Genomic DNA, 72,089 nt, shown 5'->3' with positions numbered 1-72,089 from the left:
AACACATGGGCCGGGCTCTAACTAAAGTGGCTAGGGGCCAACCAATGATGGGCGAAGGGCGAGCCTAATTAGCCACCACCTCCTTGTATTCTCTGGCCTGAAAGTCCTATTTAGCAATGCACACTGGTGTAGGAAGCAGTCTGGAGGCTGCACAGGGCTCCTCTCATTTACACACTGACTGGATTTACAAAGGAAGGAGCAGGAGAGCTTCAGCTGTGGGTGAGTGCAGTAACCCTCTTCTTCTATTTAGGCTTTTTCAGTCAGTTTTTCTCTAACCAAACACAGGTGTGGATACAAAAGAATGCTGATGTATCAATCTTTCCTTTATTCTTTTTTTTTTTCTATTATTTGCACTTGTTATTTCATCCTTGGTCTTCTTATATCATAGTGTTACTGTTCCATAGCATGTGTCTGTTATTTATATTGCGCTGACATGTCTACCAGGCTATACACAACGTGCGCAAACGAAACCCTAAAATAATCCTAGAACTCGCATGAACGCCGCAGAATACGAAAAACAGCAAAATAAAACACAAAGCAGTCAGTGTGGAGTCATATTCCTTTGTTCAGATCCCCGAGCAAATCTGTGACTTGTTCAGGGTTAAACTTTTTCTGTTGAAACTCTTTTGTTTTCATTGTTAAATCCCTTATGGCTTTAATACACATTCAGATAGGTGTGAAACGGGCACTCAATGCTATTAGAGCCTGGTACATATGGACGCACTTGGCTTTATCGTGTTTCCAATGCTCGTCATCATTATCACAGGGCATGGACAACAATAATGTCCCCCAATGTGTCACATTAGAGAACTATAGCATCAACTTGTGTAATCCTGCCTTGTAATAATTGACTTTATAACAAACCAAACCCTGTGCCATGCTGGATGAGACTAGTCGTTTCAAGCCGAAATCCAATAAATCTGTATGTACATAATATAAGACTATATCACCACAATATTACTGAATAATACAATCTATTGGCGTCTTATTGATGTAGGTCCTTCCCTTAGATTGCCTAACCACAGACACACAGACGAGCATTTCTGAAGATTATGGATCGGCGTCAAACTATAGAATGAGATCAGTATGCTAAGCAGAAATACATGTACATAAAGAAATCATTCACAGGCCTCCCTTACTGCTCACGTCCTTGTGTACTTAGCCGGGTATATCCAGTATGCATTTTTGCTGTGCTTTGCACTTAGTGAGGGAGGTCACGTCTTGTTTCCTAACATTCATATTTGCATGTATTGTTGCTACAGAGGCTAAATGCATTGTTTCACAATACTCATACACACTAGACCAGAATAGAGTATAAAGCCCTTAGATTTAGGATATCTCGGAAACTATCTAATGCATCGCAGGAATTCCATAGGAATGTGAAGAAGTGTGATCTAGAAGTTTACTGTTGATTAATGGAAGTGATCTTGTAAAATCGGACAGGTTGCCCCTAGTTTGGCGAGTCTGCCATTTACCCATTAGGGTCTGTGGCACTGCTAAAGTAATAAGCTGAGGAATGTCTGGACTTGGGGGCTTGCTTGTATGTATGTACGTACAGTTAGAGAGTGGCTTACAACTCTTGGGAGAGTGGCTTATTAGGTTCTGTAGAAGGACGTAGGTCTGGGGATTTATTATGATGGAATATAGGCTGAACTGGATGGACAAATGTCTTTTTTCAGCCTTACTAACTATGTTACTATGTTACAACAAAGGACATTCTGCTTGGATTGAAATATATTTGTTGCAAATGTAGATAAGTATTACATTATCATGAAAATAACGATTTACCCTTTTCCTAACAGAGGGAATGGCAGACCCAATGATGATGCAAGCCATGCAAAATGGACACCCTACTTATAGGATGACCATGACCAGTATGCAGCCTCAGCCTCATACAGTTAGAAGCATGCCTTCAGTACCAATGATGCAATATGGAGTTGTTCATCCAGATGGAAATGTGAGGGCACGGATGAACATGCACCAGCATATGGCTAACTCTATGATGTACCAAGGACAAGCTCAGTCCTGCATGGGAACCCAGCAACTAATGGCTACAATGCATCTTCAAAAACTCAACACTCAGTACCAGGGACATCCCATGATGACTAATAATGGACTTGTACAGGGACTTCCAGCTTACAAAATGGCTCCAAGCCATCATCAGAACATGCCTACCTTAAATGTGACGGACGCTGACCTCATTGATGAGGATGTATTAACATCTCTGGTGCTGGAGTTAGGTTTGGATAGAATTGAAGAGCTACCTGAACTATACTTGGGGCACAATGAGATGGATTTCATTCTGGACTTTGTAGGCAAGCAGCAGGTCGGCACAATAACCTGCTGATGGACAACTCAATAACAAGACAACTGTGAAACTCAGCGGCACTGTACATGGCTTCCATTGATCCTAGTCTTAACAACCCTTCACCATTGCCCTCCTTTCTAAACAGACTTTGGTATATAAGACTGTTTGGCCTAGACTTTAATCATGAGAGATACTGTTCACATCTGTAATTGAAGGATTCAAGAAATAATATATGGAAAAAATTACCATAAGGGTATGTGTCCACGTTCAGCATTACATCCGGATTAGCTGTGGATTGAACACTAAGTACAGCCGTAACGTTCAACCCACAGCGTCCAGATGTTTTATAAAATCCCGTCTCCACTATGCGTGCAAACACGAATCTGGCGGCCCTGCGTTTACAGACATGCGACGCGTCTTTTTAGAATGCACCATGTCTGTTTACCTTGCGTCGACGCTCCATCGCCGCAAGGTAAATCACAGGGCCCTATGTATGGGGTGCGGAGATAATCGCGCGTACAGATGGGGTCGGTGCTTTGGGCTGAGCGGGTTTTCCCGCTCCGTCCAAAGCGCCGTTATCACGGACAGTGGACACGCACCCTAATGCATTTAACGTCAGACTTTGCACTGAACCATGGCCACCAGTTAAGGTTTATTTCTTCATATTGACCATCAATAACCATTCTAATCAATAGCAATAGTTCTGTTCCACTGATTTCATGTCACTGTACCGGTGAGGGTTTACATTTTCTTTGTATGTACAATCAGTTTTCCAAATGAACAAAACACACTTCTTATTTACACGGGACAAACAATTATTGTTACAATTCACTCCTGATTTGCACAAGCCTGCTATAGGCTTATTACATGGCTGCCACCAGAGCTGACCTATTAGGGTGGCCTAAACCTTCGTAGGTCAGGTTCACACAGTGCAGTTTTTGATGTATTGTCTTTTCCCCAAAGCTAGGAGATGATCCTAAAGAGAAGAGAACTATAGCTGCTTGTTTTGTTAGAGAGATGTATCATAATTTGCAGTGAATGAACTGTACGGCGATGTCAGGAGTATAGTGGGGTCACTATTTGTATGAAGCCAGCAATGGCTTATTCGCATCTGTTCCGGTATCTACCTATTGGCAATGTCAAACAAGTTTTAGAGAATTGGAAATAAACGTTTGCACTATACAGTTGGGAAAGTCGCGTTTGTGGAAATAACGGTAACTTATTCCATTGCAGGAATTGGCTGTGAATCGGGGCGATAAACACAATTGGGTAGTCACACTGCATGCTGCCAATAAAAGATAAACAATGACACTGCATATGTGGATTTAAACATGAGTATTAAGGTTAGAGCTGAACAGAATATACTTTATTTCTACATAATTCGGCATTACTGAAATTATGCTCTTTTAGGGTATGTTTCCACGTTCAGGAAACGCTGTGTTTTTGACGCTGCGTTGAGCCGCTTCGTCAAAAACACAGCGTCCAGATGTTACAGCATAGTGGAGGGGATTTCATGAAATCCCGTCTCCACTATGCATTAAAAGACGCATGCGGCATACCCGCGAAAATGCACATGCGGCGTGTCTTTTCAGAACGCAGCAAAACACGCAAGAACACCGCAGGCTACCTGCCAGTGACCTCAGGTGCAGATTTGGTCAGGATTTTACCTGCATAAAATCCTCACCAAGTCCTGATGCAATCCTGAACGTGGACACATACCCTAAAAGGACTCCTATTATCCCTACTAAGCATAAAGATGTCTTTACGCCTTCCCCTTTAAGAGCAACTACCACTTTAAAGGACACAGCTGTCCACATGTTACACAGTCAACCATTCATTTGAATGGCATCCACGTCATACTCTATGTATAGGTATACACAGTGGCCCTACAGGTTAGCGAAGATGGATTCTGCGCTTAAAGGGGTAGTATTCACATTACAACTAGTGATGAGCGAGTATACTCATTGCTCGGGTTTTTCCGAGTATGCTCGGGTGATCTCCGCATATTTTGGCGTGCTCGGAGATTTAGTTTTCGTCGCCGCAGGTGCATGATTTGTGACTGCTAGACAGCTTGAATATATGTGGGGGTTGCCTGTTTGTTAGGGAATCCCCACACATATTCAGGCTGTCTAGCAGCCGCAAATCATGCAGCTGCTGCGCTGAAAACTAAATCTGCGAGCACGCCAAAATACTCGAAGATCAGCCGAGCGTGCTTGTTGAAACCCGAGCAACGAGTTTACTCACTCATCACTAATTACAACTCCTTTAAGGAGAACTAGCAAAGGGAAATATGAGTATTCAGAGAAAAAGAACATCGTACATTGGATTTATAGATCTAATCTAAGTGGTTTAACGCTTCCTTCCTGCTTGCTGGTGACTTGGCCATGAAATAAAAGAATATTGCAGATTTTCTTTTACTGAAGATGCACAAAAATGTTTTCTTGTATGTTTCCTGATGCTCACACAATGTTTAGGGCTGATCCTCTTCTATGCTGAAATAGGCAATACTATCACAGCAATTTGTTCTTGGATTAATGACACAAATGTAACATCAATGGAATAAAATAATCACCTTGTAGCTTTTGAAATGCAGAGATAGGTATAATTCTTTACTATGTCCAAAAAAACAAAGACCCATCATTTCTGCTTCTCAAAGACGCAGTATTTGTATGGAACCTCACTTCAAATGATTATGTTACATTGTCAGATTGTGGTTCTGTGGGCCTAGGAGCGGAAATGTATGAATACACCCTAGATGCTAGTGGATTGGCACCAGAAATGGCTCAGGTTGATTGCTAGTTGTCCTGCATCACCTTTACTTACAGTTTTATGGCACTCTGTGCCGCAGAATGTGAGCCGAAAGGTCACACAGACTTTTGCACTCCCGTCTGCTCTATCGGTATCACAATGTGACAATGTATTTACCAAGATCTTTATATGCACAGAACATTCAGAGAAACAGATGTAAAGCTAGTCGGCATGTGACACAGGTAGGCAAATTGCACACTTGCAGTCACACGACCACCTATTTGGAAATAGAAGGGAATCCCTACACTGTGCCCACTGCATTGCTCATTGCACACTGTCAAGATTCCGCAATCTGCAGCAATCCCTGGCTGCAATGTAATTAGCTATTTGTTTCCACTAATGTTAACATTATATTGCGTCTAGGAGACAAATTAAAGTAATTGGGCAATATTTATAATGTTGGCATGGACTTCCATAACAGACGGTGAGGTCCAGTTGCACTTTTTCTTCTCTGATTCCGCCAAAAATATGTGTCAGTGCAGTGGCTTATATCCTATTAAAACTGCCTTCTCATGGCTGTCACCCGACGTAGCACTGGGCAGATAGCTATTTAAGATGTTTGGTTATCTTACTTTTTTGGCAAGAAAATGCTGAAACTAAAGAATCACAATAAATGAATAACGAATTCGTCTCCAAGTGGTACTGGTCTTATATCTGCTACTGCAATGTTAATCCTATTATTTACTGTAACAGAAATGTGCTGTAGGCAGAACGCTATTTCTGACACAGGGGAAGGCCAGTTTCACACGTCAGTGGCTCCGGTACGTGAGGTGACAGTTTCCTCACGTACCGGAGCCACTGACACACGTAGACACATAAAAATCAATGCATCTGTGCAGATGTCATCGATTTTTTGCGGACCGTGTCTCCGTGTGCCAAACACGGAGACATGTCAGTGTTCGTGGGAGCGCACGTATTACACGGACCCATTAAGGTCAATGGGTCCATGTAAAACACGTACCGCACACGGACGTGGTCCGTGTGCCGTGCAGGAGACAGCGCTACTGTAAGCGCTGTCCCCCCCACTGGTGCTGAAGCCGCGATTCATATCTTCCCTGCAGCAGCGTTTGCTGTAGAGAACATATGAATAATCGTGTTTAAAATAAAGATCCATGCGCCCGCCCCCCTCCCACCCCCTGTGCGCCCCCCGCTGTTATTAAAATACTCACCCAGCTCCCCCGCTGGTGCTGCTTCCTGTCCTGGCCGCACCTTCTACTGTATGAGCGGTCACGTGGGGCCGCCCATTACAATCATGAATATGTGGCTCCACCTCCCATAGTGGTGGAGCCGCATATTCATTACTGTAAATGAGCGGCCCCACGTGACCGCTCATACAGTAGAAGGTGCGGCCAGGACAGGAAGCAGCGCCAGCCAGCAAGGGAGCTGGGTATTTTAATAACAGCGGGGGGGGGGGGGGGGGGGCGCACAGGGGGTGGGAGGAGGGCGTGGCACATGGAGCTTTATTATAAACACGATTATTCATATCTTCTCTACAGCAAACGCTGCTGCAGGGAAGATATGAATCGCGGCTTCAGCACCAGATGCAGGGGACAGCGCAAAAGTTTAGCGCTGTCTCCTGCACGGTGCGTGTGGTACCCAGTGGGCACACGGGCAGCACACGTGTGCCACACTGATGTGCCACAGAAACGCACCGGCACATGGACACGGATAATTCCGGTACTGATTTTTCCGGTACCGGAATTATCTGGACGTGTGAGACTGCCCGAAAGGAGAGACTGTAAGGCCTCATTCAGATGTCCGACTTTTACATATGAGTGATAGCTTGGATTTGGGCGAAGCGGAATCGCGATCCACCCGTGCCCATTAACTAGTTAAATGCCGCTGTCAAACTCATTTAATGAGCGCTGCCAGCTGCACGGCCGAAAGTACGCGCACCGCTGACCCCCCGTCACGTGATCGGGGGTCAGCGGTGCGTTGCCATCACAACCAGAGGTCTCCTCGAGACCTCTATGGTTGTTGATGGCAGATTGCTATGAGAGCCACGCTGTGGTCGGCGCTCATAGCAAGCTTGCAATTCTGCTGCATAGAGGTGATCTGTGCATCACCTGTATGTAGCAGAGGCAATCGAGTAGTGCATGATTCTAGCCTCCCATGGAGGCTACTGAAGCATGCCATAATTAAAAAAAAATGTGTTTAAAAATATAAAAAAATATAAAAGTTGAAATCACCCCCTTTCGTCCCAATCAAAAAAACAATAAAAAATAATCAAACATACACATATTTGGTATCACCGAATTCAGAATCGCCCGATCTATCAACAAAAAAAAGGGTTTACCTGATCACTAAACGGCGTAGCGAGAAAAAAATCAAAACGACAAAATTACTTTTTTTTGTTGCATTAAAATGCAATAACGAGCGATCAAAAGGACGTATCTGCACAAAAGGGGCATAATTAAAAACGTCAACTCGCCACGCAAAAAATAAGCCCTCACCCAACCCCAGATCACGAAAAATTGAGACGCTACAGATATTGGAAAATGGCACAATTTTCTTTTTTTTAGCAAATTTTGGAATTTTTTTTCCCACTTAGATAAAAAATAGCCTAGACATGTTTGGTGTCTATAAACTAGTAATGACCTGGAGAATCATAGTGACAGGTCAGTTGTAGCATTTAGTGAACCTAGCAAAAAAAGCCAAACAAAAAAAAACAGTGTGGGATTGCACTTTTTTTGAAATTTCATCGCACTTGGAATTTTTTTCCTGTTTTCTGTTAAACGACATGGTAAAACCAATGATATCACTCCAAACTACAACTCACCCCGCAAAAAATAAGCCCTCACATGGTCATATTGATGGAAAAATAAAAAAGTTATGGCTCTGGGAAGAATGGGAGCGAAAAAACGAAAAATGCTCTGGGGGTTAATCTGTAGTGTATCAAATGTCACCTAAATGTATATATATTTTTTACATTTTCTCTTTGACCCAGTGCTGATCTATTTTTTCTTTTTTTTGGATTTCCAGAGAACTGCTGGCTTCTTCCCCAGGTGGGATTGCACCAGTGACTAAAGACTGCGCTGCTATTTTTTAAATATTTACACCATTGAAATTGCAAACTGCAGCGTCTCCGGACGTGATCCACCAAGCACATTTGGATCTGGGACGTCATTGGTCAACAATTGCAAAGGGATTTGATTATTTAGGCCGGCGTCACACTCAGCGTAGGCAAATACGGTCTGTTTTTTACGGCCGTAATATGCGCCTAATACGCAGAAATGTCCCAGAAATAGTGTTCCGTAGGTAATCCGTTGCCAAGGTGTGGTTGCGTATTTTGCGCATGTAATGTTGCGTGTGATCCATATGTAATCCGTAATACGTATTTTATACGCAACATCACAAAATGGACATTTAACGGTTTTCTGGCTTGCAATTAATTTAAATCATCATCACCAACCCTATTTAAGTCCTCTACAACAGGTGGGACCCTCCCATCTGGCCATTTACTTGGTGTGCATCTCTTGGGTGTGTTGGTATTACCTTAAAACCACGTCTGACCTACTGTCTTTCACCCCAACTCAGCGGGTGTTGTTTCACTGGGTCTTGTTGCGTCGATTTGGGCAGCCATATCCCGTGATTGTTGATCCGCGAAGGAGGAGACGAAGATTGTGGGTGCATCCTCTTTTGACCCAATGCCAGAGTAAAGGACATTTTGAGAGGCTCTATACAGCTCTAAGGGCACATCCTGACAAGTTCTATCTGTACTGTCGCATGACCATCAGGACCTTTGATATATTGTTGGAGATATTACGTCCAGGTATCACCTATCAGGACACAAGGATGTGAAAAGCCATATCCGCAGAGGAGCGTCTCCTCCTTACCTTACGGTATGTATTCAACATCCTCACATACTGTATGTTGATTGTTGATGATCTTTGCTTTTATGTGTTGTGTTCTAGCAGGTTTTTTCAAGTATATTGTACATTAGGGCACAAGCAGATCCAAAAAAGTGTGTTTGTTATACTTAAGTGCCCTAGGTAAATTTTTCAGTTTACAGCGTTAATCATGTTTTTTAAAATATACAGTCTGCTTGTGCTTCTTCATGTTTTGTGTGACCTCTTGTTACCTAATATTTTTTTTTTCACTTTCAGATTCCTGTCCACTGGCTTGTTGTATGTGGGACTACACCTGGAGTTTCTGATTGGGCGGTCGACAATTTCGGGCATTGTGCGGTCAACCTGTATGCAAATATGGGCTAACTCCAGGAACTTGTGATGCCTGAGCCAAAACAGGTTGATTGGCTCAAAATAGCCCTTGTTTTCCAGGACACTTGTGACTTCCCAAACTGCATTGGAGCCGTGGATGGGAAACTTATCAGGGTACGTAACCCAATTCTACAATTATAAGCAGTTTTTCTCTGTAGTTCTGTTAGCTGTAGTTGACAGTAACTACAGGTTTATAATTGTAGACATTGGGGCCTATGGCCGAACTGGAGACTCTAGGGTCTTCAATTCGTCCATTATGGGTCGGCGGCTACGTGACAACCAGTTAGACCTCCCACCACCACAACTCCCAGGCTCCAATGCGGAAGCAGTGCCTTTTGTTCTTGTTGGAGATGAGGCATTCCATCTGACGAGGCACGTCATGAGGCTGTATCCCCGGCGCAACCTGGACCACCGGCGGAGGGTCTTTAATTTGTGGCTTTCCAGGGCACAGAGACTGGTGGAGTGCGCTTTTGGTATTCTGGCGGCCAAATGGCATGTACTCCAGTCTGCCATTCAGCTTAGTGAGGCTACAGTGAATGAAGTCATAAAAGCCTGTTATTTTGCACAATTTTACCCGCATACATGATTGCTCCTCAGCTGATATTGCTGAACACATGTTGAGCAATGTGATTAGGCCTACACCACATGGCCCTCCTCCGCGCCGTCCCCTTTCTGGCCTAAAAGTTAGGGATGTTTTCACCAATTATTTTGTTTCTCCTTAGGGTGCGACTCCCTGGCAAGATTATGCTGTTTCTCATTTGTGATTTTTTTCCTTTTTAACTATATTCTAAGTTTACCCCAAAACATAAAAATTTTGATTCTGAACTCTGTGTGTTGTATTTACTAAATTCACATATGGTTATGAACAGAGCATATGTGTGTGATGTAAGAATGATTGGCCCACAAACGTAATTTGACTCTTTACGATATTTTTTAATAACCAAAAAACCTTTTTTGTTTAACTCAAATCCATATTTTTTACATATGGTTTTTTCAGCCAATTCAAGTTGGCATAATTTTTTAACAACATGAACAGCATAACAAGGTGCTATGACAGCACAAACATATAGAAAACACGGTTATGTGCCACAAACCCAAAAACATTCCAGGTTTCGGTAAGTAGGTGGAGGTGATGGGGGAAGCTCAGGGTCCTGCTCAGGTGGCCTTTGTTGGGCCAATTGTCCTTCACCCTGTGTGGATGCTGTGTGGGCCGGAGGAATATTCAGCCTTTGATCATGTGGGCCAGTTGTGTATTGGACATAAGGAATCTGAATGTAGCCCTCATGTTGTTGAAAATATGGCCTTGACTCATATCCACCCCCAATATGGCCATGTCGTGCAAACCCAGGTTGGGACCAGCCTCCAGCACTGGGTCTGGACAAGTGGCCATATTGGGAAGGTTGATGGTAGTCTGGCATATGGTATTGAGGTTGCCATGGTGGGTTTTGTGTGGATAGGGGTTGAGGTGTAGGCTCACGTGGAGGAGGTGCTTCAATTCCCTGTTGAGCATGCACCTGTTGAGATCTTGGCAGCTGCAGGACGTTACATGATGACAGCTGCCAACTCTCAATAAAATCCATCAGCTCATATGGGACATTTGGTGGGGTGCAAGCATCAATAAGAGTTTGAAAACACCCTCTCACACGTAGCCTCGCCTCACGGGCTAGGGGACGTAAGTACCCGGCCAGGCTCCTCGTATAGGCCTCCTCCCCCTCATCCTCAGTAACCCTTGCCAGATAGTTCAGGACCCCATCATCCACATTCCTCCTACTTTGGAGGAGCTCTCTCCTTCGGCGAGCACGCCGTGACATCACAGCTGCCTGTGGTGAGGTCTCCAGGGGAACAATAGGGCTGCTGCTGTTGCCAGGATCATCCTGGCTTGCTTGTGCTGCTGCTGCTGTTGGTGGTGGGGCCTCATCTTGGCCAGGTGCTGCTGGAGCTGGATGTCCAGATGACGAGGATCCTGGAGGGATGGAGCATGACGGATCAGAAGATGGGCCAGCCACCTCTTCTCCTTCCCCAACTGGGTCTATGACCACCTCAGAATCGGATCCTGTCTCCCTCTCTGTGAGGTTGGACTGTGTTCTGTTATGAAAGTATGTTGGAAAAAAAAATGTCTGGCCATTCGAAACATATGTGTATAATGTGTTGTGATGTTTGTACTTACGGTCTGAGATCCATGCTGGGATTCAAAAAGGTCAATCTATCAAAATATACTTTTTCTTTTTAGGTGGTGCACCTGACCCACTCCTGTCCCGCTGCTGCCTCTACCTCCTCTACTGATCGCGGATGCTCCGCATCTTTTCATTACATCACTGCAATAAAAGAGAGTAAAATAATGTGTTACGCCATTATGCACAGTGGTTACACAAGGTGTAATTGACTACACAGATTGTAGTGTAGCCGAGGAAGCTGCATTTGTTTAATATAAATTTTGTATTTTTTTAACAACAAAAATGAACATCATAGAATGTAAGGCCACAAGGACAGAGTCCTCTCCCCTCTATCCCACTATGTATTTTTTCAGTTGTACACTGTAAGGGACATCTATAATAACGCTGTATGTAACCCGTTTCTCATGTACAGCACTATGGAATTAATGATGTTATAGAAATTAATATATGCAATACTTAAAAATACTTTTTAAATTACTTAAAAGTAGTTAGGTACTGCTGATTCACATAAAGATCAATGTACAAACATGAGTGTACTTATTTGCCTCTGTGCCTCACGTGGCCGCTCATCATAATTTGGGAATAGGGACACACACACACTCCTCCATGCTGCCTCTTTTTGGGCCCTGTTGGCATAGTTGGGATCTCTCTGGTCCCAAATTTTGTACCTTTCCTGGGCCAAAATGATGAGCATGTCAACATTTATGATGGTAGCCATGCTGATTCAGACTCCGTGGAGGCGTGCGGCAGACTTCCGGGATCTCTGTCTGGCATTTTCAGCTAATTAGCATGTCTCAGCTTCCTAATTGAGGCTTTGGGACATTTCCTGGCACCTGCCAGAGTCTAGCGTATTTCTCATAAGTCACACGCATGGTCCGTATTCATTCCGTATTTTGCGCGCCCCCATAGACTTGCATTGGCATATTTTTTGTGCAATACACTGACAAACGCAGCATGCTGCGATTTTCTACGGCCGTAGAATACCGTATAATACGGATGCGTAATATACGGCAGATAGGAGCAGCCCCATAGAGAATCATTGGGCCGTGTGCAATGCGTATTTTCTGGACGTATTTTCTGCGCTCATACGTCCGTAAAACTCGCTAGTGTGACACCGGCCTTATTCGCCCAAGTGCACTCAGGGTGGCAGAACATTCCCCAGACATCCATTAATAACCTAAGCTGTGTAAGTGCAGGGATTACTGCATACTCAATACTAAAGAAATTGAAACTTTTTGGTGGAAAAGGTTGGTTCCATTTTATCATCATTTGCAGATTACTAACACGCCTATCCATCCTGTGATTTCCATAATTCCACGACTTTTCCTACTTGGTGTTGCAATTTCAAAGTTGATGCGTGTATGTGTATGATGAAATGCTCTGACAAAAAATATATGTAAGTAACATGTATCTATTCAAATATTTATTACAAGAATACTGTCTATATAAAATATTAGTATACAAACATAGTTAGAACTGGAGGAACGCACCAAATAATAATTGGAGATGATATAAGTTGCGTTCGCAGTCCGGGGTCCACCATGCAGCTAAGACACCAGCTGCTTGGTAATGACGGACTATATGACGGTATAATGTGAGTAAACACACGGGTTAGCTTCACCCGGTATGAAAGAAGTGAACCCTGTTGCATCACAGGGCCGCGATACTGCACAGAGAGCGCAAGCAAGGCGACACAGAACTCTGCCCCAGACTCAGGGTAAGAGTCCCTCTAGATCTCTTGCGCTCGACACAGCTACTGTGGTGCCAGGGAAACTAAAGTAAATATTTTCCGCACAGGAGTGCGTGCAGCGCCACTCTGGCGGACGCCACTAACAACCTTAACAAGGGCTAGGAAATGCGCACTATCTGCGCACGGCGCCGCTCTCTCGGTCGGTGTTGATTTCAGCAACTTGTGCAATTGTGCAGGATAGCATTGTCGGGCGCTAGGTAGCTAAACCATTTGCGAGCAGGCAACAACACTAGGGATGGGAATGATTCGGAGCTTTCATCCATCGACAGGCATTCATCCACACACACAAGTTTACACTAGCGCATGGCCGAGCGGCCATGCGAACCTTTTATAGAAGTAGCGCTCCGGGACCTTCCTGATGGTCCAATAGAAGCCGCAACAGGACCTGAGCATGTGACCCCCGACCTCCAATAGGGGGTTGTCCCGTGGGCATGCTCAGTGTGGGAAAAGCAGGACTTAGTCCCTGAAATGCCTGCTCACTGCTGAACAGTGCTGGTTACAAAGGCAGAGCCTGGAAAGGCAAGCAGTAACCAAGCGCACAGTATCAGCTTGAGCCAGATGCTGGGACCGACGTCTCTGCTGAGCAGGTTCCACTGCGGCTGGAGGAGAATGGGAGACCGCCGTGGACATGGTTCGAGATTCCCCCTGTGCAGCGGTGGGAAGTCGACACCTAACAAATATATATAAACAGATAATAGGCACAGCATGTATGTAACAAGTACATGAACATATACTGTACATATTGCAGTAAAGTAAAAAAGACGGAAAGACGCGCATTCTAGCTTGGGAGGTGCTGACTGAACGTGAAAATATTCCACTGACCGCAATCCAGAGGATAAAGAGTCGCACTCAGAGTCTCATATAATTTGCAACAAAAGATTTATTTCAATCACCAAATAAAGAAAATTGCTTTACCACAGTAGAGAAATTCAAACTATTCCATAAGGTAACGTTTCGACCATGTCCCTGGTCTTTATCAAACCTTATAATAGAGATTCAAGGAAGAGTAGTGTAAAGTTGATAAATACTGAAATCCCATTGTGGGCTTGTCTGGTGCATACAGTCAAAAAACTGTATGTTTGTAATGATTATGATTGAGCCTCAGATAAGTTTTTACACAGATATAAAATAGAAGGAAAGGAGTAAGAAGCACACATCAAACACAATGTAGGGCAAAAGCATTTACTCCAGATAATACTATCCTCAGCAATAACGCTCCCTAATCAATCCTGACACATCTGGTACTTTTTGACAGTTTAATTGACACCATTAAAATCATTGGATTTTCCTGCATAGCCAATCATTTACAGAGATCAGGAATTTAATCATTCAGTGGAACTTCCTGCTCTTGACGTATGCCTTACGTAATGGGCATCATTGGTGCATGAGATACAGCCATATACTGCCACCTACTGGCCCGTGTGTTTAAGGTCATGTTTACTTATTTGTAAATATATCATTATGCTATAACACTATGGGAAGATTCATCACTTGCATTTTTTAAGTCACTTTCCTTTTGTTCGTCTAAAAAAACTGGTAAAATAGACTTTAAATTAGGTACAAATTAAAAGAAGAATACGAGGCAAATGAAAAACATGTAATTCAGGAGTGTGGCTCGAAGAGGGCTACTCAGTGTCTCTAAATAATGGACATCAATATTAGACTATGCGCACACAACATACAGTTTTTACAGCAGAAGATGCTTCAGGAAACGCTGGTGTTTTTTTCCTGAAATATATTTTACAAGGTTTTTTTTTTTATTTCCTGAGCGATTCTTCAACAGTGTTTGGAGTGTTTTTGAAGGGTTTTCCCATTGTTTTTGTGACATCCTATTTGCTGTCATTTTCTGGAAGTTTTTTTCTTACATTGAATAAAGGAGAAACTATTAGGGTATGTGCACACGTTGCGGATTTTGCTGCGGAAGCGCAGCGGATTGGCCGTTGCGGATTTGCAGCAGTTTTCCATGCGTTTACAGTGCCATGTAAACCTATGGAAAACAAAATCCGAAGTGCACATGCTGCGGAAAAAAACGTGCGGAAATGTAGCATTGTTTATTCCGCAGCATGTCAATTCTTTAAAAGGCAAAACCACATAAGAAATATAGTGCAAAAGTCCAAAAATAGAATAATCATAAATAAGTTTATTAAATATAAATAAATCAACAAGTCAGGGACAAAATAGTGAGTTTAAAAGTGGCGGCAAAAAGCATGGAGCACAAGAAGGGCAACAATCCCCTAGCATATAGTAAATGCATATACACTGAGAAGATAAAATAGTTCAAATCCATACAAGTCCCACATCAGTGGCAATCAAAGCTGGGTATCAAGCCGGGAACACATGGACGCAGTTATATCCCAATATCTGGTAAAAAAAAGACCTAAATAGGGAGCATACCAGTAGTAAAGCAGAGGGGACGTGCTGTCTCCTACCCACCCCGACGCGCGTTTCGGAATACTCCTTCTTCAGGGGGCGTGCCATGACAAAGCCATAGACCCATTTATAGCTGCCTCGAATTAGAGTAGACCAATCCGCAATCCACACCACTGACGAGACACACTGACTGACGCTGGAAAGCACGGGCCCATGCAATCCAGCGCAAGGCAGCGGACCGGAAGCGGAGGAGACACAGATGTAAATGGCGCATATGCAGACGTGTGATGGTGGCAATTTTAGAAAAGGGCAAACAAGTAAATATCGCCGCAAATGAGTGTAAAGATAATGCGATAAAGACAAGGAATATATATACATATGCCACAGCAACAGCAAAATACATAAAACACCATTAATAGTCCCTAAACTACTGCTAAAAGCCGACCCTTATGCAGCATTATATGAATCAAAAATAGATGCTATACACTAATATGTTTACACATATATGAATATCAATATAAATGACACCAATAGTATATGACACTAGACAAAGAAGGATTTGAACTATTTTATCTTCCCAGTGTATATGCATTTACTATATGCTAGGGGATTGTTGCCCTTCTCCTTGTGCTCCATGCTTTTTGCCGCCACTTTTAGGGTACGTTTCCACGTTCTGGAAACGCTGCGTAGAGCCGCAGCGTCAAACACGCAGCGTCCAGATGTTACAGCATAGTGGAGGGGATTTCATGAAATCCCGTCTCCACTATGCATTAAAAGACGCATGCAGCAACCCGCGAAAACGGACATGCGGCGCGTCTTTTAAGAACACAGCATGTCCTTACAATGCATAAACAACGCAAGGACAACGGAGGTGACCTGCCAGTGACCTCAGGGGCAGATTTGGTCAGGATTTTACCTGCGTAAAATCCTGACCAAATCCTGATGCAATCCTGACCCTGGACACATACCCTAAACTCACTATTTTGTCCGTGAGTGGTTGTTGATGTATTTATATTTAATCAACTTATTTATGATTATTCTATTTTTGGACTTTTGCACTATATTTCTTATGTGGTTTTGCCTTTTGCAAGTAGCAGTGTGTCCCACACTATTCCATCTACAGGCTTATTATATCTTTACTGATGATTTCTTATAAGATATCATGATTAGACATTGTAATAGCTGCCTGTTGTGTTTTCCTTGTTTTTACTCAGGTCAATTCTTCAGCGGTTTACACCTGCTCCATAATAGCAATCTGTAGGTGTAAAACCGCACTTGTAATCCGCAAAGAAAATTGTGGTAAATCCGTGGTAATTCCGCAGTGCGGATTACCTGCGAATTTACCAAAATCAGTCTGGAAAAATCCGCAGAGTAATCCGCAACGTGTGCACGTGGCCTCAGTGCTTTTAAAAGCAAAAATAAAGGCAAAGCGCCCCGCAAAACCGTCCGGGCATCTTTTCAGCTTTCCCATTGACTTGCATTGTAAAGTACAGAGCGGAAGACCACAGAAGAATGGACATGTCACTTCTTTTAACCATTTTTAGAATCCTGAAACAGTTAAAAGCCTGAACGCGCAGAGCGGACACCGCTGGTCAGCAACGCAGCCATGAAAGCTGATGGCACGTCCTGCACATTGCCCCATTCAATAGAACGCGGCTGTGGTGACCCCACAAGGGGTTGGCACCCGGGGCTTGCCCTATATGTGGCTGCAGATGCCCGTTATTCCGGACGTCACATATGTGGCTTCTTCTGGGAGAAGTCAAATGCGCCTGGTCGGCACAAAATCCCACAAGTGGGCGCACACTGGGAACACTGGGCATCCCGACAGCAGGCTGCAGTCACACATGCGCACTACTTATGTCCCCAGCCCCGACCACCTCTCCCCACAGGTGATTGGGGGGGTGCTGATGAGACAGCAGGGGATCACTGCGTGATTTCCGGGCCCATCTAGAACTTGCTGCGCAGGCGCGTCATCACCGGTGACCCACACCAGGCCACACCGAGGAAGGGCAGGAAAATGGCCGGGACCGGGGCTGTGAGAGGCTGAGTGCCGCCCCAGCTGGAATACCTTAGGGATAGTCTCCCTGATAGCCCCTCTACCTGCTAGTTACACGCTATACATAGAAGGGTGGGCTACTCCTTGTGTATCACACCGGGTGCCCCCATTTACGGCTTCCTGTGTGAAACCTAGAGACAACGACAGCATATTCCACACACAGAGTGGATCAGTCTCCCGTGTGCTGTGTGACCACGAGTCAGCACCCAACACAAATCAGCAAACGTTCTAATCTCTAGCGAGAAGAAAATAACGCCGCCAGAGACGCGCATGCGCGCTCACACCCAGGGCTCCTCCTCCAGACCAGCACTTCAGTTCCCAGAAGCCTCTAGTTCTGCTTCCGGCGCAGCTTTACGTCACGCAGGAAATATAAAGGGCTTGCAATGTGTGGGCGGCCTCTTCCAGCCTTCATGGCGCTGCGTGTTGGTCATGGCCTGCCGGCGTGCCGTGTACCTGCAGAGCGGGGGAAGCCGCGGGCGGGAGGATGAGGCCTGGAGTCGTGTACGTGCTGCCTGTGTCTCCGAGACATAGCTTGTGCAGGCTGGGAGCGGGATTCATCTGGCGGCATGTGGTCAGCGGTACTATGCCGGGCGGACACTGGCTGTTTAACGCCACCTTCATTCATTGTGTGACTTTACTCACTGACCTTTCTCCTTGTAGGAGTGCTAATATGACCTGAGAAATTCTGCGCCTGCGCTGACCTGCAGCTTCATGCTAAGGCGAAGGTACGTGTCACCTCTGTACAATTGGCCGGCTTACTCAATGAAACGTGTGGGGATGGCGCCTTCGCTCCCCAAAATTGCCTATATGCCCCCATACATGCTCCTCACATGATTGGAATGGGTGTTTGGCTGACTTTCTATCATACTTCTATGGGGACCTGTAGACTAATCTGTCGTGTGGTGCCAGATATCCTTTCTTTCCATCTGTGTATGGTTTTTTTGTTTTCACCCCCTTCCCTCTTTACACAGCCCCTTGGCCGGTGCAGAAACCTTAGTGACCTTCCCGTTAGAATTGCTTGTCTGCTCACCATGTCTGCTGGGGAGTGTCATGTGGAGAATGTTCTCTGATCTGCAGGCAGGATGAGCTGGTCAGATTGTTGCAGGAAAGGCTTCGGTAATACTTGTCATTTATTGAGTGAATTTTGTGGTTACGTGTTCCTATGTGGTGATTGACAGTCCTCTCTGTCACACTCTGAACTTGTGCATATGAGACCCAAGGATTTCAACAAACTAAAGTTCTTAATCTTTAACAATCCTATATTAGGGTCAATCCATATCAAGTGATCTAAGTCTTTAGATTTTTTTATTTTTATGAAGCACAACTTATTAACTACAAATTAAAAGTTTTTTTAACTTTTTTCTTCATTAGTTAATTTTTTAGACTTCTAATGTTTTGAAAAAGTGCAAATTTTGCCTGGTATGGCTTTACATTTTTTATCATATCTCGGCTAGAATTAAGATAGAGGTGGGAGAGGCATCATTGTTCTCAGAACGGTACCGGCTTCCATTTGATATGTCACAAGACAGTTTCTTTATATTTTGTTTTGGGAAATCGAATTCAAAATTTTGATGCACAATTTTAGAAACTTATGTTTTAAAATTGTGAAAAAATGCATGCTGTGTTCTTGTTTATACTTGTTCATGGATTCAACTTCAAATTTTTATTTTTTAAGCCTTGAATCATCGGATTTTATGTTTGTGAGTTTCTTCCCTTTTTTCTCTTCAAATTACAACTTATTGAATTCAACATTTATATGCAACAAAAAAAAATCCCGAAGTGCCAGAATAAATACATCTTAATCATCATAATACAACTTGCTCACCTGAATGCATTCAACAAGCCAAAAGAAAAAAGGTGATCATCTCTTCAAGTGTGATTTTCTAAATAGTCTCATCCTAATTACCGTAAATGCTCGAGTATAAGCTGAGATATTCAGCCCACTTTTCTGGGCTGACAGTAACCCTCTCAGCTTATACTCGAGTCATACACGGGAGGGGGAGCAGAGCTGTGTAATAATACTCACCTGCTCCTGTCGTGGTCCCTGCATGTCTTTTTGCCAGCAGCTTCTTCCTGTAGTGAGTGGTCACATGGTACCACTAATTACAGTAATGAATATGGACCCCACTCCCATGGGGGTGGAGCCGCATATTCATTACTGTAATGAGCAGTACCATGTGACCGCACACTACAGGAAGAAGCTTCCGGCGCTGGGAAACAGACATGCAGTGATAGCGCCAGGAGCAGGTGAGTGTAACGCAGTGCGCTATATTCACCTGCTCCCCAATCCACAGTTGGCACCGCTGCGGCTTCCACGTCCTCTGCAGTGACTCTAAGGTCAGAGGGCGCGATGTTGCGATTAGTGCACGACGCCCTCTGCCTGAACATCGGTGCAGAGGACGGGAAGACACAGCGGCGGTCGGCCCACCAGCATTCTGTAATGCTGGAGATAAGCCCCCCTCCCGCCCCATTTTAAAAGATGATAGAGGTTAGATTATACTCACCCAGGGGTGGTCCCAGTCCGATGGGCATCCGTTCTGGCACCTCCTCTCTATCAGATGACATCCTCTTGTCTTCACGCTCTGGCGCAAGCGTACTTTGTCTGCCCTGTTGAGGTCAGAGCAATGTGCGCAGGCGCTGGGCCTCTCTGAACTTTCCCTGCACCTGCACACTGTAGTACTTTGCTCTGCTCTCAACAGGGCAAACAAAGTACGCCAGAGCCAAGACAAGAAGACGTCATCCTATGAAGATGGGAGGCCTCGGACCGCCTGCCCAGGTGAGTATAATCTAACCTCTTTCTCATCTTTCAGGACACATCGGGGGCTTTTCTACAGCATTACAGAATGCTGTAGATAAGCCCCTGATGCCAGTGGGCTTAGCTCACCGTGGATTTTGGGGGGTGACTGGTTCCCTTTAATATCTGATTTTTGTTCACTTTTAAAATGTCTGAAACAGATGGGTTCTGCTTCCTGTAACCGATGTTTTAACAAACTCCTTCATAGTCCTGGTTTGTACAATACATGAATTTTCTCTCTCCATTTGAGGAGTTTCCTGGGTGTTCAGATTTGGTGTGAATATGGCCTCTCGAGGCTGGAGCTGCCGGCCTGTCATCTGCTCTGCATTCAGTCTACCCCTGGTCATTCTCAGCCCTCACAAAGCTTTCTCCTCTGTCCTCTCCTGCTTCTAAGCTGTAACATAATAAAATACAGTAATGACTAAAAATCATGGATTAGTTGGTAAATGGAGACCCCACACTAAAGGTACCGTTACACTTAACGATTTACCAACAATCACGACCAGCGATACGACCTGGCCGTGATCGTTGGTAAGTCGTTGTGTGGTCGCTGGAGAGCTGTCACACAGGAAGCTCTCTCCAGCGACCAACGATGCCGAAGTCCCCGGGTAACCAGGGTAAACATCTGGTTACTAAGCGCAGGGCCGCGCTTAGTAACCCGATGTTTACCCTGGTTACCATTGTAAAAATAAAAAAACACTACATACTTACATTCCTGTCGCGTCCCCCAGCGTCAGCTTCCCTGCACTGTGTAAGCACTGGCTGGAAAGCAGAGCGGTGACGTCACCGCTGTGCTCTGCTTTACGGTCGGCCTGTGCTGACACTGGGGGACGCAGGGAAGCTGACGCTGAGGGACGTGACAGGAATGTAAGTATGTAGTGTTTTTTTTTATTTTTACTTTTACAATGGTAACCAGGGTAAACATCGGGTTACTAAGCGTGGCCCTGCGCTTAGTAACCCGATGTTTACCCTGGTTACCAGTGAAGACATCGCTGAATCGGCGTCACACACGCCGATTCAGCGATGTCAGCGGGTGATCCAGCGACGAAATAGTCCTGATCATTCCCCAGCGATCAACGATCTCCCAGCAGGGGCCTGATCGTTGGTCGCTGTCACGCATAACTATTTAGTTAACGATATCGTTGCTACGTCACAAAAAGTTGTGTGACGGTACCTTTAGATCACAGGCTGAACAGATCTGAATGCGAATTTTCAAATTGACACTAAGTTGTCTTTTTTTAAAATATGATCCCAGCTTGTATTTTGGTACAGATGTGGCTAGGAGCATAGCAGGCACATGTGCAGTTTTGAAATTTTAAAATGAAACGTTTTATTTTTCAGAAATGCATTTTAAAGTTTTGCGTTTGTATGTGTAAACTATTATAGTTCTGAGTAGAATGGTGTTTATTTTGTTTCTTTCTTCTAGCCTGAGTTATGAGGAGGAATGTAAAGGTAGGCGACACCGAGATTCACACTTTGTCCGAACTTTGAAAATCAATTTAATAAAAAAACCTGGAATTTTCTTTCTTCACATTTTGCATTCTCTGACACACTATTGCCAAATAACCATGTCAAAAGAATTAAAAGTATAGAGGTGAAAAATCATTGGTTCACTTGACATGGAATGACCCATTATCCTTCTGCTTGGTTTCTTTATACCATGCTGACCAGATCTGACTGCATGTACAACATGGCAGGTTTCTTTTAAATGCAGCTTCATAAAAGAGAAAAGCTGGTACATACTTGTGTCCGCTTTAGGGTCCACAAAGATGAGCATATAAATATGATAACCCATGGACAGCACACTGACCCATGTTAATCAGTAGGGCTGTAAGAACTTTTTTTCTAACCTTGGAAAAATAATTGCAGCATGCACGGAGTCTGTCACCCATTCAGGGCTATGTGTGTGTAAAAAAAAAAAAAAAAAAAAAATCCCACATGGAACATACAATTTTTATGGCTACATTTCTATTCTAAACCTTGGAATCTATTTGATCAGGTACATTTTTTAATGAAAGAAAACTCAATCCAGCTTCAAGGAACTTATCAAAAATTACATTTGACAATGAACACATGTGCGTTCAAAATGCGTTGCTGCTTTCCTGTCCTCGTAAATGGCATATTTGCACATTTTTACACGCTCCAATAAATTTTTGATAAGTTCCTTGAAGCTGGATTGACTTTTGTTTCATTGGATTTTCATCAGGTTCTGTGGATCTTGTGCTTCTATCGCCTAGAGCCTGGGTGAGCTGTTTTTTTTGTTTTTCTCACATTACTTGATGCAGTTGTATAAAAACAAATCACACATAGCGCATGAATAAAAATTGGATTTGTTTTCTAGATGAAACTGCTGCTTTCTCATACCCTTGTCTGCAGCCGACCTTACAAGCAGTGTAGTCTCTAGTAGATTGGTGGTAATTTGCAGTGAAGTAGGTGTTATGGGTTCACTTCCATGGCCTTCTCATTCATGGTGTGTTTGCTTAAAACAATATTTCTTAAGTTCCTAGACATTTCTCAATTGCTGCTATAAGAAGGCCTGGCTATGATGACAAACTTGCCCTCACTGAATGTAATGACGATTCACAAACAGTACTCAGCTGAATCTGAGCCAGATCTTTATAGCAGATGGGCTGTTGTATCCAGCTCCACCTGTTCTAGTCTGAAATAGCCAAATTGACTTTTTTTTTTTCTTCCTATTTCCAGCAGCAAAAGTCTGAGGAATGGGTTCTTCCAGGCAGCAGGTAAGCGTCCTTTGGTGTAAAAGTATGTACTGCAGTGTCTTGATCAAGTAAGGATGTCAAACTTGCCCTCACTGAGAACAATGTTCACAAATGAGTGTTGCTAAACTCGATCTGAGCTTGAGCGAGACATAATGACATGTATTGATGTCGGCACTTTTGTGTTGGGTTGTTTGCTCTTATTCTTCATTGTTTCTAATGTTTTGACTTTCTCCACACAGGAACAGTGGTGTTATCTGTCAGAAGAGGATTACTACTGGATCATCAGAGCCTTCTACATTAAACTGAGGAATATGGAGTAGTTAATAAAGTGGTTATTTGAACTTTGCGTGTCTTATAATTCTGATAACTTTTATCCAACTGCTTCATAGGCCAATCTTTCTTACCATTTTTCCCTCTTTATTTCCCCCTTTGTTAACAGTCAATGTGAGTACATTAAAATACTTACCTGCTGTTTTCTGTGCTGCTCATGTCCTCTCCTGCATTACCTGACCACATTGGTGTGCTGGCTGTTTTATGCATGGACCTGAAGTCAGTTTCTCAATGTAAGTCTGAGTTTCAGAATGAGGCTAACATTAATAAAGCGTAGTGCTGAGCAGATGTGCTCAGATAACATCTTGGGGTTATCTGGGAGTGCTGGTATATTGTGTTAATGTTCCTGTGGCTGTTAGGGCAGTCCCACACGTCCAGATAATTCCGGTACCGGAAAAAATCGGTACTGGAATTATCCGTGTCCGTGTGCCCTACGTTTGTGGTACATCAGTGTGGCACACATGTGCTGCCCGTGTGCCCACTAGGTACCACACGTACCAGCATCTGGCGCTGAAGCTGCGATTCATACGTTCCCTGCAGCAGCGTTTGCTGCAGGGAACATATGAGTATTAGTGTTTAAAATGCAGATCCAGGTCCTCCCACCCCCTGTGCACCCCCCCTGGTGTGACTAAAATACCTAGCCTCCGGATCCCTCGCTGTAGCATCCTCTCCTGGCCGCAACGTCTCCTGTATGCGGTCATGTGGGGCTGCCGATTACAGTACTGAATATGCGGCTCTGCCCCTTTGGGAGGCGGAGCTGCATATTCATGATTGTAATCGGCGGCCCCACGTGACCGCATACAGGAGACGCTGCGGCCAGGAGAGAACGCTACAGCGAAGGATCTGGAAGCTAGGTGAGTATTTTAATCACAGTGGGGGTGGTGCACAGGGGGTGGGAGGGGGGGGACCTGGATCTGCATTTTAAACACTAATATTCATGTTCCCTGCAGCAAACGCTGCTGCAAGGAAGATATGAATCGCGGCTTCAGCACCAGTGGGGGGGGACAGCGCTTAATGTAGCGCTGTCTCCTGCACTGCACACGGACAATGTCCGTGTGCGGTACGTGTTTTACACGGACCCATTGACTTTAATGGGTCCGTGTAATCCGTGCGCTCCCACGAACACTGACATGTCTCCGTGTTTGGCACACGGAGACACGGTCCGCAAAAAATCAATGATATCTGAAAAGATGCATTGATTTTTATGTGTCTACGTGTCAGTGGCTCCGGTACGTGAGGAAACTGACACTTCACTTACTGGAGCCACTGCTGTGTGAAACCGGCCTTAGACAGCCTGAACATGTGAGAATTGCCTGTTAGACAGCCTGGAGACTTGTGAGGATGCCCTAACAGCCGCAAATCGTGGAGCTGCAGGCATTTTCATAATATGAGGCACTTAGATAACACATGAGCATGCTCAGATGTTATCAGAGGATGTTTGCTCATCTCTAAAGCAACTGTCTGCTCTGAGATGGCAAGTTAGAGCTATGGTTACATGATGCTGGTATTGAAAGCTGTGGGCTCCCCAGGGTACAGCAAAGCTGTGTACAGGGAAAGCAGTAACCACTAAATTTGTCAAATAAACCTTTACTGTTAGGTTATGCTTCAACCAACCACCAGTGGTGGCTACAGCCACCACTTCAGCAGGAGCAACAGGAATTGCTCCAGAAGCCAGAGAAGAGATGCCCATCCTGTCCCCATAGGAAGCAAGCACCCCAGCAGCCTCATTGGGGCAGCAGTGAGGGCCACTCAAGCAGCGGACAGGGTGCAGCAGGAACCGGTAGCCATCACAGTGCCAGAATGGAATAGTCTCCAAGGGAGATCTTTCTGATGTCATCCAACCTACTCCTCTGGTACCCATATAAAGTGGAGAGTGATCTACGAGAAAGTGCAGCAGGCTAATGTCCTTTTTATTTTTCTTTCTCATCCCCGCTCCAGAAAACAATCAGAGAGCGGAGGAGAATAGGAGGTCTCTAGATAGTGTAGATCTAAGGGCTCATACTTGCAAGAAAAATGGACTGGTGCAATCTGATAAAAAAAAAATCGTATTGCACTCGGGCCAATGTTGTTCAGTGGGTGACATCTCATCTGCTATTTTTTACTCAGCCGAAATCGGACTGAGAAATAAATGGCAGTATGCTGCGAATCTCGGACGAGACTCGCCAATGCAAGTCAATGAATGCAAGAAAAAAAACGCACAGCACTCGCACAATGCGAGTGCTGTATGTTTTTTACGCACCGGTGTCCTTTGAAAAGCCCGGTAAAAATCACACTGACAGGTTGTAATAGAAAAGTGGGAATTAGAACTATGTGTAATAGGTTTTCCAGGAGTCTATCATGACAGCACCATCAGGAGGTTGTCCTTATCCTTGATAGGAACACACAAGAGGTTAAAAGGTCCCTCCCTCCACCACCCTCTTGTGTATTTCCTGTCCCTATCAGGGACTGACTCAGAAGAGGATTACCTTTCATCGTTTTAGGAGCAGGAGCTCCAGTGGATGGATACAGGAGGATTGGGCTGGGATCCTCGTTATCTCTCCCCTTTCTCCTGCCAGAGGCTGACAGCCCCCTGATCAAGTGGTCCCTCAGCCTGGTCCACTCCAGGAGGAGCACCATCAGGAGGTTGTCCTTATCCTTGATAGGGACAGGAACACGAGTTTAAAAGCCCCCTCCCACCACCACCCTCAGTGATTTTGTAAGTACCACACAAGGATGGATGCAACTCTATTTCACATTCCTTCTACATACGTTATGGTCACATATCAGAAATGAATTATTTAAAGGGAGGGAATATAATTGGTGCCATCATGATGGACTCCTGGAAAACCTATTACCAGCAGGTCTAATGCCTACTTTCCAGGTTGTCCCTCCTAACGGCACCATCAGGAGAATGCCAGAGGATACATTAAGGGTGGGACTACTTCCTGGAGGATCTTCCCAAAGGACAATGTTCCTATCGAAAAAACACAACACCAGTACACAGGCAGATATGCTTACCTGTTCAGGGCCTCTAAACAATTGCACTAACCAAGGTGCTGCTGACCCAAATAAAGATGGCAAATACAGAGGTGCAATAATACCGATAAGGCAGCCAGCCTAAAGGGCAGTCTCACACGTCCAGATAATTCCGATACCGGAAAAATCGGTACCGGAATTATCCGTGCCCGTGCGTTTCTGTGGCACACGTGTGCCGACTGGGTACCACATGCACCATGCAGGAGACAGTGCTAGAGATAAGCGCTGTCCCCTGCATCTGGTGCTGAAGCTGCCATTCATATCTTCTCTGCAGCAGCGTTTGCTGTAGAGAAGATATGAAAAATCCCTTTTTTTTTTTTGTTTGTGTTTAAAATAAAGATCCCTGTCCACAACCCCCTGTGCGCCCGCCCGCTGTTATTAAAATACCCGGCTCCCTTGCAGCGTCCTGTCCTGGCTGCACCTTCTACTGTATGAGCGGTCACGTGGGGCCGCCCATTACAGTAATGAATATGCGGCTCCACCCCTATGGGAGGTGGAGCCGCATATTCATGATTGTAATCGGCGGCCCCACGTGACCGCTCATACAGTAGAAGGTGGGGCCAGGACAGGAAGCAGCGTCAGCGAGGGAGCCGGGTGAGTATTTTAATAACAGCGGGCAGGCGCACAAGGGGTGGGAGGGGGGTGGGGTTAGGGATCTTTCACCCTCGGAGCTTTTTCCGCTTTTTCATTTTCGTTTTTTGCTCCCCTCCTTCCCAGAGCCATAACTTTTTTGTTTTTCCATCAATATGGCCATGTGAGGGCTTATTTTTTGCGGGACGAGATGTACTTTTGAACGATACCATTGATTTTACCATGCCATGTAACAGAAAACGGGAAAAAAATTCCAAGTGTGATGAAATTGCAAAAAAAGTGCAATCTCACACTTGTTTTTTTGTTTGGCTTTTTTGCTAGGTTCACTAAATGCTAAAACTAACCTGCCATTATGATTCTCCAGGTCATTACGAGTTCATAGACACCAAACATGTCTAGGTTATTTTTTATCTAAGTGGTGAAAAAAAAATCCAAATTTTGCTAAAAAAAAAAAAAGAAATGCGCGATTTTCCGATACCCGTAGCGTCTCCAATTTTCGTGATCTGGGGTCAGGTGAGGACTTATTTTTTGCGTGCCGAGCTGGCGTTTTTAATTATACCATTTTGGTGTAGATACGTTCTTTTGATCGCCCGTTATTGCATTTTAATGCAATGTCGCGGCGACCAAAAAAACGTAATTTGGGCATTTAGATTTTTTCTCTCGCTACGCCATTTAGCGGTCAGGTTAATCCTTTGTTTTTATTGATAGATCGGGCGATTCTGAACGCGGCGATACCAAATATGTGTATGTTTGATTTTTTTTTAATTGTTTTATTTTGATTGGGGCGAAAGGGGGGTGATTTGAACTTTTATATATTTTTTATTTTTTTTATATTTTTAATCACTTTTTTTTTAAAATTTTGGCATGCTTCAATAGCCTCCATAGGAGGCTAGAAACATGCATAACTCGATCGGCTCTGCTACATAGAGGTGACGTACAGATCACCTCTATGTAGCAGAAATGCAGGGTTGCTTTGAACGCCGACCACAGGGTGGCGCTCAAAGCAATCGGCCATCAACAACCATAGAGGTCTCAAGGAGACCTCTGGTTGTTATGGCGATGCACTGCTGACCCCCGATCATGTGACGGGGGTCCGCAGTGCGAGCAGCTCCGGCCGCGCGGCCGGGAGCGCTAGTTAAATGCCGCTGTCAGCGCTTGACGGCGGCATTTAACTACTTAATGGGCGCGGGCGGATCGCGATTCCGCTCGCGCTCATTGCGCGCACATGTCAGCTGTACAAAACAGCTGACATGTCGCGGCTTTGAGGTGGGCTCACCGCCGGAGCCCACCTCAAAGCAGGGGATCTGCCAGCTGACGTACTATTCCGTCAGCTGGCAGAAAGGGGTTAAAACAAAAAAAAAAGATTTTTCATATCTTCTCTACAGCAAACACTGCTGCAGAGAAGATATGAATGGCGGCTTCAGCACCACGTGGGGGGGGGACAGCGCTTACTGTAGCGCTGTCTCCTACACGGCACACGGACAGCTGCGGTGCGTGTTTTACACGGACCCATTGACTTTAATGGGTCCGTGTAATATGTGCGCTCCCACGAACCCTGACATGTCTCCGTGTTTGGCACACGGAGACACGGTCCGCAAAAAATCAATGACATCTGCACAGATGCATTGATTTCAATGTTGATACCAGAACCAGGCAACATACTTGATACCGAGGGGGAGATCAAGCACTAAGTAGTGCCACACAGCCCCTCACCAAGAAAAAGAACCAACTCCACACAAGCCATAGATAATAGGAGTACACAAGGAGCATATAGGTAGTTAAATAGTAATAATATTTTATTGAATAATCATTAAATTTAAAAGTGCAATCAATATACATAATATATACTAAAAAACAGTACTCAAGGATGAAAATAGTGAGTGGGTATCCCCCGGTGTGCACCATCTAAGGAGCCGACATGCAACCCAAAGGGTGAAAGAGATTTGCTGCATAAAGATCCATGTCACATTAATCCATATGAAATGCCAGCCGGCGTGAAGTGACAGGTAAATAAGAAACGGCTCTTACCAATACGGCACCAAGACAGGGCACACCGGACGGGATCCACAGGCCAAGACCCCCGACACGTGTTTCGCCCACAGGTGAAGTAGCTTTATCAAGGGGAGATGCCCGAAGCTGTAACCGGCACCCTTAAATGCTACCGGCCCAAAGACGTGACGGGTCACATGCTGCGAGTCGGCGAATGAATGCGGGGTAAGTTGGCGCATGCGTGCGCCGCCCGCCGAGTCCAACATCACGGAAGGCGTCATACCCCGTGCGGGCGCCTGGGAAAGAAGGACCCAGAGCGCACGCGCGAGGCAGAAAAGACGCCGCCGCAACGGAGGACAGGGAAGGAGACACAGCGCATGCGCACTCCCGCAAGCCGCCGGCCCCAGGTAAAAGGTCAGGAACTCCTATGCAAGGAGTCCTGCCCCAGATCGGGGAACAGAGGCAACCCAAATAGCAGTGGAATAGCATTGAAATAAATAGTAACACATGAATGAAAAGACAGCTGGTATACAGAAATAGAACAGATCTCCAGCCGCAATAATATCATAATACAAGTGGCATAACACATGATAGGTAGGAGACTTGATGGTCACATTCATGTTGGTTACAGAGAATAATAGCTGCACCATGATGGGAAGTTTCTGCCAAGGTCGGTAGCAGTGTAGAAATAAGGAAATGCCAGGAGTTCGGACATCAATGGGTTACTGCTAAAAAAACATACAACAGAATATACGCATAAGTGAAATACTTAAAAACGGAGGGCAAGGGATGAACACAGGCGGAGACACCTGTTGCGAATTCCGCTCTTGGGCTCCCTCCGGTGGTTGTAAGTGGCACTTTTGTGAGTTCTGCTCTTGGGCTCCCTCTTGTGGTTTCTAGTGGTATGGCTGCTCCTTGGAGTTTTAGCTGTCATCAGCTGCCTCCACTTATCGTCTCTTCTGCTCGCTATTTAGGTCTGGCTCTTTCTTCAGCCAGTGCCACTTGTAAATGGTTCCTGGGTGGATTCACATCTCTTTGGAGTTCCCTGTTATCCTGACCAGTTTAGCTAAGCTAAGTTTTTGCTTGCTCTTTTCTGTCCATAGATTGTGGACTTATCCATTCTGTGCTTTCTATGTTTGTCCAGTTTATCAGTGTGAATTTATTCTGTCTTGCTGGAAGCTCTGGGAGGCAGATTTGCCCTCCACACCTTTAGTCAGGTGTGGAGATTTTTTTGTAAACTCTGCGTGGATTTTTGTAGTGTTTTATACTGACCGCACAGTATTCCATCCTGTCCTATCTATTTAGCTAGACTGGCCTCCTGTGCTCATCCTGGTTTCATTCTGTGTATGTCTTTTCCCTCTCCACTCACAGTCATTATTTGTGGGGGGCTAATCTATCCTTTGGGGATTTTCTCTGTGGCAAGATAGTTTTCCTGCTTCTTTCTTTATGGGTAGTTAGCCCTTAGGCTGTGACGAGATGCCTAGGGAGAGTTAGGAGCATTCCACGGCTACTTCTAGTGTTGTGTTGAGCTTAGGGACTGCGGTCAGTACAGTTACCACTTCCTTCAGAGCTCGTTCCATGTTGCTCCTAAACCACCGTATCATAACAGACACCGTAACAAAAAGGAAAAATACATGAAAAATATGTACATAGGATCCAATAGAAGTTGATTGCCAAAAAAGGAGAGAAGGGGAAGAGGGAGGCAGGGGGAACTAAACTGCGCCAAAGAATAAATCAGAGAAAGGAGGAGAAGCTTAAGGACTCATTGAGACCTCTGGGTGTCATAGTATCCACCCAGACGATCCAGCCAGCCTCACGCCAGGACCTTTTTATAGTTGCCGCCTCTCACGCCTAAATGAATGCTTTCGATGCCCCTGACCTGGAGAGTCCCCGCATCACAATCGTGAAAATGCTTAAAATGGCGGGGAATTGTCTTCAGGTCAGAGGCATCGTCCACCATCCTAGCGGCACGTATGTCCGTCACGTGTTCACGGACACGTATCCGTAACTCCCTGGATGTTAAGCCAATATAAATTAGGGAACATCCGCACGTAGCATAGTACACCACATTAGATGTACCGCATGTAATGCGTTGCCTAATAGAAAACTCTTTGCTACCATCAGAGGATTTAAAAGTTGTAGCTCGTACCATATTAACACATGCCACACAGTGGCCACATTGGAAAGAACCCAGCGTGGCACCCCTAGTACTAAAAGGGTTAGTTATGGATGCGACATAATGGCTGCGGACCAACAAACTACCCAAATTAGGGGATCTTTTAGCAGTCATGAGTGGAAATTCACCTAAGGCCTGCTCCAGAGAGGGTTCGGTTTTCAGGACCGACCAATGCCTTTTTAGTATGTTTCTCATATTTAACCATTCATGGTTGTAAGTTGTAATAAACCGAACTTTTTCTCCATCTGTCCCTCTCCTTCGTCCGCTGTTGTTAGTATATAGAAGATCTCTACGGGGTGTTCTGGCCCTTTTCAAACCTCGTTTGATGCTTCTACGACTGTATCCACGGTCTTTGAAGCGTCCCTCGAGGTCAACCGCCTGCGCAAAGAATCTGTCACCTGTCGAGCAAATCCGCCTCATTCTAAGGAACTGTCCGACCGGGACGGCCCCAATGGTGGTGGGATTGTGTGCAGAATCAGCATGCAACAAAGCGTTAACTGCTGTCGACTTCCTGAAGACGTCAGTCTGGATCCGGCAGCAGTTGTCGATTTCCAGCCTGACGTCCAGAAAGTCGATAAACTGTGGGTCAAAATTATATGTCAACTTAATATTGAAAGGATTCTCATTTAGTTGACCCATAAAGTCCCCGAGCTGCCGCGCCGTACCCCCCCCCCCTCACATAAAGAGGACGTCGTCTATATATCTAAACCAGCACAGCACATGGTCCACGGCCTGAACCCCCCCATCGCAAAAAATATACCTCTCCCATGAGCCCAAGAAAAGATTGGCGTATGAGGGGGCACAGGCCGCGCCCATGGCTGTGCCATGTTTCTGCAGGTAAAATGCGTCTTTAAAGGTGAAAAATTATGGGTCAGGGCGAAGCGCAGCAGCTCGAGGACTAAACCACACATGGGGCCGCCCAGGTCGGAGGCCCCCCAAGAAGAGGCGGACTGCAGCTAAACCTTGTTCATGATCTATGCACGTGTACAGAGTTTGCACATCGGCGGTGACCAGGAGGACACCAGGGTCCACAAGGACACTGTCAACCCGTGTAAGGACGTCCGTCGTGTCTTTAACATAAGATGGTAATGTCTCGACCAAAGGCTTTAAGTAAAAGTCGATGAATTTGCAAATGGGGTCACATAGGCCCTCAATGCCTGACACGATCGGACGTCCTGGTGGGTTGACGGGGTCCTTGTGGATCTTGGGAAGCAGATAAGAGGTTGGTATCTTTGGGGACCTCACTGTCAAACCTTCCAAAACCTTCCTATCTATAATCCCCTCCTCAAAGGCCCTGCCCAGGATGACCTGTAGCTGAGACGAAAAGGAGGACAGAGGGCTGTGGGTTAATTTTATGTACGTAGAGGTATCCCTCAACTGACGAAATGCCTCTTTTTCATATTTATCGCATGGCCAGATCACTATGTTCCCTCCCTTGTGAGCCGGTTTAATAACAACATCCTCAAGGGCCTGCAACTCTTTAATAGCCTTTCTCTGCTTAGATGTAAGATTATCAAATTTGCGTCTTGAGGATAAACGTCTGAAGTCCTCAGTGACCAGACGAGTGAATATGTCCACTGCAGGGCATAGTGACAAGGGAGGGAACCTAGTTGATCTGGGCATGCATGCAGGTGGAAACCTACCTTGAGGGTTACTTGATTGTTCTTCTAATAAATCCTCCAGAGCCTGCAAAGCCTCCCTCTCCGTCTCAGATAGAGGCTCCTGGGCAGGGTTACTCCTATGGTGTAATTTTTTTAAAATAAGTTTTCTGGAGAAAAGATGGAGGTCCTTCATAGCTAGAAAATAATTGAAAGAATTAGTAGGTGAAAAACTTAACCCCTTACTCAGAACCTCAATCAGAATATTCGAAAGGGGCCGTGTTGACAAGTGTAATACCTGGAGGCCCCCACTGCTGCTTGTCCCCATTGATTTCAATGTGTCTACGTGTGTCAGTGGCTCCGGTACGTGAGGAAACTGTCACCTCATGTACCGGAGCCACTGACATGTGAAACCGGCCAAAATCAGGAATTGGCCGCTTGGTACACCTGTGCAAACAAATAATCACACAGACATGGAGAGCATATGGCTCAAAGCCTATTAATGACGTCATATAGCGGGCTAACCATTGCTGTCTATAATGCATCCTGTGTGAATAGAGGCCACCGTTTACAGAGCCATCTAGGGCCCAGCTGCACTCTGAAAAAATATAAAGTGCACAAAAACTTAACAATATATGCAAGGTATTGATATTATGGCCACGGTACTTAAGCCGGCAACCCACGTCAAGGATCCTTACATATTGCCGGTCCTAATCTAACAGAAAAAAAACCATAAGAGGAAAAACCTCCACTGTTCTAGACAAAAAAACAGTACACAGGCAGAGATGCTTACCTGTCCAAGGCCTCCAAACAATTGCAGTAACCAAAGTGCAGCGAAACCAAATAAAGATGTCAAATACACAGGTGCAATAATACCGATAAGGCAGCCAGCCTACAATCAGGTATTGGCCGCTTGGCACCCTACGAGAGAGGGGATCCGCCCACCATCAGGACAGGAACCTACAGGTTAAAAAGGGGTGGTCCCCCTTGCCTCCTCAGTTTGGGTTTCCTGTCTTAGATGGGAACAGACAGGTTGAACTTACCCAGGTCCAACAGCCTCTGCGCGGTGTCTGAGGGAATGGCAGAGTCTGGGGTGCTGGAAGCAGCTTCGGGGGTGTTCTAAATGCAGACCACTCAGCTGGAGGCATGGATGTCGCGATCCCAGGGTCTGGGGAAGGCCACCCTGGGTCGCCCAGTGCTGGTGGGGGTCCCGGCGTTTCTTTCAGGAGCAGCGGAAGGCAAAACGCCTGTGACCCGGAAGTTGATTCGGCGTGGTCTAGCCGTCTTAGGACAACACGAGTGCTGTGGAAGGCGTGCAGCAAGATGTCCTCTGTGGGGGATACAGAGCACCTGCAGGTGTCGGAGATGCCAGAGCAGCACAGGAAAGGCAGCGGTAGCAGCCGCTCTAGAAGCGGCAGCGGAGTGGTATGGGGGTGGCAGCACTCGAGTGCCCCAGCGTCACACAGCGATTCTCCGGAGGAACCGGTACTCCTCCAGACAGCTTTCTGTGGTGTTTGATGTGCACCTACTAGCTGAATATCCCCGCTTTTTGTGCTTTTGTTTTAGGTTAAAAAAAACAGCTAAAACCAAACACAAGCAGTGTGCTTTATGCACAGCACTTTTGCAGGACAGCTATATAAAAAAGCTTTGTCAGGCCTGTATATGCCAGGCAATCACAATTCCCTGCTCCCTGAGAAAAGTCACTTCTGCCATCAGTTTGGAAAAAATGCATGGCGCAGAGGAAAAACCAAAAGGGAGACATCTGAACTGGTAATTATGAACTTATTTTCCTTCTATCAGTGTGAATCTCAAATATTGCTGGCTGTGGGGATGAATTGGTATGTGATAGTACGCTTCTTTCAAATCTAGCGTGCTCATCAACATGTTCTGTTTGATTAGTCGGGTTGAAGTTTTTATAGATTCCATCTTGAATCTTTTATATGCAACCCATCTCTTTAAAGATTTTAAGTTTATTATCGTGTGATAATCTCCCTCTGGTTTTTTGATTGAAAAAAGGCCCGAATAGTACACTCACTCTGCTTCCGGTATCGGAACCACTGCTCCTGAACGTATTAATTTCTCTACGTCTGATAGCAGTCTTTTGGTAACTTGGGGATACTGGACCTCTGTTAGATGGAATCTTCCTTGGGGTAACTACATGAATTCGATTCTGTAGCCTTCCACTACCGTCTAATACCATGGATTTTTGGATATTTTTGACCAAACTGGGAGAAACTTCTGAAGCCTTCCCCCTACCAACCTGGTGTCATTGCCTTTGAGAACTACTTGATGAATCGGAAAGGGTATTTCTTCTCTTACCGCCTTTCGGGTAGCTCCATCTACCCGTCTTTCCCTTTCCTTTGTACTCTGGTTTCTGAAGGGAGTATGGTCTACGAAATGCACAACTTTCTTAGGTTTCTCTTCTGGGAAACCTGTTTTGTCATCTGAAGCTTTCTCCAGCATGTCGTCCAGTACTGAACCAAAAACTTGAAGGCCCAAAAAGGGGATGGAGCATAATTTATTCTTTGAGTTACAGTCCCTTAACCAGGTTTTTAGCCATATTTCTCGTCTTGCTGTATTTGTTAGAGCTTTATTCCTTGCGGCGAATCTAATGGTTTCCGCTGAGGCATCCGCCATAAAAGTTGTTGCCATTGTGAGCAACAGCATAGATTCCAGGATCTCTTTTCTCTGGGGGTCTTATTCTTTAAATGAGCCTCAAAGTCCTCCAACCATATATTCATGGACCTGGCTACCGAGGTTAAAGCTATATTTGCTTTAATTATAGCAGCTGAGGACTTCATGACTTCTTTAGAAGACCCTCCACCTTCCTATCCATAGGATCTTTAAGACATGAAGAGTCTTCAAAGGGGATAGCCATTTTCTTTGCTACCCTGTCTATTGGGATATCAACTCTCAGGGTTTCTTCCCATAATTTAATGTCCTCAGTTTCAAATGGGAGACATGACCTAAAACTTCTTGGGATAGTTACAGAAAAAACGTCAGTGTAAAGGTACCATCTAAACACATATGGCGACTCATTAAACAGATAACAATACTAGGAGGACCAAGAGTCAAAACTGGCCAAAAAATCACAAAAGATAATATTTATTGAAAAATCAAATGCATAAATACAATAATGACGGACAGTAATCAAAAGTATATAAACAACATAGCAACTGTATCCATAAGTACATCCGGTCATCCAGGTACATAAGACAGGACCAATAAGATAATAAAAACCGTATTGTCAAAATGTCAGAGCATGTACTATCCACACATGAGCAGTGCTCATACAGGTGTGTGGCGATCAACCCAAATGATATACTCCTAGTGGCCGTATACTAAAGGTCACCACACATCTCACAAGCACCAATAACATAATCTAAATGAAATCAAATAAGTAAATTACCCATGTGTGTAAAGGGGTCCCGTATGGGTCCTGGATCACGTACCCCAACGCGCGTTTCACGTTCAATCTTTACCGCTTCCTCAGGGGGCGTGGTTTAACAGGGATCTCTATCCGGTTTATATGGAGTTTACATCCGATCATGTGACCTATCAAGTGCGCAAGCGTGAGACGCCGGATCTTCCCCGCGCTGCGCTCCAAACCTCAGTCCCAGCCTGCAAATCCCAGTCACGTGAGCGGGCAGGCGCCACGCCCACACCACGTGACCCAGGACCGCCGCCGCGAAGGAGGCAGAGCGCTGCCGGTTCTACATACCAGCGTATATAATCATAAAAGTGACAGTGCCTGTAAAATGCGTAAGTGATGCAGTAATGTGACCATAACTATATTAAAAGTGATTGATGCTACGAAGAGCATGCACGTGCAACGAAAGAGGATACTCAATATGTATATATGTCACACAATCCTCTATCCCCATTGGTCGGCCAGCTGATGTGCCCACTACCACTGCTGGGCAGGCCTCTAGAGGATGTAAGTGAGTAAAAATAGTGGTGATAATAGTGACTACATAGCAGTCTAATCAAAACAGGCTGCTAGTGAATAGGTGACATGAATACCTATTAACAATATACATTATTCTGTACAGTATAAATATAAAATTAAAGTGACACGTGCATAATTAGCCGGATGAGCACTACAATGTAAACAGTAAATAAATAATGTACTTTAATACGCATACACAACAAAACAACAGGCAAAAAACATCAATATCATGAATAAAATATACTGACATCATAGGCAATGAGACCACTGACATTAGGGACAAATACACCACCATTCGTCAATATGAAATCCATACAATTTTATAGGCAGATGGGCCATCTGAAATATCCAGCAATTCACTGTCAAATTACTATAACGATATATAATGTGTATCATGTTTCCCCAAATTGTCCATTTCAGATCAATGATGTTCCTCCATCAAGCCACCGGTATTCTTCAGTTCCTGGACCTCTCCACCCGAACGTCACCAACGTCAGAAGTCATATGGATATGGATGTAAGTATAAACACACTAAAAATAATTAAAAGAGATTCCAAATTAAAACTGATGGTACATGGTAGAGAAAAAGAAACCCGAGAATATACCTCCTCAGCCAGCTACTTCATAAGAAACAGGAGAATCCATTAGTTTCATTAAGGCCCATGGGCGCCATGGTGCGCAATATACTAATCCAACAGCATTCTCTTTGGGCTAGAATACGCCTAACATCACCCCCTCTAATACCACATTGTATGTGGTCAATTCCCCGTGCCATAAAAGACTTGGGGTCACAGCCATGATGCTGCTTATAGTGCCGTGGTATGGTCTTAAGTTTCATCATGCCCGTCTCATCTCTCGCATCCATTATGTTACGTATATGCTCACGTATGCGTGTGCCCAAGCGGCGAGATGTTAATCCTACATATATTTTAGGGCAACTGCATACAGCATAGTAAATCACCTGTGTAGTATTGCAGGTTATGTGATGATTTATGGACAAAGTCTTTCTCCCATTAGCTGAATCGAAAGTGGCCACACGAGAGATGTTCGGACATGAGATACAGTCACCACAGGGGAAACATCCCCTGGGTGGTCCACCGGATCCAAAATTGTACTTACTGGGCCTAGGAACATAGTGGCTTGACACTAATAGGTCTTTTAGATTTTTACTCCTTCTCGCAGTCATTGTAGGATACTCTTGAAGGCATTTAGAGAACAGTGGGTCACTCCTGAGGATGCCCCAGTGCTTTATTTAGCTCTCAAATAACCTTTCTTAATGTTCCTATTACTGTATCCCCTTGTTTGGAACCTGGTTCTAAGATCCACTGCCTGGGCCTCAAATTTAGTAGTTGAAGAGCAGATCCGCTTCATCCTGACATGCTGAACAAGTGGGATGGCTTTGATAGTACTATAAGGGTGGCCCGAATCAGCATGCAAAAGAGCATTCACCGACGTGGACTTTCTGTAGACGTCCGTCTGTAGGTACCGATCACCATCAACCTCAATCTTAATGTCCAAAAAGTCCACATCGGTCTTGCTTGTTTGGTATGTTAATTTGATATTCTAGATATTATCATTAAGTTGTCTCATAAATTCATGCAAAGCATCATCGGGCCCCTGCCATATAATGAACAAGTCATCGATATAACGCAGCCAGCACTGCACATGGTCCGTGGCCTGCGGCCCCCCCCCCCCCCCACCAAAAATCTTCCTCTCCCAATAACCTAGGAAGAGGTTGGCGAAAGACCAAACTTAAGACCATACCACGGCACTATAAGCAGCATCATGGCTGTGACCCCAAGTCTTTTATGGCACGGGGAATTGACCACATACAATGTGGTATTAGAGGGGGTGATGTTAGGCGTATTCTAGCCCAAAGAGAATGCCGTTGGATTAGTATATTGGGCACCATGGCGCCCATGGGCCTTAATGAAACTAACGGATTCTCCTCTTTCTTATGAAGTAGCTGGCTGAGGAGGTATATTCTCGGGTTTCTTTTTCTCTACCATGTACCATCAGTTTTAATTTGGAACCTCTTTTAATTATTTTTAGTGTGTTTATACTTACATCCATATCCATATGACTTCTGACGTTGGTGACGTTCGGGTGGAGAGGTCCAGGAACTGAAGAATACCGGTGGCTTGATGGAGGAACATCATTGATCTGAAATGGACAATTTGGGGAAACATGATACACATTATATATCGTTATAGTAATTTGACAGTGAATTGCTGGATATTTCAGATGGCCCATCTGCCTATAAAATTGTATGGATTTCATATTGACGAATGGTGGTGTATTTGTCCCTAATGTCAGTGGTCTCATTGCCTATGATGTCAGTATATTTTATTCATGATATTGATGTTTTTTGCCTGTTGTTTTGTTGTGTATGCGTATTAAAGTACATTATTTATTTACTGTTTACATTGTAGTGCTCATCCGGCTATTTATGCACGTGTCACTTTAATTTTATATTTATACTGTACAGAATAATGTATATTGTTAATAGGTATTCATGTCACCTATTCACTAGCAGCCTGTTTTGATTAGACTGCTATGTAGTCACTATTATCACCACTATTTTTACTCACTTACATCCTCTAGAGGCCTGCCCAGCAGTGGTAGTGTATCGATATATAATCACTGCACTCGTACTCAGAAGCTTGCTTTGATGCAGGTGAAAAAAGTTTATTCAAACAATTGTGGCAAAAAGGAAAATTGGTGTAGCGATAGGCATAAACGACGTTTCGGCCAGCTCGTGGCCTTGATCACGCTATTGCCCGGTGGGAGATTCCTAATGTATGGCTGTACTGCAGTGTTGCTGAGGGTGCCAGCCAAAATAAAGGGGCTTCTAATTTGCCAATAATACCCGTCTGATGAACTGTTGGTTGCCGTGTAGTGGAATACACATGTGGAAATAGCAGTATATTGTTCTTACTACAGATAGTGTAGCAGGCCAGTCGTTGTGATACGTAACGTACGTGCAGATATGGCTGTATGATCAACCTGTAATACACTGGATGTCCCCAATATGTGAAAAGGGTACATAGGAGTAACTGCTGGTGTGTATGCCCAGTACCGGTCCAACAATACGGGTCCCCAGTTTCAGTTTGAATGGGAGCTGTGGTGATTACCAATTCAGATCAGCGGTCCGTGGTTGTGGAGGGGCCGGCGTTGGTAGCCAGGTGATAGGAGCAGACACTCCTCAGCAAGGACACAGTTTGTGTCTGCTCCTATCACCTGGCTACCAACGCCGGCCCCTCCACAACCACGGACCGCTGATCTGAATTGGTAATCACCACAGCTCCCATTCAAACTGAAACTGGGGACCCGTATTGTTGGACCGGTACTGGGCATACACACCAGCAGTTACTCCTATGTACCCTTTTCACATATTGGGGACATCCAGTGTATTACAGGTTGATCATACAGCCATATCTGCACGTACGTTACGTATCACAACGACTGGCCTGCTACACTACCTGTAGTAAGAACAATATACTGCTATTTCCACATGTGTATTCCACTACACGGCAACCAACAGTTCATCAGACGGGTATTATTGTCAAATTAGAAGCCCCTTTATTTTGGCTGGCACCCTCAGCAACACTGCAGTACAGCCATACATTAGGAATCTCCCACCGGGCAATAGCGTGATCAAGGCCACGAGCTGGCCGAAACGTCGTTTATGCCTATCGCTACACCAATTTTCCTTTTTGCCACAATTGTTTGAATAAACTTTTTTCACCTGCATCAAAGCAAGCTTCTGAGTACGAGTGCAGTGATTATATATCGATATGTTCATTGGGACTATTGGTTCCGTTCACTAGCACCGTCACATTCATATCAGTCGAGTGCTAGCCTTCGAATTCTCCAGCAGTGGTAGTGGGCACATCAGCTGGCCGACCAATGGGGATAGAGGATTGTGTGACATATATACATATTGAGTATCCTCTTTCGTTGCACGTGCATGCGCACTATTATACTCTTCGTAGCATTAATCACTTTTAATATAGTTATGGTCACATTACTACATCACTTACGCACTTTACAGGCACTGTCACTTTTATGATTATATACGCTGATATGTAGAACCGGCAGCGCTCTGCCTCCTTCGCGGCGGTGGTCCTGGGTCACGTGGTGTGGGCGTGGCGCCTGCCCGCTCACGTGACTGGGATTTGCAGGCTGGGACTGAGGTTTGGAGCGCAGCGCGGGGAAGATCCGGCGTCTCACGCTTGCGCACTTGATAGGTCACATGATCGGATTTAAACTCCATATAAACCGGATAGAGATCCCTGTTAACCAAGCCCCCTGAGGAAGCGGTAGAGATTGAACGCGAAATGCGCGTTGGGGTACGTGATCCAGGACCCATACGGGACCCCTTTACACACATGGGTAATTTACTTATTTGATTTCATTTAGATCATGTTATTGGTGCTTGTGAGATGTGTGGTGACCTTTAGTATACGGCCACTAGGAGTATATCATTTGGGTTGATCGCCACACACCTGTATGAGCACTGCTCATGTGTGGATAGTACATGCTCTGACATTTTGACAATACGGTTTTTATTATCTTATTGGTCCTGTCTTGTGTACCTGGATGACCGGATGTACTTATGGATACAGTTGCTATGTTGTTTATATACTTTTGATTACTGTCCGTCATTATTGTATTTATGCATTTGATTTTTCAATAAATATTATCTTTTGTGATTTTTTGGCCAGTTTTGACTCTTGGTCCTCCTAGTATTGTTCTTGGGATAGTTAGTTTTTTCTCCACCTCCTCCCACTCTAGAATTATGGCTTTAATGTGTATATTGACAGGAAATACTTTTTTCATACGGCGTCTCAAGCCGCAAACATTTCATCCTGTTCTGAGGAAGGACGTTGACAAGTATCACCTACTCCCATGATATTTCTGACAGCAGATAATAAAGCGTCCGTATCTTCCCAAGAAAATAGATATTTTTTCTTTTCTTCTGGGAGACCTGGCACAAATCCCTCGCTTTCCTCCTGTTCTGCATCAGTGTCAATTGAAACCCCTTCCCCTTCAGAACTGGACTCCATCTCCCACCGTGGTCTTTTTGGTCTAGGGCCCACCCGGGAGTAATGCGGAGCAGCAACAAACTCTGAAACGGTACTTTGAACCTCCTCCCTTATTATGGTCCTTATGTCCATCATAAATGAGGAGCGTTCATCTTTTACCACTTTCGTAATGCACTCGGGGCATAATTACTTCCCATATGCATCAGGTAGTTTTGCGTTACACATGGCACATTTCTTCCCCTTCTTTTTAGGTGCAGATGTAGCCATAGTCCTTCTAGGGGTTCCTTGTTCTATAATGGAACAAAGGAATATACTATCAATTATACCCCCCCTTTAAATAGTTGTGCTCAGATGACAGAGAGACAGGGTACAAACGCACAGAAAAAACCCACTCGTACTGGGGTTTCAGTTGGAATATCAGACCGGTTAATGGATTGTCCTTCCATAGCTGGCTGACCTGATGCACTGAAACATCAGCTTGCCCACCTGCCATACCTTAAATAGTCTCACCTGTCTTCCATCTGAATCATCTGGAAAAAGGCAGTTAGTTCCCCTTTAATTCCTAGGGTTTGGCACCGCTTTTTCAAATAGACCAGAAGTGCATTCCATGGTGGAGCGGAAACTGGCCACTAGAGGTTGTAAATCCTCGTATCTGGAAGTCTTTCTCCTGTGCCATAAAATACACCCCGGGACGCGTCATGCGAGCGGAGAGACCCTCAGGAGGGGAAGCGGTTCACTTCAGGGCGTGGACCAGGCTGAGGGACCACTTGATCAGCAAGGTGTCGGCCTCCGGCAGGAGAAAGGAGAGATAACAAGGATCCCAGCCCGATCTTCCTGCGTCTGGCCACCGGGGCTCCTGCTCCTAAGATGATGAAAGGTAATCCTCTTCTGCATCAGTCCCTGTTAGGGACAGGAAAAACACTGAGGGTGGTGGAGGGAGGGACCTTTTAACCTTTTGTGTGTTCCTGTCCCTATCAAGGATAAGAAGGACAACCTCCTGATGGTGCTGCCAGGAGTGACGTCCTGGAAAGATAGAATAGATATATACACATAGAATACATATACACTGCTCAAAAAAATAAAGGGAACACTTAACAGAATATAACTCCAAATAAATCAAACTTCTGTGAAATCAAACTCGACTTTGGAAGCAACACGGATTGAGAATCAATTTCACATGCTGTTGTGCAAATGGAATAGACAACAGATGGAAATTATTGGCAATTATCAAGACACCCTCTATAAAGGGTTGGTTCTGCAGGTGGGGACCACAGACCACATCTCAGTAACAATGCTTTCTGGCCGATGTTTTGGTCACTTTTAAATGTTGGTTGTGTTTTCACACTCGTGGTAACATGAGACGGACTCTACAACCCACACAAGTGGCTCAGGTAGTGCAGCTCATCCAGGATGGCACATCAATGCGAGCTGTGGCAAGAAGGTTTGCTGTGTCTGTCAGCGTATATGCTGGTGCGGTTGGCCCTGGGTTCCTCCTAATGCAGGACAATGCCAGACCTCATTGAAGCTATGGACTGGCCCGCCCGTTCCAAAGACCTGAATCCGATTGAGCACATCTGGGACATCATGTCTCGCTCCATCCACCAACGTCACGTTGCACACAGACTGTCCAGGAGTTGGCAGATGCTTTAGTCCAGGTCTGGGAGGAGATCCCTCAGGAGACAATCCGCCGCCTCATCAGGAGCATGCACAGGCGTTGTACAGTAGGGAGGTCATACAGGCACGTGGAGGACACACACAATACTGAGCATCTTTTCCTTGTCATGAGGCATTTCCACTGAAGTTGGATCAGCCTGTAATTTGATTTTCCCCTTTGATTTTGAGTATCATTCCAAATCCATACCTCCATGGGATATTCAATTTGATTTACATTGATAATTTACTGCACCAGCTTGAGGTAGAGTGCTGGAAACAGGGGGTATATAGCTGTCGACGCAGTGGTGGCAGGAGAAGGGGCAATTAAATTACTGGGGTCTGGCAGATCGGGTACGGGGCTCGACGCATGAGAGGGCTGAGACACACTGGAAGGGTGAGACAAACCTGACATTACAGACACATTTGGAGGTGAGGGGGGTGGAATAGAAATAGTCCGCTGTTTTTTTTCCCTATTTGAGATCGGCGCTGCGGTCTGGGGAGCCTCTGCTGGCTCATTTCTTGTGGCCTGGTCATAGTGGCCGAACTGTCTCTTTGTCCCGCTGCTGCATGGTTGCGGTTGGAGGTTGGAAGGCCATGCCCAGGTCCTGCTGCTGCATCATGGTGGCGGAGCGGAAGGACATGCCAGAGTCCTGCTGCTGCATCGTGGTGGCGGAGCAGAAGGACGTGCCAGGGTCCAGCTGCTGCATCGTGGTGGCGGAGCAGAAGGACATGCCAGGGTCCTGCTGCTGCATCGTGGTGGATGAGCGGAAGGACATGCCAGGGTCCTGCTGCTGCATCATCATGGCAGTGCGGAAGGCCATGCCAGGGTCCTGCTGCTGCATCGTGGTGGCGGTGCGGAAGGCCATGCCAGGGTCCTGCTGCTGCATCATGGTGTCAGTGGAGGAGGTCCAAGCAGGAGCAGTGGTTGATATGGTGGTGGCGGTGGGCTGTCCTACAGCACACGGCATGGTGGTGGTGCTGTAGTGGTGTCCGGCAGTGCTAGGAATGGAGGTGGCCGTGCAGTGGTATGCAGCAGAGGTCGGCATTGAGGTTAATCATGACATTGTTGGCACAGGTGGATATGCCGCCACTGTCTGCTGAAAATACCGACTCTGCTGCATAGCTTGCATGTAAGCAGCATTGCAGGCCTGCATGACACTAAGCTGGAGATCAGGAGTAAGGTGTTCAGACATGCCCTGCTCAATTTGGTTAAAAAAATGATGTGCTGGCCTCTGGAGGTCGGCTTTTACTTGGTCAAGGCTTTTGGTGACCTCCTGGATACATGTATTCATATGGCTAATGGCAGTATCCAGTCAGTCACCCAAAGCCTTGAGTCATTCATGAAAAACCGAGCTCAAGTGCAAAAACTCGGGCATGAGTGACCTGTCCGGTGCCCTCTGCCGCTGCCAGGAGGAGCCCCCCAAAAAAAGGGGCAGAGGACTGGAAAAGGGGAACACCTCATGGACCAGCTTCCTGGTCTCCAGTTAGTGCGGCAGGCCCACTTGCTGCAGCACTGCAGGATGGCTGGGACGGGTCCGTGGCTGTAGGATGAAGGACCTCTCCAGAACCTGGGTCAACAGTGCTGCTCCATGTGCTGTGAGCAAAGGGAAAAAAAATTAAGATCAAAAACTAAAAAAAAGCCAACTCATGTTGAATAGAAACATACAGATTATGGCAATACAACACATCCTAATACACAGGAGAAATACCTACGTTCTCTGGGCAAGGACCTGTCTTAAAAATGCCAGAATGCGATGGTATTTATACTTTCGGATCCTTGCTCCCGAACCACTGGGAACACGGCTCTCTTGATGCAGGTCCTTGTTGAAGCTGTCCTTCATCGGACGCTAACGTGTTTTGACTTTGAGCACTGTTGAAAAAACAAAACATAATGGTTAGACAATGTACTTTTGGCCGTGCTCACACGTGCTGACAGTAAACAGCCAGGTATACTTACACGCTGCCGCCTTGCCACCCGACCGTGACCCCGCTGCTCCTGCTCACCCTCTGCCGCAGTGGAAGAAGTGCTCTAAAAAAGGAAAAAAAAAATTGTCACGTGTAGATGTGACAGTGAATACTTACTAATCTGAGGAGTTGAGTACTCACTTCACTGACATGTTCGGCTTGAGAAGGCCCATGACGTTGCTCCTCATCAGAAGAAGATGACATTCTGCTGCATGCATGCAGAAAGAAATGGCAGAAATTAGGACATGTAGAGACAGAAAATAGAAAATAAAGGCATTGGCTTTGATATACGTACTCACATTGTTCAGTGTCTTGTTTCCTTCAAGGTTCTGGCCTGCGTCTGCTCTACTTTCTCTGTCTGAGTATTGACCTGCAACTGTCCACTCCCTCCCTTTATCACCTTGTATGTGGGGGGGTGGCTTATCAGTGGCTAGACATGTTTTCCTCTGGTGTAACGCATGCGTTCACGAACACAAGCAAACGCATGTGCTTGCGGCCGCATGCGCTCACATAGACAGCAATGTGTTTTTTACCCGCATTTCTTCCGCTAACAACTGCATACGTTTCTAGGCGGCAAATTGATGCCTCTAAAATTACTACATGTAGCGTTTACCGTGCCAAACCGCAGACGATGAAACGCCGCATGCATCATCAAACGCGGCAAAACGCAATCAAACACAGACACATGCGTTCCTAATGTTAAATATAGGAATACACAACACATGCGAATAATTGCGGAAGAAACACTGCGGACACAGCTGCAATTGTAAAACCGGCCTAACACACACATATATATATATATATATATATATATACACTGTGTGTGTGTATATATATATATATATATATATATACTGTGTATATATATATATATATATATATATATATATATATATATATATATATATATACTGTAACCAACACCTATAAATATCCCTAATGTACAGCCATGAAGGAAGCATATAATACACCGAAATACCAACCTTCACACCAAGGCCATGAGATAAAAAATATATATAATCTTTATTGAATACAATACATATTAAAATCAGATAATGGCGGGTGAAATACCCAGGGGACCCACCACACCCGACGCGCGTTTCGCACCGAAATGCTTCATCTGGGGGTCCCAGGAGCGCTCCATTCGGTAAATATACATGTTACTGTTTACTTCTACTATATGTATGTGTGTACATGATTAATTGCACATTGGCACTTTGCTGGCTCATATTGTCTTCATTAGTGATGTTATCTATGGAACTTTTGCTCTGGGTTGCCCACCTTTTGTTCTGTGCCCTGGGTATTTCACCCGCCATTATCTGATTTTAATATGTATTGTATTCAATAAAGATTATATATATTTTTTATCTCATGGCCTTGGTGTGAAGGTTGGTTTTTCGGTGTATTATATATATATATATACTGTGTGTGTATATATATATTTATGACATAGAGAGATAGATAATTCATTCGCCGGGTTCTGTAAATTCACTGCAGGAGCCGACAGGATAGAAGAGATGGATTACATACAGTAAATTCATATAGAATAGGTATATATAGATGTCGGTGACAAATACAATTAGTACAGTGTGTGTGCAAATTAGGGAACATGTATGTAATAAATGATTATTTTAAGAAAAAAAATGGCGTGGGCTCCTGTGCAATTTTCAAAACCAGCAGAGAGAAAGCCAGCAACTGGGGGGCAGATGTTTATATCTTGGGAAGGGGGTAATACCCATGGAGCTTCCCATGCTATTAATATCCGCTCACAGCTGTATACTTTGCCTTTACTAGCTATTAAAATGGGGGACCCCCTTAATAATTAATAACCAGCAAAGGCTATGCAGACAGCTGCTGGCTAATATAAATAGCCTAGGAAGGGACCATGGATATTGCCCTCCCCCCAGCTAAAAAAAATAAGCACTCAGCCGCCCCAGAAAAGGCGCATCTGTAAGATGCGCCGATTCCGGCACTTAGCCTCGCTCTTCCCACTTGCCCTGTAGTGGTGGCAAGTGGGGTAATAGTTGTGGGGTTGATGTCACTTTTGTATTGTAAGGTGACATCAAGCCAACTTAGTAATGGAGTGATGTCAATAAGACACCTATTCATTACTAATCCTACAGTTGGTAAAGGGTTAAAAAAGACAGCCAGAAAAGTCTTTTAATGAAATAAAACAATAACAGTTTGACCATTTTATTGTTACTGCTAATCCATGTACTCCCTCGATCTCCTGCTGTAATAAATGAAAAAATAACAAACCAACAATATGCCCATACCTGTCCGGCGTTCAGTCAGTCCCACGCCTTAATCCATATCTAGGGGATATACAGTTCACAACCGGGAGTGGTGCTAATGCGACCGGCCCAACTGTAAACTACTGGGGAATGAATGAGAAGCTGCCGGTGTCAGCATCAGTGACTAGCGCTGACGTCCAGGGCCACCATCAGGGCATTACTGCCCTGACTGGCATACAGGGCTCAATGACCAGAGGGGGCCCACATTGGGCCCCCTCTCTTCCGTTCAACGAGCCCCAGCGGCAGGGCCCTGACCCTTTAGTAACAGCCTGTGTCCGAGATGCAGGTTCAGTTAAACTCTATAGACGTGTGGGCAATGGGCCCACACGGCAATAGTTAAAAGCTGCCAGCCAATCGGCAAGAATAGAGATACAGGCAAGAATGGAGACACGGGGCAAGAGTGGAGACTGGGCAAGAAAGGAGAAATGGGGCAAAATGGAGACATGGGTAATAATGGAGGCCCAGGGTCAAGAATGGAGACACAGGGGGCAAAAATGGAGACACGGGGACAAGAATTGAGACACGGGGCAAGAATGGAAACACAGGAGGCAAGAATGGAGACAGTTGGGGCAGGATCATGGGGCAAGAATGGAGACACGGGGCAAGAAAGGAGAAATGGGGCAGAAATGGAGACATGGGCAAGAATGGAGGTGCAGGGGGCAAGAATGGAGACACAGGGCAAGTATGGAGACACGGGGCAAGAAAGAAGAAATGGGGCAAGAATGGAGGCACACGGGGCAAGAATGGAGGCACACGGGACAAGAATGGAGACACGGGGGCAAGAATGAAGACAGATGGGGTAGGATCATGGGGCAGGATGGAGACATATGGTGCAGGATCACGGGACAGGATGGATACAATGGGGCAGGATCATGGGACAGATGGTCTCGACATGTCTTGGTGGTATTTGTTCCTTGTATGTGATATTCGGTCACTGTGGTGGTAATATGTGGTCAGGACATGGTGTGGTGGTATTTGTTCCTTGTATGTGATATTCGGTCACTGTGGTGGTAATATGTGGTCTGGAGATGGTGTGGCGGTATTTGTTTCTTGTATGTGGTATTATAGGTCAATATATGGTTGGTAATATGGCGTCTGGTCATGGTATGGTGGTATTTGTCCCTTGTGTATGATATTATTGGTCATTTTAAAAATTGAAAAATAAATAAAAATATACAAAAATTGTATTGGATATTATAACAAATGATTAATAGGTTAGAGCAGAGTAGAGCTGGGCCAAAAGAGTCTACCTTGTCGTGGTGCAGGCTTGAAAAATCTTTTGGCCAAAAGAAAAGCTGCTGGCTATATGTGCGTGATCTGGTGATGGGAACTGTTAGGCTGGGGTCACACTTGCGAATTCAATGTGAGAAACTCACATCAAGTCCCGGCACTCTGGACCGGAGTTTGCAGCTGCATGTATTTCTATGCAGCCGCACGCTCCGGTCCCGAGTGCCGGCGGCAGCGCTAAGACTTAATGCGAGACACTCACGCAAGTTTCCCGAATTGAACTCGCAAGTGAGAACCCGGTCTTAATGTGTGATTGGTGAGAAGTGGAGTTTTTCCAAGAGAGAGCGGTAAGGCTGTGGACTGTTTGAGGGGTGGAGCCTGGGCGGAGTCTCAAAGGGGCCCCAAAATTCCTATTGGCAGCCCTGCTGATGTCACTGATGCTGCACTGGCTCACAGCTTGACCGTCGGTGAACTCAAGGTCATCCCAGTTCAGGCATCGCTAGTCACTGTAGCTGCTGCTCGCAGCCGTGCTGAACTGAATCTCTGCTGGTTCTGAAATTTGCGTGAGAGCCCACGCCATTTTTTTAAAAGCAATACCTGTTTATTTATTAAATACATGTCCCATAATTTGCACACACTAAACTAATTGTATTGATTACTCACATCTACTGTATATATCTAACTATTCTGTATGAATTTACTGTATGTAAACCATATCTCCTGTCCTGTCAGCTCCTGCAGTGATTTTTACAGAAACCGACAAATGAATTATATATATATATATACAGATATATATATATATATATATATATATATATACTGCTCAAACAAATAAAGGGAACGCTAAAATCCCACATCCTAGATATCACTGAATGAAATATTGCAGTTGGAAATCTTTATTCATTACATAGTGTAATGTGTTGAGAACAATACAACCTAAAAATGATCACCGTAAATCACAACTAATATCCCACAGAGGTCTAGAGTTGGAGTGATGCTCAAAATCAAAGTGGAAAATGAAGTTAGAGGCTGATCCAACTTCAGTGGAAATGCCTCAAGACAAGGAAATGATGCTCAGTAGTGTGTGTGGCAGGCAGCAGATCGCTCTCCACGGTGTCTCCAGACACTGTCACGTCTGTCACATGTGCTCAGTGTGAACCTGCTTTCATCTGTGAAGAGCACAGGGCACCAGTGGTGAATTTGCCAATCCTGGTGTTCTGTGGCACATGCCAAGCGTCCTGCACGGTGTTGGGCTGTGAGCACAACCCCCATCTGTGGTCCCTGGTCACTCAGACCATCGGTTTCTAACAGTTTGTGCAGTCGGTTTCTAACAGTTTGTGCAGAAACGTGCACATTTGTGGCCTGTTGAAGGTCATTTTGCAGCACTCTGGCAGTGCTCCTCCTGTTTCTCCTTGCACAAAGGCTGAGGTAGTAGTCCTGCTTCTGGGTTGTTGCCCTACTATGGCCCCCTTCACGTCTCCTGGTGTACTGGTGTGTCTCCTGGTAGCACCTTCAGCCTCTGTACACTACACAGACACGGCAAACCTTCTTGCCACAGCTCGCATTGATGTGCCATCCTGGATGAGCTGCATTACCTGAGCCACTTGTGAGGGTTGTAGAGTCCATATCATGCTACCACAAGTGTGAAAGTAACCAACAAGCTTTTACAAGTGGAAGCTCAAAGGATTTTTTTGTTCCACTCTATAGCACCGCTGGGAATAAACGAGGATCTTTTATTCACAGGCTTCTTGGGTTGACGTACCGGTTGAATGTGTCCTCGTGCACTTCCCCTCCAGGCTGTTCTGAAGCTTTTTCTTTGGATCTTTTGATTCTTGAGCAGCGTTGGATCTTTCTTCTGATTGAGGACATTTATGATTGAGGACCACTATATGGCTTTGGAGCCCTATACATGTGGAATCTTGTAAAACAGCGCATCAATGACTACAAGGATTTTCTTTACTGGTTCTGAATTTTGTATTTGGTGACTTGGCGGGGACCTCAAATTGATTCCAGGATGGAGTAGAATAGTACCCGGGGCAAGAATTCATTTTGGCGCAACCCCCCCACCCAGAGCATATGTGATTTGCACACTTAGTCATGTACCGACGAGCTCCTCTCCCTAATGCTCTCAATATTCAGTGAAAAACTGAGAGAAGCAGAAGAGAAGCTCGATGTCACAGGACCATAAGTATGAAAGTCGCATGTGAGTGAAGTGTCCAATGATGAGTACTGGAACCTGCAGAGCTGAATCCTGACATCGCAGCTTCTGAATTCTCACAACTGCACACTTTTAGGATTCTCCCTTGCCGGTGGACAGTCATGTCAACACAAGCGTGTGATTTGTATACATCTGACTAGGGTTGAGCGAAACGGGTCGGCCATTTTCAGAAGTCGCCGACCTTTGGCAAAGTCGGGTTTCATGAAACCCGACCCGATCCCTGTGTGGGGTCGGCCATGAGGTCGGCGATCTTCGCGTAAAAGTCGCAATTCATTCCGATACCGCAAGTATCAGATATCGGCCGATATTTGCAGTATCGGAATCCATATTTATGTGTAAAATAAAGAATAAAAATAAAAAATAGGGATATACTCACCCTCGGACGCGCCCTGGTACTAACCGCTGTAACCGGCAGCTTCCATTCCTAAGAATGAGCGCGTGAAGGACCTTCGATGACGTCGCGGCTTGTGATTGGTCGTGTGAGCGGTCACATGAGCGGTCACGCGACCAATCACAAGCCGCGACGTCATCGAAGGTCCTTCACGCGCTCATTCTTAGGAAGGAAGGCTGCCGGTTAGTACCAGGGCGCATCCGAGGGTGAGTATATCCCTATTTTTTATTTTTATTCTTTATTTTACACATAAATATGGATCCCAGGGCCTGAAGGAGAGTTTCCTCTCCTTCAGACCCTGGGAACCATTAGTATCCCATTGCACTGCATTGGGTTTCGTGTTTCGGCCGACCCCAACTTTTTAATAGGATCGGCCGATTTCACTCGACCCGACTTTTGAGAAAGTCGGGTTTCGTGAAACCCGACCCGACCCTAAAAAAACAAAAGTCGCTCAACCCTACTTCTGACCACATTCCGACTAGACGTGCCTGGACTCTCTCAGTTCATTTTCATTGAGTGAGGCCACACATATCTAGTCAGCATGTGACCGCATGAATGTAAATCGCCAGCACGAGAGAATCCTGACAGCGTGCAGGGCGCACTGTGAGAACTCAGAAGTCTGCAGTCACAAAGAATGACTGCAGACTCATTACAAACCTGGACATCCCCTTTAATGCTCCTAACATAAATAAAAACATGAGAGTTAGTCAGTATCACAAATAACATTTACATCCAGGTACCTTATAGATGACGTCACCTCTGGAGCCGTTCTCCTTTTCTTCATCTTGTCCAGACCCCATGATGAGTTTTCTCATCTACAGCCATCTCTGCAGACTTATATCTTCTCCGCTCTTTTGCAGAAAATCTCCACATGATGCCCTTAAAGATAGAAGTGTCATTATAATGCTCCTGAATGAATAATTGCCCCTCACTATATCGTCTGCACAAAATATGACCCCCACACTGTCCCTCTTATGGTACATGCTCTTCACACTGACCTCTCCTTTCCTTACCGGCCCCCTCTTCACACTGTCCTCAATGTGTCCCCCTCTATAGGGCCCAGTATTTATGCTGTACTCTCATCAGACCCCCCTCCTTGGTATACTATCCGCTCCTGGCTGTGCTTTTACACTGTCCCCCCATGCTACGAACCGACTACTTTGTGTGCCCACTCACTTTTCTCCCCCATACTGTCTCCTCACACTATTCCCCTCCCTCCTCATACTGTCTCCTCTCACATCCCTCCTGTTCACCAAACTGTCTCCTCATATATTTACCCCTCACTTTCTATACTGCCTGCTCACCTGACTCCCCATACTGTGCCTGCACACATCCCATCACCCTCACTCCCCGTACTCTGTCCACATACATTTTCCACATCGCTACTCATACTGTGTCCACATACATTCCCCCATTCACTCCTCATACTGTCTGCACCCATTCCCCATACTGCTTCCTCAGATATGCCCCCCATTCTCCTGTAGTTTCCTCATACATGCCCCCAATTCCCCAGTACTGTTTCCTCATACATGCCCCAAATTCTCCTGTACTGTTTCCTCATATATGCCCATTATTTTCCTCTACCCCACTCCATCATTGCTCTCTTCACCACCACCACTATCATTGCTTTCTTCCCCACCACCCCATAATTTCCCATTCCACCACCTCCATCATTTCCTCTTTTGCCTTTTTAACCATATCCATCATTTTCTCTTCCCCCACCATCCCCATCATTGCCCTTTCCACCACCATCATCATTGTCCTTTCCGCCACCATCACCATACTTTCCCATTCCACCACCTCCATCATTTTCTCCCCCTCCAATATCATCAGTGTGCTTTCCACCACCACCATCCTTGTCCATTCTACCACCTCCATCATTTCTTCCCCCCCTCATTATTGCCCTTTCCAGCACCTCCATAATTTCCTCCATCATTGCATCCTCCCCCCACCACCATCATTGCCCATTCCAATTTCCACCTCCATCATTGCCCATTCCACCTCCATCATTGCCCATTCCACCACATCCATCATTTCCTCCTCCATCCCAATTATTGCCCTCTCCCCGTCAGCCCCATCATTGCCCTCGCCTCTCCTCCCCGTACACACACACAAAACCATTTACGTCTCTGCACATTCACCCACAGCGCTACGCATGCACGCACAAACACACACATACACACATATTGCGTACAGTATAATGGACACACCTAGTTACTCCTACACATGCGGCTGAGCTCCGTACACCTTGCACACACGGCTCCGCTCCATACACCTCGTACACATGTGTCTTCACTCCATACACCTTGTACACACGCGGCTCCGCTCCATACATCTTGTACACACGCGGCTTGGCTCCGTACACCTCGTATACACACAGCTCCGCTTCATACACCTCATAGACATACACAACTCCGCTCCGTACACCTTGCACACACGGCTCCGCTCCGTAAACATCACACGCACACGGCTCCGATCCGTACACCTCGTACGCACACGACTCTGCTCCGTACACCTCGTACGCACACGACTCTGCTCCGTACACCTCGTACGCACACGGCTCCGCTCCGTACACCTTGCACACACCCAGTTCCGCTTCGTACACATCGTACACACACGGCTCTGCTCCATACACCTTGCACACACCCAGTTCCGCTCCGTATCCGTACACCTCGTACACACACGGCTCTGCTCCATACACCTTGCACACACCCAGTTCCGCTCTGTACACCTCGTACACACCAGGTTCCGCTCCATACACCTCATACACACACGGCTCCACTCCATACATCTTGCACACACGGCTTCCGCTCTGTACACCTCGTACACACACGGCTCTGCTACATCCACACAAACCACTCCTGACCCCACACAAAAGCTTACCTTCATCCAGCACCATGACAACCAGCAGAGTCCTGCACTACACGGAGGCCCTTGATCATGTGACTCCTGACTCTTCCCCTCCTGTGACCTCATTACAGGTCCTGTGCGCATAGAGTTGCGGCAGCAATAGCTGTGATGTACGGCTCTCTGCAGTGGAGGGGCTCTGCTGCGGGACAAGTGCAGTCCCACCTGAGCCTCCTTGGACTGCCGCATCATCAGGCGGCCCCCATGGCGCCCCCTGTCGGCTGCGCCCGGGGCACATGCACCGGCTGCCCCCCTGGATACGCCACTGTTTGAACCTTCAAATATGGTAGTACCTGTATGCTAATGCACCGATGGCTTTCAAAACTTTCACTCCATCATTGATGGGCCATGCAGTGTTCATTCTTGCACGTTAACTTTACCCTCTCATTGGGGATTTGCACGTTCAAAAGTCCTTTGTGGCTTTTTCTCTCTCTAGGCCTTAATACTAACTGTGTTTGGCTTCCAATACAAGGCTCTTTTCCCTTTCCATGAGTAGTTTTTTTCATGCCAATATTTTGGTTACAACGGGCATTGGGCGTATTTTTAGTCCACTCTTATGTACTATGGGGGCTATTTGCCTTTGGGTTACTTGCAAGCATTTGGTTATGTTTACACCTATTTTCAACTACGTGGGCCTTTTTGTGCGCCGTGTATTGTCCTTTGTTTGGCAATTCCTAAAAAAAATATGTAATCGTGTGCCGTCATATATCCTTACAGTCGTTTTGACACATATTTTCATGTGTCATACAATTGTATGTAGCTATTATTCATGTATTGTCCATATATAAATACAATAAAAACAGTGTTTCAAAAAGATCTTTATCCTATACCATGAGGTTTACCTTTTCTTTGGTAATATCACTAATTCAGTTTTTTTTCACAGATTTTTTTCTTGTAGTCCACTTATTTTTAGAGTTGAGCGACTTTTACTTTTTTAGGATCGAGTCAGGTGAAAGTCGAGTCAGGTGAAATCGACCGAAACACGAAACCCAATGCAAGTCAATGGGGAATCAAAGTCGGCAGTGAGTGGAGGACAGGAAAACACCTACAGTGCCCATTTTAATGCCAAAAACATCAATTCTTATTCCTTAAGCTTGTCAATCTTAATTAACTTTATAATAATAGTTAGGCATTGAAAACAGGGGGTCATTTGACTAAAGGTGTGGGGGGGTAGGGCTGGCTCAAGATTTTCGTGGGCCCAGGAAACGCGGAATACGTCACGGCGGTGGAGCAGGGAGAGGTTAGTATTTCAACTTTGCAAGTGCTGTGATCCTGAGCAAGCAGGGGGGGGCACTAGTTGGCACTGGCACGGGGCCCCTCATAGTACGGTGGTGTGTTTGACGTCGGGTGGCGCCTCCCACTGCCAGAGACACTTTTGCGTACTATGAGGGGCCATGTGCCAGTGCCAACGAGTATGCCCCCTTACCTGATGAAGGAACCTGCACTTTCATCTGCACCTTCCTCTTTGTCCCCGTGTAAGGTGGTATAGTATGCGGGAAGGGGAACCTGACTTTCAGCAGGGTCAGATTCTGGCTGTGTAGAGTGCAAGGGGAATGTAGTGGTCTGGGTCAATGTACCAGCAGACTCATCTAGCAGTGGCTGGGCAATGGGCAGGATGAGGAGGAAACACAGATATAGGCCCAAAATAAAAACAAAGGGTAAAAGCAGTTCAAAATTGGTAACAGGACTAAACAGGCGGCATAGCTTTGTTAAGTGGAGGACAATTGTAATGAGTGGCGCAGACACAGGTAGTAGGCCCAAAATACAAAAGTAGGCTAAATGCAGTTCAAAATTGGTAACAGGACTAAACAGGCGGCATAGCTTTGTTAAGTGGAAGACAATTGTAATGAGTGGCGCAGACACAGTTAGTAGGCCCAAAATAAAAAAAAAGGTAGGCTAAATGCAGTTCAAAAATGGTAACAGGACTAAACAGGCGGCATAGCTTTGTTCAGTGGAGGACAATTGTAATGAGTGGTGCAGACAGGGCCGGCGTCAGCACCCGGCGTACCCGGGAAAGTGTCGGGGCCCTGGCGAGACAGGGGGGCCCATTCAGGGCCGGCGTTAGGGGAAGGCAGCTGCCAGTGCCTAGGGCCCCCACTCCCCCAGGGGCCCAGCTAGCGGCACATCACGCAGCTGCTATGGGGCCCCTGTGAGGCAGGGATGGCCGCCTGTCGCAAGCACCAACTCCTCCGCTGCCGCTTTGAACTTTACTGGCGTCTGCTCCCTCTCCCATCATTCCCCACTCTGCCTCTGACACTGACGCTGTGGGTGCGCGATGACGTCATCGCGCACTCGCTGTGTGTGAGGCAGTGCAGCGGCAGCCACCAAGACCGGAGCAGGGAGGGAGCAGCGCAGCGCGGGAACATTGAGAGGTGAGGAGTGGGGTTTTTTTTGTAACTAACAGTGAGTATTGGACTATGGGGCCATTCTTGGGGGGAGGGGGGCTGTGCTGTATACTACATGTCTGTGCTATATACTACATGGGTGTGTTATATACTATGTGGGCTTTGCTATATACTATATGGGCTGTTATATGCTACGTGGGCTGTGCTGTATACTACATGTCTGTGCTATATACTACATGGCTATTCTATATACTACATGGCTGTTCTATATACTACGTGGGCCGTGTTATATACTACGTGGGCTTTTATATGCTACGTGGGCTGTGCTATATACTATATGGGCTGTTATATACTACGTGGGCTGTGCTATATACTATATGGGATGTTATAAGCTACGTGGGCTGTGCTATATACTACATGGCGGTGTTATATACTATGTGGGCTTTGCTATATACTATATGGGCTGTTATATGCTACGTGGGCTGTGCTGTATACTACATGTCTGTGCTATATACTACATGGCTGTTCTATATACTACATGGCTGTTCTATATACTACGTGGGCCGTGTTATATACTACGTGGGCTTTTATATGCTACGTGGGCTGTGCTATATACTACATGGCTGTTCTATAAACTACGTGGGCCATGTTATATACTATGTGGCTGTGCTATATACTATATAGGCTGTTATATGCTACGTGGGCTGTGCAATATACTACATGGCTGTTCTATATACTACGTGGGCTGTGTTATATAATATGTGGCTGTGCTATATACTATGTGGGCTGTGCTATATACTACGTGGCTGTGTTATATACTACATGGCTGTGTTATACGCTACGTGGCTGTGCTATATACTACGTGGGCTGTGCTATATACTACATGGCTGTGTTTATATGTGATCATGAATCGTGGTATGTGTTAAAGGGTGGGCCCACTGAGACTCTTTAGCCCGGGGCCCTCAAAAACCTGGAGCCGGCCCTGGGCGCAGACACAGGTAGTAGGCCCAAAATACAAAAGTAGGCTAAAAGCAGTTCAAAATTGGTAACAGGACTAAAGAGGCGGCATAGCTAGGTCCTGGGGTAGGGTCCTCTGCTGAGTAGCAGACAGTGGTAGTAGGCGCAAAGTATTAACTGGTCTAAATGGAGGCCAGGGCCCCTGTATATTTTAACTATCATCTATCATTTCAACAAATTTGTATTGGCAGTGCCATTGAAGGATTTAACAGCACAGACTACACAGTGGTGGAGCAGGGAGAGGTAAGTATTGCAAGTGGTAGAGCACTGTTCGAGCTGGGAGGGAACACTGTCTCGTGGGCGGCGGTACTGACACAGGGCCAATCATATTACGATGGTGTGTCTGACGTTGGTTGTGCACCACCACTGTCAGAGACTCTTCATTGTACTATGAGGGACCCTGTGCCAGTGCCAGTGGCGTCGCCCAAGAGTGGGCGCACCCACGTATCCAGGAAAACGGCACTCGCACGGGTGCTTGCGGCAGGTGGTGACCACGGCCCTGTGGGGGGAGTCAGCCCATTCAGGGAGGTATACAAATGGCCTATGTTGGACATTCAGCAGCTGCAAATGGCGGAATTGGAGAAGTGAGTAAGAGGAGGCCAAAAGCAAGACATTTTTCAGGCAAGCTACGTGTCAGCAGGAGAAGGTGGGGCAAAATAATTTGAAATCCATGATTGGTTCATTTTAATGAAGGTTAGATCATCAACATTCTGGGTAGCCAGACATATCCTTTTTTCGGTCAGTATTGAACCAGCAGCACTGAAGACTCTTTCTGATAGCACACTAGAAGCAGGGCAAGCGAGCTCCTGTAATGCATACTCTGCCAATTCAGGCCAGGTGTCTATTTTAGATGCCCAGTAATCAAAGGGGAATGACCTGTGAGGGAGAACATCGATAAGGGAGGAAAAGTAGTTGGTAACCATACTCGACAAATGCTGTCTCCTGTCACTTTGAATTGATGCAGCAGTACCTGTCGTGTCAGCGGTCATTGCAAAATCACTCCACAACCTGGTCATAAAACCCCTCTGTCCAACGCCACTTCGGATTTGTGCACCTCTAACACCTCTGCCATGTTGCCTCCTATGACTCGTGTGAGAACCATCACCGCCGCTGTGTGCTGGGAATGCCTGAACCAAACGGTCTACAAGAGTTGCTTGTTTGGTAGCCAATATTTGCTCAAGGTTCTCATGTGGCATGATATTTTGTAACTTTCCTTTATATCGTGGATCCAGGAGGCAGGCCAACCAGTAATCGTCATCATTTTGATAATGTGGGGGTCCCGTTTTAGGATGCGCAAGGCATACTCAGCCATGTGGGCCAATGTTCCAGGTGTCAATTCACTGCTTGTGCTGGGTTGAGGAGCACTTTCTTGCAAATCAACATCACTTGTGTCCCGCAAAAACCCTGTACCTGACCTTGCAATGCCACCAGTTTCTATTGCCCCCTGAGAAGCATCCTCCTCCCATAAATATTCATCCCCATCATCCTCCTCCTCTTCGTCCGCCACCTCGTCCAGGAGAGTTCCCTGAGCAGACAATGGCTGACTGTCATCAAGGCTTCCCTCCTCTTCGGCTGCAGATGCCAGCTCCTTAATGTGCGTCAAACTTTGCATCAGCAGACACATTAGTGGGATGCTCATGCTTATGATGGCGTCCTCTGCACTTACCAGCCATGTACATTCCTCAAAACACTGAAGGACTTGACAGAGGTCTTGGAGCTTCGACCACTGCACACCAGACAACTCCATGTCTGCCATCCAACTGACTGCCCGTGTATGTGTATCCTCCCATAAATTAATCACAGCACGCCTCTGTTCACACAGCCTCTGAACCATGTGCAGTGTGGAGTTCCACCTTGTTGCAACGTCGATTATTAGGCTGTGCTGGGGAAGATTCAGCGATCGCTGATGGTTCAGCATACGGCTGGAGTGTACGGGCTACCGGCGGATGAGCGAGCAAAGTCTTCGCACCTTCTGGTAACTCCAGATAATTTTTGAGGAAGCACTGCATCACCAGGTTCAAGGTGTGAGCCAGGCAAGGTATGTGTTTCAGTTCTGAAAGGGCTATGGCAGCCATAAAATTCCTTCCATTATCACTGACTACCTTGCCTGCCTCAAGATGTACACTGCCCAGCCATGACAGAGTTTGTTGCTGCAAGTACTCGGCCAATACTTCCGCAGTGTGTCTGTTGTCGCCCAAACACTTCATTTCTAACACAGCCTGCTGACGCTTACCACTAGCTGTTCGATAATGGGACACCTCTTGTGCAACACTAGCAGCTGCGAATGGAGTGATCGTGCGACTGCGCTCTGTGGACGAGCTTTCGCTTCTGGAGGAGAAGGAGGGGTGGCGAACGCCTACAGCCAGCTGTTTCCTAGACGGTAGGCTAGGCAGAACTGTCCCACTATGACTGTCCCCTGTGGACCCTGCATCCACCACATTAACCCAGTGTGCCGTGATGGACACATAACGTCCCTGGCCATGCCTACTGGTCCATGCATCTGTTGTCACCTTTCTACTGACTGATTGCCTCAGTGCATGGACAATGCGGTCTTTGACATGCTGGTGGAGGGCTGGGATGGCTTTTCTCGCAAAGAAGTGTCGACTGGGTAGGTCATAGCGTGGTACTGCGTAGGCCATCAGGGCTTTGAAAGCTTCACTTTCAACCAACCGGTAGGGCATCATCTCTAACGAGATTAGTCTAGCAATGTGGGCGTTCAAACCCTGTGTATGCGGATGAGAGGATGAGTACTTTCTTTTCCTAACAAGAGTCTCTTGTAGGGTGAGCTGAACTGGAGAGGTGCATATGGTGGAACTAGCGGTGGTGGTGGTGGTGGACATGGCAGATTGAGAGAGGGTTGGTGATGGTATTCTCGATGTTGGCCTACATACAGTGTTTCCTACCAATAACCTTGTGATTCCCTGACTGCTTTGGCCTTGCGACGATACCTCCACATTTGCTGCTGGTGGTGTCCTAACCGGTGGGCTTACAGTGAGGGAAGCAATGCAGCCTTGCTGACAACCTTCATTCTGAGCAGGTGCCCCAATGGTACGGGACGTTCGGTAGTTAGTCCAGGCTTGCAAGTGCATGCTGGTTAAATGTCTTAGCATGCACGTTCTATTTAAATTTTGAAGATTCTTCCCTCTGCTAAAGGTCTTTGAGCATTTCTTACAGATAACTTTTGACTGATCATTCGGATCTTGGTTATAAAATTCCCACACTGCACTCTTCCTACTATGGAATACCTTTTCAGGCATTGCACGCTGTGCTACTTTCACCGGATGGCCACGCTGTCCTAAAACTGTTTTTGACAAACGTTTTTGGCCTGATACGGGCCTGCCAGATGACAGCTGTTGCGATGTAGATGGCTGCTGCGGATCATCCTCCTCCTCTTCTGAGCTACTGGCAGCGGCACCCTCTTCCCCCAATGGCTGCCAATCTAGGTCAACAACTGGGTCATCTATCACCTCCTCTTCAATGTCATGTGCACCTTCCTCTGTGTCACCGTGTAAGGTGCTATAGCGTTCGGGATGGGACACCATAGACTCATCAGGGTCAGATTCTGGCTCAGTACACTGCGAGGGCAATGTAGTGATCTGAGTCAATGGAACAGCATTATAATCTAGCTGTGGCTGTGCATCAGTGCACTCCATGTCCGATTCATCTTGTAATGTGCAGTTAACAATTTCCCGTTCTAACCCAGGCACGGTATGTGTAAAGAGCTCCATGGAGTAACCTGTAGTGTCGCTTGACGCATCCTTCACTTTTGGTTTGGGTGAAGGACACAAGGAAACATCTTGCTCCTGACCGGGAGCATGCACTGACGACTCGCTGCTTTTATATTTGGAACTTTCTGAAGAGGAGGCGAAAGAGCTAGAGGCTGAGTAAGCAAGGAAAGCCAAAACTTTTTCCTGCTGCTCTGGCTTTAAAAGCCGTTTTCCTACTCCCAGATAAGGGAGCCTTCGAGGCCTTGTGTAGCCAGACGATGACGCTGGCTCAACACCTCCAGTCTTAGGTGCTATTGTGCTTTTGCCACTACCACCAGATGCACCACCACCACCATCAGTACCAGCTCGCAACCACCGCCCACGGCCTCTTCCACCTGACTTCCTCATTTTTTGGAAAATCTAACCAAAATAACAACTGTTATATGGTACTGTAAAACAAGGTAGAAGGTGGATATAAACGTGTTGACATTTTAAATCTCCCTTTTTTGGGGGGGAGACTGAACAAAAACTCAGGCCCTGTGCAAAAAACAACACAATCTAAGTGGCAGAAAGTGGCTGGCTGATATACGACAAACTAACAGGACAGAAGTTTATCCACTTTGTGAGAATTTGAATCTTTTGACGAAGCTGCCGTGTCAGTGAAACACGCGTCGAGAGGCCGTTGTGACCGCTATCCTGTTGCTAAGTCTCCCACTACCATGGCTGCAGGTAACTGCTCTGTTATATTATAGGCACGGTTTACTTATTTAGAATTAGGTGAAATCAATCACGATATAACAATACTGAGCCTAATCATGCTCCATGCAGCAGCTATGTAGTTGTGTAGTATATTTGGTATAAGACATTACATTTCTATACTTCTATCCTTATTGATATCTTTGGAGACTAGTTTAAATTGGATATACAGGTCACACTCTCTATTTTGGTCTGGGTTGCCGGTTATTTGTAGTCCAATATCAGCAGAGGTGCTTTTTCATCTCTGCTGCAAATTTATTATGTGGTTACTTATATTGTAATTTAAACTGTAATATATGATTTTTGTATTTATATTTGTATGGAATTGTCTAAATTTATAATAAAGGTATTTATTCATGATTTTAACTGATCGTGTTGTGACTTCACTGTCTCTGTTGGTGATAGTTGTTCTTTTGTGAAGAGGATCATAATATATAGTTTTTTAGAGGAACGTTTATTGGTTATATGAACCACAACTCAGGCCCAGTGTATATAACAACGCAATCTAAGTGGCAGAAAGTGACTGGCTGATATACGACAAACTAACAGGACAGAAGTATGTCCACTTTGTGAGAATTTGAATCTTTTTTTGGGGGGGGATGAGACTGAACCACTACTTAGGCCCAGTGTATATAACAACGCTATCATAGGCTACGTTCACATTTGCGTTGTTGTGTGCTGTGTCGGCGATGCAACGCACAACGCACGCAAAAATGCAGCAAAACGCAGCGTTTTGTGACGCATGCGTTCATTTTTATAGCGCAAAAAAAATGCAACAAGCAGCGTCCTCTGCGCCCTGACGCTTGCGCCCCCAAAAATGCATGCGTCACAAAACGCAACAAAACGCATGTCCATGCGCCCCCCATGTTAAATATAGGGGCGCATGACGCATGCGTCGCCGCGGCTGCGCCCGACGCAACGCAAATGTGAACGTAGCCTAAGTGGCAGAAAGTGGCTGGCTGACATACGACAAACTAACAGGACTGCAGTATATCCACTTTGTGAGAATTTGAAACTCCCTCTTTTTTAGGGAGACTGACCCAAAACTCAGGCCCAGTGTATATAACAACACAATCTAAGTGGCAGAAAGTGGCTGGAAGATATATGAAAAAATACAAGGAATGTAGTACAATTTCAATCTCCCTACAATGATCTCAGGAAAAGTATGGCAGCAATAAAAAGGACTGCTGCACACAAAAGTGTGGACAAATAAACAAGATAACTGTGCAGAAAGGAGCAACAGGATTTTTGCTTTTAAAAAAGCAGTTGGTTTACACAGCGGCGTGCAAACAGCAATGCAGCTATCAGGGAGCCTTATAAGGCAGCCTAATAAGCTACAGAGCTGATGCACAAAAATATAGCCTCCACTGTCCCTGCAAAGAAAAGGTGGTGTTGGACAGTGGAAATCGCTACAGCACAAGCAGTTTTGGGGCTTACTCTTCCCTCCCTAACTATATCCCTCCTTCTGATGCAGCTGCGGCAACCTCTCCCTATGCTACGATCGGCAGAAGTAAGATGGCGGTCGGCATGCACGCCCTTTTATAGCCCCTGTGACGCCGTAGAAAGCAAACCAATCACTGTCATGCCCTTCTCTAAGATGGTGGGGATCGAGACCTATGTCATCACGCTGCCCACACTCTGCGTCCTCCTTCATTGGCTGAAAAATAGCGCTGAAAGCGTCATACGAAACGCGACTTTGGCGCGAAGATCGCCGACCTCATGGCCGATCCCACACTAGGATCGGGTTGGGTTTCAGGAAACCCGACTTTGCCGAAAGTCGGCAATTTTTGAATTTGTCCGATCCGTTTCGCTCAACCCTACTTATTTTCATTTTTATTATTATTTATTTTTTATTTCTTTCATTTTGTATTCATTTTTCATCTTATAATTTTCTTTCTTCATCTTGTACATATTTTTTCAGTTATTTTTCATTTTTATGTGCTTTACATTATTTTCTTCAGCCTAGATTTATTTATTAATTATTTTCATCCGGTTTTGTATTATTTTTGTGGTTTTCAGCCATATTTCCTCTTTTTTCCATTTTTCAACACATGCTTCATTTGTCCCCATTGTCTTTCATTTGTGCTTGTTCATTTTTCTAGTTTCAATAAGTTTTATTTTCTGAACGAAAAAATTAACAGCAGATTTCCCGTACAAGGGGTTAATACACAATTTGAGTCATGGGAAATAAACATAAGTCGATCAACGACTGGATTACACGAAATAACTTTTATAAACAACAAGACATAGACAAGGGGGAGAAGTACATGAGGGGGGGCCAGTTAGATATCTCATACTGAATAACAAGAGTGATCACGAACAATTTACATAGGCATCACAAGGACAATATTAGGGTCTGTCCTAGATTTACATTAGCGTCCAGTTCCATCCAGGGTCGCCAAGTCTGATAGAAAATGTCCCATGCGTCATTCCTCGTAGCTTGGATTCTTTCGTAGAGTAAAATGGTGTTCATCCTGTCCATCACAAGCGACATTGATAAAGAAGTAGTTCTCCACCTCGATGCAATATGTAACTTTGCAGCCATGCAAAGTTGGTTGACTAGATTGTGGAGTTTATTAGAGAAGCCAAGTACCCTAGCACCCAAGAGGAACACGGCCAGGTTCAGAGGGACCGTTTTACCATACATTTTTACCACAGTGGACTGTACCTTTCGCCACAGGGCTGAAACTATCGGACACTCCCACCAAATATGTTTTAGGTTTCCCTGGGCCCCGCACCCTCTGAAACAACAGTCTGATACATTCGGGTATATGGTGTGCAATTTACTCGGGACTTGGTATGTCCTATGCAAGAGAAAGTGTAGTACAATTTTTCCTCCATTCTTCCAGGGACATTGATATATTCAAATCTGCCTCCCACTGCTCCATAAATTTAAGGCCGGCGTCACACTTGCGAGTTTTACGGACGTAAGAGCGCAGAAACTACGTCCGTAAAACTCGCAAAAAATACGGCACAATTATTCTCTATGCCCCTGCTCCTATCTGCCGTATTTTACTGATCAGTATTATACGGCTTTCTACGGCCGTAGAAAATCGCAGCATGCTGCGTTTGTCACCGTATTGCGCAAATAAAACGCCAATGAAAGTCTATGGAAGCCCCAAAAATACGGATTACACACGGACCAGCAGTGTGACTTGCGAGAAATACGCAGCGCTGTTACAGAGAAAAGCCGGTAATTCAGTGCGGTGTACAGTAAAATCACACTGACAGCTTACAGTAGAATAGGTAGAATAAATATGTACACATAGAATAGGTATATATATATATATATATATATATATATATGTCAGAGAGACACATATATGTATATATATTCTTACTTCATACAGCCGCGATATAGCAAAAAGCCGGTAATTCAATTACCATCTTTTGCTTTCTCCTTCCTCAAACCCGACATGATATGAGACATGGTTTAGATACAGTAAACCATCTCATATCACCATTTTTTTTGCATAATCCACACTACTAATGTTAGTAGTGTGTATCTGCAAAATTTGGCCGTTCTAGCTCTTAAAATAAAGGGTTAAATGGCGGAAAAAATTGGCGTGGGCTCCCGCGCAATTTTCTCCACCAGAGTAGTAAAGCCAGTGACTGAGGGCAGATATTAATAGCCTGGAGAGGGTCCATGATTATTGGCCCCCCCCTGGCTAAAAACACCTGCCCCCAGCCACCCCAGAAAAGGCACATCTGGAAGATGCGCCTATTCTGGCACTTGGCCACTCTCTTCCCATTCCCGTGTAGCGGTGGGATATGGGGTAATGAAGGGTTAATGCCACCTTGCTATTGTAAGGTGACATTAAGCCAGATTAATAATGGAGAGGCGTCAATTATGACACCTATCCATTATTAATCCAATTGAATGAAAGGGTTAAAAAAAACACACACATTATTAAAAATTATTTTAATGAAATAAAAACAAAGGTTGTTGTAATATTTTATTTAACGCCCAATCCAATCACTGAAGACCCTCGTTCTGTAAAAGAAAAAACATAATAAACCAACAATATACTTACCTTCTGCAGATCTGTAAAGTCCAACGATGTAAATCCTTCTGAAGGGGTTAAAACATTTTGCAGCAAGGAGTTCCGCTAATGCAGCGCTACTCCTCGCTGCAAAACCCCGGGGAATGAAGCTAAATATAGGTCAATGATCTATATTTAGCTTCATTTGCGGTGAGGCGCCCTCTGCTGGCTGTTCATAGATCGTGGGAACTTACCTAGAAAGCTCCCTGGCTTTCTAGGAAAGTTCCCACGATCTATGAACAGCCAGCAGAGGGCGCCTCACCGCAAATGAAGCTAAATATAGATCATTGACCTATATTTAGCTTCATTCCCCGGGGTTTTGCAGCAAGGAGCAGCCTGCATTAGCGGAACTCCTTGCTGCAAAATGTTTTAACCCCTTCAGAAGGATTTACATCGTTGGACTTTACAGATCTGCAGAAGGTAAGTATATTGTTGGTTTATTATGTTTTTTCTTTTACAGAACGAGGGTCTTCAGTGATTGGATTGGGCGTTAAATAAAATATTACAACAACCTTTGTTTTTATTTCATTAAAATACTTTTTAATAATGTGTGTGTGTTTTTTTTAACCCTTTCATTCAATTGGATTAATAATGGATAGGTGTCATAATTGACGCCTCTCCATTATTAATCTGGCTTAATGTCACCTTACAATAGCAAGGTGGCATTAACCCTTCATTACCCCATATCCCACCGCTACACGGGAATGGGAAGAGAGTGGCCAAGTGCCAGAATAGGCGCATCTTCCAGATGTGCCTTTTCTGGGGTGGCTGGGGGCAGGTGTTTTTAGCCAGGGGGGGGCCAATAACCATGGACCCTATCCAGGCTATTGTGGCACCCCTAGGGGTATTTGCCACAAAAATAGTTACTGACACTAGACACAAATACTAAAATAGCAAAACTGCACTACCACCTCCGGCCAGAAGGGGGAGCTCCAGAGACTCCCCTTAATCCATTCTGGTCTGAGAGAAGAAATGTCAGTTGGGCTAAGGAGCTGATAGTGAGAGGTCATACAGCTGAATTTCTAACAGCCCTATGATGGTTTCCAGGCCCAAATCACTGGCCTGAGGAGAAGAGGGACAGAGAAAAGGGACATTGTGAGAACCGGGTAGCATTAATCACTACCCAGAACAGGCGCAAAGACGGATACCGGATCCGTGGCTGTATTCATTATATATAATACAGCAACCGGAAAAACGTGAGGTGATATCAGCTTCACTAGGGCCGGACGCAGCAACAGACACAGAGTTCAGCGGTACTCCCGGAGGGGGTAAGCCGATAAAAGGACTCGGGTTGCCCGTCGAACCAGGACCCGGAGGGGACAGATTGGGCCGGCAGCCAGTTCACATACAGCAGCAGGGCCACACAGAAATTGCGCACAATAAGAGGCGAAGACTCCGGCAGGGTCAAAGTAACTCAGAGTTCCCATACAGACTCCGGTGACAGGACTGGTTGTAAATCCTTTTATGTTAAAGTAAACTTGTTAAACGTTTCAGTGCCTCAGTCTTTCATTTGGACAATAGCCATCTATCCAGGATCGGGATCGTCACCGCTGGGAGAACTTGCTGCTGATCAAGTAAGTGCCTGTTCCCTCATGATACCCCTTACACTGTGCATTGCCTGAGGCCACAGCACCGGGTCAAGCCACCCGTGACATCCCCCTCAAGAGACAGACTCCATTGGTCCGGTGCTGGGTATCCCGGTCTCCTGGGCGTCACACTATTAATATCTGCCCTCAGTCACTGGCTTTACTACTCTGGCGGAGAAAATTGCGCGGGAGCCCACGCCAATTTTTTCCGCCATTTAACCCTTTATTTTAAGAGCTAGAACGGCCAAATTTTGCAGATACACACTACTAACATTAGTAGTGTGGATTATGCAAAAAAAATGGTGATATGAGATGGTTTACTGTATCTAAACCATGTCTCATATCATGTCGGGTTTGAGGAAGGAGAAAGCAAAAGCCGGTAATTGAATTACCGGCTTTTTGCTATATCGCGGCTGTATGAAGGAATAATATATATATATATATATATGTGTCTACTGACATATATATATATATATATATATATATATATATATATATATATATAGACAGTATATATGTTTTTATTTTTTTTTAACACATGGATCCCTTGTATAGGCGTATGTCGGTTTGGCAAGCCTGCGATAAAAACACGCAGTACGGCTGCCATACGGATTACATACGGAGGATGCCATGCGCAAAAAACGGTGACACACCCTGCCTACGGAGGAGCTACGGACCACTATTTTCGGGACTTTTCAGCGTATTACGGCCGTAATATACGGACCGTATTTGCATACGCTGAGTGTGACGCCGGCCTAAGTTTTTCGTCACCCTGGGTGTTATTAAGAGATGCGTAGATAAGGAAGATGGTTCCCCCGCCCAGAGGGTCATTTAGACATCTCTGTTCGTAATTTGTAGGGCGTGGAGGGACTTTGTATTGTAGGATCTGTTTGGCAAAATGGAAAATTTGGCATATGCGCAGTGTCTCCTCGGCTGGAGGTGCGAGTTTTTGGATGAAATCCTGTTGGGTAAGTAGAGTATAGAAGGGCGTGCATCTGGGCTGGTTGTCCCTGTTAGTACAAACAATTGTTCATTTTTCTATATGTTTTAAGGTTCATGCCTCTTACTCTGGTGCTCCTACACTATGCTTGCGTTTTACATATTCCCTACCATGTCCCGTTACGGTTTAATCACATGCCGCAAGGTCCTTGCCTCGGCATCTGGTGCCCTTAGACTACGCTTGCGCTCTACATTTTCTATACAATATCCCGATGCGCCGCGCTGAACAAGCTTGGCGCGTGTGCATTGGGTACTATTAGCAGAGACGTCTGCCTGCATTCCCTGCCCGGCTCAGGTCATTTCTGCATCCTGCCTTTTGCGCACCTGTGTTCACTGACCAGCAGCACCGAGAGGTATTTAAACTTGGCGTTGATCACGTATTTCACACTTCCCCCTGACTAAGCCGTCCGTGTAACGGCGACACGCGTTGGGTTCTCCCCCACGCTGATTCCTGCCTCTGTTCCCCCCCCCTTCCCAGTTTCAGAATTTTCATTTTGTATCCCTTATTGGGCTGGACATGTGGACTATCATTGATATTGCCTTTATTTGGCTGTGGTCAGCCCACTTTGGTTAGTGCTCACTTAGGTACACATGCACTATTGTCCATATTTTGGCAGCATATCAGCAATTCTTTAGCATACAGGTACATATTGCGTACAATTTCCATTGCAGGCACATGTTGGTATTTTTTGTGTTATCAGGTACCCTTCAGTGTGCACGCTCTAACCATTGGTTTACCTGCATTGTTCCTTGTTCGCTCTTGGTTAGTGTTGAGCATTCCGATACCGCAAGTATCGGGTATCGGCCGATACTTGCGGTATCGGAATTCCGATACCGAGATCCGATACTTTTGTGGTATCGGGTATCGGTATCGGATCAATAGGGATGTGTAAAATAAAGAATTAAAATAAAAAATATTGATATGCTCACCTCTCCGGCGGCCCCTGGACATCACGCTGGTAACCGGCCGGCTTCTTTGTTTAAAATGAGCACCTTTATGACCTGCGAATGACGTTGCGGCTTCTGATTGGTCGCGTGCCGCCCATGTGACCGGCACGCGACCAATCAGAAGCCGCAACGTCATTCTCATTCACAAAACTCCTAATTCTAGGAATTAAGGACCTGCGAATGACGTCGCGGCTTCTGATTGGTCGCGTGCCGGTCACATGGGCGGCACGCGACCAATCAGAAGCCGCGACGTCATTCGCAGGTCCTAAAGGCGCTCATTTTAAACAAAGAAGCCGGCCGGTTACCAGCGTGATGTCCAGGGGCCGCCGGAGAGGTGAGCATATCAATATTTTTTATTTTAATTCTTTATTTTACACATCCCTATGGATCCCAGGGCCTGAAGGAGAGTTTCCTCTCCTTCAGACCCTGGGAACCATGAGAATACCTTCCGATACTTGATGTCCCATTGACTTGTATTGGTATCAGATATCGGTATCGGCGATATCCGATATTTTTCGGGTATCGGCCGATACTATCCGATACCGATACTTTCAAGTATCGGACGGTATCGCTCAACACTACTCTTGGTACATATATTCATTGTTTACCACTGGTGGTAGTGTGCTTTGTGCACAAAGGGACAGGGTCATTCCTTATATTTCATGATATTTCATATTTTGTATTGAACTCATGTGAAATTTATGCCTGTTGACCTTTTGATTGGCGGGATCACCGTGGGTGTGATGTTATTGTTTTTAGATGTTTTTAATCTATAGCGTCTATCAAAGTTTACCTTTTATATTTATACACTGAGTAGTGGTGTGCATTACCTTTGAGTGGTTCTCTTCTCTCTCTTTGCATTATGTCATGTTACCACTTTTTTGCACCCCTTTAATTTCGATTTCTGTAATAGTAGTGCGCCAGTTTCTTCTCAATATCAATTGAAAGCAACCAACATTCAAAAGTGACCAAAACGTCAGCCAGAAAGCATTGATACTGAGCTGTGGTCTGTGGTCCCCACCTGCAGAACCACTCCTTTATTGAGGGTGTCTTGATAATTTTGAAGAGAAGGAATATAAACCAGCTCACATGATGCATAAGCTGAGTTTCGGGAGCACGGACCCGCTGGGTCCAGGCGTGTAGAATCCAAAAGAAAAAAATGTCCAGCTTCACCGAATCTGTGAAAAAAGTTTTCTTTATTCACAAACTTAAACATGGAGGGTACAAACTTCAGCACAAACGATGTGTATGAATCTCAATGCGCTTCTGGAGACTAAGCTCCCTTAATCATGACAACATGTCATGATTAAGGGAGCTTAAGGTACCGTCACACTAAGCAACACTGCAGCGATATAGACAACGATGTCGATCGCTGCAGCGTCGCTGTTTGGTCGCTGGACAGCTGTCACACAGCTCTCCAGCTCTCCAGCGACCAACGATCCTGAAGTCCCCGGGTAACCAGGGTAAACATCGGGTTACTAAGCGCAGGGCCGCGCTTAGTAACCCAATGTTTACACTGGTTACCGTTGTAAATGTAAAAAAAACACTACATACTTACATTCCCGGTGTCTGGTCATGTCCTTCGCCTTCAGCTTCCCACACTGACTGAGCGTTGGCCGTAAAGCACAGCGGTGATGTCACCGCTGTGCTCTGCTTTACGGCCGGCCGGCGCTCACCAGTCAGTGCGGGAAGCTGAAGGCGAGGGACGTGACCAGACACCGGAATGTAAGTATGTAGTGTTTTTTTTTTTTTACATTTACAACGGTAACCAGGGTAAACATTGGGTTACTAAGCGCGGCCCTGCGCTTAGTAACCCGATGTTTACCCTGGTTACCAGTGAAGACATCGCTGAATCGGCGTCACACACGCCGATTCAGCGATGTCAGCGGGTGATCAGCGACGAAATAAAGTTCTGATCTTTCCCCAGCGACCAACGATCTCCCAGCAGGGGCCTGATCGTTGGTCGCTGTCACGCATAACGATTTCGTTAACGATATTGTTGCTACGTCACAAAAAGCAACGATATCGTTATGTGTGACGGTACCTTTAGTCTCCAGAAACGCGTTGATATTCGAACCCATATGGTTTGTGCTGAAGTTTGTTTCCTCCATGTTTAAGTTTGAGAATAAAGAAAACT

At 45.6% G+C, this 72,089-nt stretch overlaps 2 protein-coding genes, 1 long non-coding RNA gene and 1 other non-coding gene across 7 annotated transcripts; 3 read left to right on the top strand and 1 right to left on the bottom strand.

Annotated features, from left to right (window-relative positions):
- The first annotated feature begins 73 nt into the window (after positions 1 to 73).
- LOC138669918 (cbp/p300-interacting transactivator 3-like) lies at positions 74 to 3,490 on the top strand. The gene is made up of 2 exons (XM_069756786.1): positions 74 to 219; positions 1,803 to 3,490. The coding sequence occupies exons 1-2, from the start codon at positions 117 to 119 to the stop codon at positions 2,345 to 2,347; spliced, it is 648 nt and encodes a 215-aa protein (XP_069612887.1). The 5' UTR covers positions 74 to 116; the 3' UTR covers positions 2,348 to 3,490.
- Positions 3,491 to 10,389: 6,899 nt separating this feature from the next.
- Positions 10,390 to 11,640, bottom strand: LOC138672082 (uncharacterized). Its single transcript, XM_069760142.1, has 2 exons — positions 11,504 to 11,640; positions 10,390 to 11,421 (listed from the first exon to the last, which is right to left on the bottom strand). Exons 1-2 carry the CDS (start codon positions 11,515 to 11,517, stop codon positions 10,416 to 10,418), a joined length of 1,020 nt encoding a protein of 339 aa, XP_069616243.1. The 5' UTR covers positions 11,518 to 11,640; the 3' UTR covers positions 10,390 to 10,415.
- A 6,396-nt stretch (positions 11,641 to 18,036) lies between these two features.
- On the top strand, positions 18,037 to 23,672 carry LOC138669916 (uncharacterized). 4 transcript variants are annotated; one of them, XR_011319267.1, is made up of 4 exons: positions 18,037 to 18,187; positions 18,347 to 18,411; positions 23,184 to 23,221; positions 23,440 to 23,672. It is a non-coding gene; the product is annotated as an uncharacterized lncRNA (long non-coding RNA). The 4 variants fall into 4 exon arrangements; XR_011319269.1 differs by having other exon boundaries at positions 18,066 to 18,264; XR_011319268.1 differs by having other exon boundaries at positions 18,067 to 18,257.
- Positions 23,265 to 23,342, top strand: LOC138673239 (small nucleolar RNA SNORD103/SNORD85). The gene has a single exon (XR_011319894.1). It is a non-coding gene; the product is annotated as a small nucleolar RNA SNORD103/SNORD85 (small nucleolar RNA).
- Positions 23,673 to 72,089: the final 48,417 nt, after the last annotated feature.

The sequence above is a fragment of the Ranitomeya imitator genome, chromosome 3, assembly GCF_032444005.1.
Source record: "Ranitomeya imitator isolate aRanImi1 chromosome 3, aRanImi1.pri, whole genome shotgun sequence".
NCBI lineage: Eukaryota > Metazoa > Chordata > Amphibia > Anura > Dendrobatidae > Ranitomeya > Ranitomeya imitator.
This window is presented reverse-complemented; position numbering and strand designations above follow the sequence as displayed.

What these genes read in the sequence shown, in the direction of transcription:
- LOC138669918 (XM_069756786.1), top strand. Translation starts at nt 117, where the DNA reads ATGCACACTGGTGTAGGAAGCAGTCTGGAGGCTGCACAGGGCTCCTCT. An exon ending in CAGGAGAGCTTCAGCTGTGG is followed by an intron (nt 220 to 1,802) that starts GTGAGTGCAGTA and finishes TTTTCCTAACAG; the next exon opens with AGGGAATGGCAGACCCAATG.